This window comes from Nicotiana tomentosiformis, chromosome 9, assembly GCF_000390325.3.
Source record: "Nicotiana tomentosiformis chromosome 9, ASM39032v3, whole genome shotgun sequence".
NCBI lineage: Eukaryota > Viridiplantae > Streptophyta > Magnoliopsida > Solanales > Solanaceae > Nicotiana > Nicotiana tomentosiformis.
Genome location: NC_090820.1, coordinates 41,958,408 through 42,030,496, shown reverse-complemented (window position 1 = coordinate 42,030,496; position 72,089 = coordinate 41,958,408).

Genomic DNA, 72,089 nt, shown 5'->3' with positions numbered 1-72,089 from the left:
AGAGACTATCTAATTGTCCAAACTAATGGTCCGACCATAATCTTACATCGACATGTGTATCTTTCAGTATTTGAAATCTTTCGCCAATACCTTCTACGCTACTTAACAAGACTCCCAAAGTACTTTATTTAACTCCGCACCTTTGGCTTAATATCTTTTTCAACTCATCACAACCCTCAAAGAGTCATCTTAAATTTGTATATGATGGAAGTATAGGTTTACATTTTTGGATTCAAGAACCCTAACTTAGATCTTGATCAATATTCTTGGATCATGAGATGAAATTCTATAGATTAGTTCACAAATATTGGTAGTATAACATTAAATGATTCTAGCATACTATAAATGCACAATAAAGTCTTACCTTGGTGAGTAAGCGAGTATTTATGAGAGATGTGATCATCCTTCTCTACAAAATGATTTTTTAACTTCGGTAAAATACCTTTATTTGTTTTTCTTCCTACAACTGTCTTTTTATAGTGATCTGAAAGTGTCATGTAGGATTTCCTCTAGATTTCCATTTCGTGTATAGGCTTCTTTCCAGATGAACATATGATATTCCAGATGTTTGTAGGTTGCTCTAGATGATCATGGAATGCTCCGGATTCTCCCCTCACGGTGTAGCTGAGGTATCTTTTTGTGTTTTTCCTTACTACGACTTGGCTTCCGAACCTTTATTAATCCAAATAGAGGTTAGGATTGTCCGGGGTCTTACAGTTAGGAGAATCTTAGTTTGATTATTGGTTGGGAGAGAAAATCATAACTCTTGAAAAGCACTTATCTCGCCTTTTTATAGTTTTTTAAGGTTGCAGGAAAGTTCTGCCATAATTGTTTTTGCTCTCCTTAGAAATTATATTTCTGCACTCGGCATAATTTGTTTGCTTTAGCAGAATGGTTAAGTAATTTATTTCCTTCAGGCAATTTCTAATTTAGTAGAAATTTCTGTTTTCCTGAGAAATTGTATTTCTGCCTTAGTTAAATGGTCCAATTTACCTTAATCAAGTGTAAGCCTGATATAAGCCCAAGTTAAGAGTAAAGATTTATGGGGCATTACATTCTTCCACATTGTATGACATTCATCATCGAAAGTTGAACTTTGACCACTCCTAAGGTTGAGAGGAATATTAGGACCTTATGATTGTTTCATTTGCATTATAATACATATCACAAATTTATATGGTATATGTGCTTTTGGGCTTGATGATTGTGTAGCCACATGGATACATTTGTGAGGTCTGTTGAGTCAAAATGAACAATACTTGCCATGAGCCTGAAATGTGATAAATATGATATCAGAGCTGGACGCTTCCTCAGTAAGAACTGGTAGGCTTCTAGGCTGACAAGTTTCTAAAGAATGGATACACATGATACCTTAGGCGAATGTCATATCAGAATGAAAAAAGAAAATTGAAGAGTTTTATAAAGTATATTCAAGTTCACATTGTTGATGGGCTTTTGGACTTAATGACGGTGTAAGTCAAAGGACAAAGCTGTGAGGTCTTTTAAGCCAAATTGGACAATACGTATCATGAACCTAGATTGTGACACCCTATCACCCTTAAAAACTTGCTCTTAAAAATATTTCTAAGTAACCACATTCCGTAAAATGCTTCGAGCCATAATTATGATATACTGAAGGTTATTTTACACTCTAGTGGTTGAGGCATACTTGTTACTACATTATACTGTGCTCGAAAATAAATTTTGCAATGTTAAACAGAATCAGAAACATAAGTTGAAGAACTAAAAGTTCTAAGCCCAATATAAAATTGTGTTTCCTTAATGAATTTAATCCCCTCACAATTGACTAAGGTTTTGGATTAGTTCCTATCAGGATAGAACAAAACACTATTCTGTAATACCGAAATAAAAATTATAGAATTTCGATGAACTCAACAAACGACAGCAAATGACACTAACACTTACGTTGTTGTGCTTTGAAATATGCAATATACAAAAGAGAGAGGAGATAATATTTTTATTCCAAATTTTCAGTATAGAAAAATGGGGCCACATCTCTGAATTTGTAGCCAATCAGTTGGGTCTCAACGGATGCAAAGATTTATGCTCATGAAAAAGGTATCTCTTCGGCATAAATAAGTTTCTGTTAATTTATTTGTTGATCGCGAATACCGTAAATTTCAATCAAATCATTTAACCAAATCTAAATCCAAATCCAAATTGAGTGCCAACTGTGCGAGACTTACTCTCTTCTCAACTTTTTAAAAGTTAGAAGAAATGCTTCTACATATAAATACAAGGATTTTCTTTTTATTTTCCGACAAGGACAAAGCTAAAAGGGAACTTTTTCAAACTTTTTGTTTCCCTCTAATTTCTATTCACACCTTAACTCAAACCCAACAGTACATAGGCACCTATGAGAAGCTACAACTGCATCGTTAGACACCATTTACGCACTTAACCAAGTTTTTTGACTTGATCAAACGAGAAATAATAATGAACATAGAAAATAAAAAAAGACAAGAAAAAGAAGGGCTCCGCAGTTGCCGCCCATAGTCTACGCACGAGGTTTGAATTTAGTGGCGTGCAAAGTCTGGCAAGATATATCTGACTCAAATAAAGATACATTTTTATAAGTAAATTACTTTCAAAATTTAGGGATTTCAGTGATGATAATAGATTATTAATCTTGATTATGACTGCATACAACCTATTCACATTTAAGTTATTTCTTCTAATTTTTATTTGTTAATGTCCAACTTCACATCAGATAATTTAGTTGGATTTTTCATTAAACCTGAACTTGTGGCTTATATTTAATGTTTTATACCTTTGTTTTTACAAGAAAATAATACCATTATTTTCACACATTTAACATTCTTGCTTTCTTGCTTTTAGAATTAAAGTTTTGTATGAAAACTCACGCTTTATTCTTTATGGTTAAATATCATTCCGAAAGCAAAATTAAAACATCCATCATATATATGTTTTGACATTTCGTTTTTCCTCGAAAATAAAGGAAAGAAGTTAGACTTTCCGTCTTCTTTTATTATCTTTCTTTTTTCATGAGAGTACAAGACAATAGATAGTAGCATATTAGCAACAATGATTATTTCTCTTGCTCGACTAATAACTAAACAAGAAAGGCAAAAGTGAAAGGTTTATTGTATAGGGTAAAATATATTCATATTAAATACTTACATAATTGAGCGACACATGAAACCGGAGATAGATAGAAAGCGAGACAGGTAGAAATCAAGTCCGGGAGCAGCTATCTCGGTTGTCCCCGAAGGGAATATTGCTCATAAAGACAAATAAAGGCCTCCCACCCGGGAACGTTCAATGGAGAATATTCTATAACATTAAGTACGTAGTCCGTTACAGAGAATATAACATTCTTAGCCTGCCGTTACACATTCTTCAATGGCTCCAATAATCGTCATTTAAGAGGGGCTTGATCCTAGGACATTGTTCCCTAGGTACAACTATAAATAGTGTATTCAATAGCCATTGTAAGAGGAGGATTTTTCTGACAAACTTATGCCATATACTGTTCAAAGCTCAATAATATTTTATCTTCTTGCTTATTAATATCGTTACTACTGCCTTCGGAAGCTCTGCTCCTGGAACCAAGATCTCTGCTGTCTTCTCTCGATTTCAATGCTATGTTTTACATTCTTATTTAATTTATTTATTATTTTGGGATCAAATCGATTCGCTTGTCTATAAACCACGTATAAATTCAACTGCACCATTTTACGAGTAAACAGTTTGACGCCCACCGTGGATCTTAGATAATTGCGTAATTGAGTTTATCCTTACATCTATTGCTAACCTGTTTGATTCTTTGTTCTTAGCAAAAATCATAAAAAATGGCAGATAACGATGTCACTGGCGCACAAAATATTGAGCCCCAGAGAAATCAGCCTCAACACGAAGACTCGATCAATGATACCCGCAACGAGGGGGATGAGGCCACGCCGGTCCATGGCGGGCAATATTCATGATATGTTCGAGAGACAACTCCTGATGGTGCTGAAGACGAGCACGTCGCTGAAATAATAAGAATACCGAGGGAGCAACAAAAGGCTATTATATGCCACCTCTCACGGCATGATCAAGTCATGACGGAGGTGAGGCAATGGTCGCGTCCCATTTCACACCTCAAAAGAAGTATGAAACAATCATTTGAAATTATAGAAACCCAACTAAGAGTCGGAGTCGAATCCACAAGGAGCTAAGATGGGAGTTAGGGGGTATATATTTCAATGTGCGTGATTGAATTATCGAGACTGCACTTCCAAAAAAAGATTGGTTTTCTATTACTAATATTTACTCTATGGGTTGCAAAATATCAAAAGAAAACTAGAGAAATAGTTTTGGGGGTTTTTTCCATATTGATAAAAGTCTAGGGCTGTGACCATTACCTAGGTGTTTGCCTAATGGGAAAAAGATTTTAATGCTTGTTCTATTGACTGGGTGTAATATAGCTATCAACTCTAAATTACCCACTTAATACCTTTCGGTCAGAGAGTGGTTTTGCCTAATTTGTCTTTCTCAAGACCAAATGGGTATCACACAAAACAATTGATAAAAGCTCAAGTTGTGTTATTGCTATCTCTAGGTTTAACCCTTTAATTGGGTAAATCGATCTCTCAATTGACCTAATTCCTTGTTAGCCAAGTTATCCTAGACTAGGTCTCTCTTTCTCAAGAAGAGACTAAGTCAAATAGGCATGAACTAATATTTGCAACCATTAATTTCTCAAATTAAAGCATTAACTAAGCTAAATGGTTTACACACTAGGGTAGGGTCACAACCCTAGTAAAAATCTAGCTACTCATACTTTGGTTTGAAGAAAATGAAGACGAAGGACTAATTAAACTCATAATGATAGCTTAAAATAATTAAATCTATTGTAAAATACACCAAAGCTAAGTAAACTTCCAAAAATGGCAAAGAAAAATGGCTACAGTAATTGCTGATGTTCAAACTTGACCTGATTTTGTGAAACTCTTCTATTTATACAAGTTTGAAAATCTCAGACAAAAATGCCATTTGGGAGGTTCTATGGCCGCACAATTCCATGTGCGGTCCGCAGATTTCTTCATCTTGGCAGGAAGTAGAGTTCCACGGTTCCACATTTATGAACTGCGGTCACAAGGAAATCTTCTGTGGTTTGCACAATTAGGTCTGCGGTCACAAGCTAATCTTCTGCGATCCGCATAATTAAGTCTGCGGCCGCACAATTCTTGTGCGGTCCGCAAATCATAGAGACTCAGGACTTGGAAATTTGCATACTCTCTGATCTTGAATCCTAGCCCAGCTTTTGCGGCCGCACAATTCACGTGCGGTCCGGAATTTGCACAAATGTCTGCCAAGTTTTCCTTCATTGATTGCAGCCGCAGGTGGAATACTGCGGTCCGCAATTTCTTCTGCGGCCGCAGAATTCCTTATGCGGACTGCATATTGTGTGCTTATGTGCCCTTTGTTGCCTTATTCTTGGACTACTCCTCTTTGAATCAGATTTCATCTCGGGAGCCCAACTTCTAGCATTCCTACAATTTTGTAAAATTTCATTAGTTCCAGGAGCATAATTCAATACTTTTAGACTAAAACAAAAGTTAAAAGGCGCTAATAAGTAGTCAAAATTTCCATTATCAATCCCCCAAACTTAAGTCTTTGCTTGTCCTCAAGCACGTAAATTAGTTCCCACCTTCAAAAGTTAAGGGTCATTTCAGCGAGTTGAAGGTGAGCCATCCACACATTCATTGGGACCAACAATTACCCACACTACTTATGTATTATCAACAAGGCGACAAGTTAAACATTTATGCACATATAGTTCTAAAGTGACATTTGAGCATCAAAAGTTGACTTTACTCATCAAGGACTCTTTCTCTATCATATAGGTCATTGTGGATTCTAAACTCTTCCTCCTCTACTCTCCAGTTGCCTGGGTCACTTAAGAAATTTAGCAGTCAATCCAATTATTTATGAAAGGTTCATCATCTCTCTCAAGAGAATGTCTCAAGTACGACTTCAAGTACCATAGGCTTGCCCCTCATGTAGATCTTCACTAATGTAAGCTCACTCGGCTCAAAATCAAGTAGGACTTTTTTATAAATGTAATTAAGGCTTTTGTATTAGGGTTTGATACAATGTGGGTAAGTGGTTACAACTTCCTTAAGCACTCCATTATTCATTTCTCGGCTCACACTTTGCCAATTCCTTGGGGCACTTTCTTTTTCTTGGGGGCGTAGAGAGACTTAACATCACTCTTTCTTGATCATTACATTCATATTTCTCCATGTTTGGGATCATTACCTTGCTTTGAATCCTTTCAACTCTTCTACTTATTCATTTTGTTGCATTTTTCTTTTTGTTCTCTTCTTTTCTTTGCCTTTTCTTCTCATCATTTCTTTTTCTCTTTTTGTTCCTTGATACCTTTTTCAATTTCCTCGTCTCTCCCCTAAACTTATGTTTTTAGCCATTTGATTCACATGCGTGTTAAGGAAAGCTCGAGTGCCAAGCGAGGGTCACAATAGAACATGTAAAGGCTTGTAACATGGGTTTCAAATGAGAAAGGCTAAAGGCTAAAGGCTCGAAGAGGTTGACTAGGGATGACATCATTGGTAGGTAATAGAAAACTCAAACAGGCCAAGGAAACCTTACAATCACTTCTCAAGCCAAGCAAAACTTAGTATTTCGCCTTGCAACACATTCGGGGCAAGTTCTAGACATTTCGCACATGTACTTGGACTAACAACAAAGCAACTCACCTCTCACACAACTGGATTGTTAAAGAGAACAGAGTTGAGGGCCCATAACGACCACATTCAAGTTTGAAAATGACTATGGTTCAATTAAACCACTCGATGGTTGCCAAAGTCAACATAAGAGTCACAAGTCACTAACTAGAGCTATTTCTTTCAAAAACTTTGTTTTAACCATAAACACGTAGTTAAGTGTGTTGGTACCAAATGAAGCACGATTGACTCTTCGAGCATTACTCAATTACTTCTTTTTATTCATTACTACTTCTATTATTACCTAAACACAAAACAGACTCATCCCTTTAAAAAGGTTGTCACGCCATCCATCGTTGGGACGAGTCACCCAGTTCACATAATAACTACCTTTGGAAAGATCGTGCCCTTAAGAAAACTAAAGGCTTATTATCTACTGAAACATAAAAAGAAGCTACTAAATAAAAAAGAAGCTACTAATTCAAAAAGAAGCTACTAAATTAAACACTAACTAATAAGAAAACAAACATGAAGAAACTGCAAAGCAAAAACTATCGAAAGCATAGTGAATATACATCATGAGGGAGAAAGAGAAGATATATAGATAATGAGAGAAGAAGAAGAAAATAGTATCAAGTTATTACAAGCCAAATGTCTCAGAATCATCAAATAAGATCCACCTCCCTGAATAAAAATAAGCATTGTCCCCAGAAATATCACTACCCTCAGTCTCTTCCAACCGGATCTCATCATCCTCAACTCTGGGAGTGACTGGGTTGGTGAACATCTGACGCACTACCTCAGCAGTGTCGGCAGCAGAGTCTGGCTCCTCAGACTGGCCAGTTGGTGCTATCGGTGCTGCAGGATCTGGGCCTGAAGAATGTGGGTCAATCAACATGTCGAAAGGGATATCTCTAGCTGCAACAAGCTTTGTAATCTGTATCCGGAGCTTGTCCACTGACTTCTTACTAGCCTGGGACTTTCTCATCTTCTTGACTTCTTTGCCCAGCTCTTCAATCACTGACCTATGCTGTACTAGGGTAGCCATGATGGTGTTTTGGTTCTCTAGCAGCTTCTTCAATGTCTCCTCAATTGTAGTGGGAATCTGAGGTACCTGAGTTGAAGACTATGCAATAACAGTATTGGATAGGTTAGACAACGTTACAGTGACTGTCTGCATCCAGTTGTTGAGGCTCGCCAATGTCTGGAAGACTCGCAGCGTAGAAAGTGGAGCAGTAGGCATGATCACTGACTTCAAAGCCGAAGTAGAGACTGTAGCAGTAGCTACAAAAGGGGTTGTGGATGATGGTGGAGGCATAACTATGACACTAGAGAAAGGCTCGGCCGAAGTAGATGGGACATCAGCTCCCTCCGTAACTACCACATCTGGCTCATCAGACTGGCTTGTGGTGGTAGACGTTCGACCCTTTTTCTTCGGGATGCTAGCATCCATAAGTGAGTACCAGGAGAAAGGCTTCTTCGGCGTCACCTTTTTATAAAAAAATACCTCAGCTCCACCCGCGCATCCATGAGATATTCTGTGATGGTGTTGGGATATGGGTAGGAAGAATCATCTTGCCAGGCGATCACAGAGATGTTGGCCGACATCACATTACCCATATTGATGGGGTACCCAGCCATGATATAAGCAACTAGAACCACCCTAGGAATCGGGAGATATGTCTCATTCTGTCTCGGGTCCAGTCTGCTGCAGACAAAGGTTAGTCACCCCTTTTCCTCAAAGCTTAAAGTGCTCCTGTGAATAGGAACCCCTGCTGTGATCATGGCGGTGGTGGCCTAAGAGATGCTAGAATCTCTACTAACCAAGGCCTGGCCTTATATCCCATTGCATACTTCTCTAAATATTTTGTCGGCTCGATATCTTCGAAACCCAAGTACGTGTTGAGATTATCTTGATCAAATATCACTTTAAGGTTACGTACTTTGGTTACCTTTGTCCCCTTCTTAATATGTGCCACATTGGCATAGAATTCCCGGACAAGATGTTCCTTAACATCCACCACACTCTGGGTGAACCACATCCACCCCTTGCGTTCCTTGAACTATATTATCACTGTCGAGTTATATTTCTCCAAATCCTTAAACTGAAATTTCCGCTCAAGAGTAAGCGACCTCACTGTCCACCATTGATGGAAGCTGGTGAAAGCGGCCAAACTGACAAAATAGTCCTCCCAAACCTCTTTCTTCTTTGTCCTTTCGAGGCCGGTAACTGTAGCATCTCCCCCTCTACCATCATCGGGGATGTCCTGAACTGAAGTCTCTGGTACCTTAAGGACATGTATAGTGGAAGGCTTAGAAGCCTCACTAGCACTTTTTGAACCTTTGGAAGTGATGTGTGATGATGACGGCTCGTCCCTCAGTTGAAATCTCCCTGACGGCCTGGACTATACTGCCGGTTGTTCTTGAACAGAGGATGTGTTTCCCTCTGATACGTCCCTAGACGGGGCGTATGAACTTGTCTCAGAGAGATTTGCACCTCTCGCTCTCCCAGCTACTGTCTTTTTTCTTATTTCATGCTGTTGGGCACTAGGTAGGGGTGTACATAGGTCAGATTGGTTCGGATTTTGCAATTACCAAGCCAAACCAATTGTATCGAATTTTTAAATCTATAGACCAAACCAAACCAACAAAGGACGGATTTTTCAATATCTAGTTTTCTCGGGTTTCTCGGGTTTTTCAGATTTGTTTTCGATAAGCTTGTGCTCCAAATATTTCTATAGTCCTAAATACAATTTTACCAATAACAACCGTATTTTTACTTTTTAGCATTAACCTCAACTATGCTAGTCAATAGGTTGTATGGTTCCAATTTCAATTCTAATAGAAACTTTCTAATTAATATTTTTTCCCAAAAATATAAACTGCATATCATATTGCACTCTACATAAGAATTATCACCAACTTTGTAATAGTAGACATTACACCCAAGAGTCCTAAAAAATAAATAAAAAGAGAATATATTAAACTGTAAGAAGTTGGGCATGTTAGTAGACATTACAACGAGATGAGCATGTTTTCAAAATACTTGTAAAGGCATAATGACCTCACTTCCAGTCTTTGGGAGATATGTTACAGTTTTATCCTTTCCGTTAGGATAATTTTTGCAATACCTGAAATATTTGTAAATAATTAAATATTTTAGGCCCAGGAAGGTGAAAGACAATTTTTTATCTTTCACGACCAAAATCTCATCACAATAAAGGTCTCTACTTTATAAAGTATTTTCCACTTTACACCAAAATTCTAATAAAAACTTAAAGCAATTGACCTGTCCAACTTCAATTGAACCTTAGATAAACAATTAGAAAGAGCAGGTTGGAGTATCATGGACAAATCAATTGCTTTAAGTATTGTAAAAAGGTTAATTTCTTCAATTCCCAAATCAACTGGACCTTAGAGAAACAATGTAATACAAAAACTTCTTAATCGATTAAAAACCATGCACCGACTTTCTTTTAATTAATTACCTTGAAGTAGTACAGATTCCAAAAATAGTCATGAAGCAAATTGTAGTTAACTATCTCTCTAATCAATCCTCAAAGGCGAGTCTGCATATTCTGAAAGAAAAGAAACAATTAACATATTTAATATTAAATAATTTTAAAAAATAACTATACTCATTAACAACAAATGTATTATATTTCAGTTACTATTTAACTCATGGACTTTACCTTCGCATTCTGACAGCAAATGATATATGAAAAGACAATTTCATTTATGTTTTGCTTCTCATTGATGATAGTTTTCAGATTTATTTATGTAACAACCACTGGAGGAATCTACATTCTTAGAGTACGTGGAGACTTGAATATCCTTTGGACTATCTACAATGACCTCGAATTTACACCAGCTCACACGTTGTGGAATAGGACAAAATCGTATAATAATGTAAGAAATACATCACTCTTAATTTTACATAGTCCATATTATTTAACCAAATGATTCAAAATATAAGTAAAAAAGTTTCAATATCTTTTTAAGTAACAATCAATTACTCATGTTAATTATCTAAGAGAAACAAAATAAGCAAATAAATTTGACAATAGGGAGGAATACAACAGATTTGCAAAATATCTCGCTAATCGGAAAAAGAAATTTTTAGTTAATTGGGAAAAAGCAAGGCGTATGTATGCAGCTAAAAGAAAACATGTATAATGAGAAAGGGAAGAGCCTTACCGATGAGAGCAAAAGAGAGTTGATAAGGTTTGAGCTAATTGGGGTTTTTTTGGAATGAGACGATAGGGTTTCTTGCTTTTGGAGAAGAGGCAAAATGATTTTAATTGTTTAAGTGTTTTAGAACAGCTTTAGGACTAGTCTAGTTCTGCTTTAGGATTAGGTTTTGGTTTGGCTCAATTATTCTTTTATGGGACAGATAAAAACAAATATTTACATGGGCTATAAAACCAACTTAAAACATTATGCTAAATACATAAATTATAAAAAGAAATTAAGAAATATTTATAACGTACATTCTAATAAATATTTTTATCTATCTAATATATAAAATATGTATACATGTAATGTCGTGTTGGTTTGGTTTCGGTTTGACTTTCTTTAGTTAATACCAAACCAACCCTATTATGGTCGAGTTTTATTTTTCAATACCAAACCAAGTCAAACCAAACTACTTATCGGATTTTTGTTTTCGGGTTGACTCGAATTTTCGGGTTGGTGCGGGTTATCGGTTTGGTTTGTACACCCATAGAACTAGGTACGGGTCTCTTGTCTCGTCCCTTGGAAGGTTCACCCCTTTCTTTCAAAGTATCGCCTTTGCCTCTATATCGAACTGTTTTCTGTACCAAGAAAATGCGATTGTTAGTTGCAATTTAAGTTCATACATACAATGAGATATGTAAGGATACACCAGAAGACACAGTGAGGAACACAGTTGAAACATTCTTGCAGGATAGGAATCCGCGGTCCACATATTTTTCCTTGCGGCCGCAGAATGGGCTTTGCGGACCGCACAATTTTCTCTTGCGGCCGCAAATGTGAAGTGTGGTCCGCACATTTTTCATTGCGGCCAAAACTCATAAAACAAAAATATTCCCACTCTCTGATGACAGAGAATTCATGATGTGCGGCCGCAAAATGTTTTCTGCGGTCCGCACATTTTTCTTGCGGCGGCACATTGAATCACAAATATGGTCAATTCTCTGAAAATAGTGAAATATCTGTTTTGCGGCCGCAATGGATATTCTACAGTCCGCATAATTTTTCTTGAGGCCTAAGACCTATTCATTCCTAGAGTTACCCTAGACTCAACTTCTGCGGACCGTACAATTTCTTGTGCGGCCGCAGATTTCAAACAATTATGAACTTGTCAGTACTTTTATCTAGGGCTTGCAATTTTCACACAAATTTTGACATGGAAACAGTGTACAAGCATAAAAATCTATTGACCCAGTACCCATAGAGCATGTACTAATTGACCACTACAGATTTACCCTCACATGATTGTGCAATTTATTTCTACTGACAAAAGGCCTAAACTAATTAAAAAGCTATAAATTAAACTAAAAATTGAAAAATTCTAACAAGTAATTAAAGCATACCAGATATGAATGAATGCAATAAATGAGAGATCAACAATTGTGTTACACCCCATATTTTCGTACATGAAAGTACGCCATAAGTAAATTGATATAAACTGGGAAATGAGATGTTACATCCCACATTTTTCGTATGTTAAAGTTTCGTTATAAGTTAAGACATAAGTTAGGGAATGAGATTATTTTGGGATTATAAGTATAATGTTATTTCAAACAAGTGATAAGTAAATTCGTGAAGGTGAGAGGGTAAGCGAACCAAAGAAAATGAATTTCGTCAAAATTTAACATTTTGGGATAAAATACGGTCTAAGCTATAATACCCCGTATTTATAGACTAGTGCCATATAAGGTACCACATGACCATGATAGTAAGGTGACAAAGTGTGTTAAAAGTGAGTGGTATTGTAAGTAATTTGAGATAATTCTTAATTATGTGGGTAATAGGTTAATTGTTGCCTTAAAAAAAATCCAAACTGAATCTCTTATAGAAGAATGGCTGATCGTGAGCTCTTTAAAGAGCAAAACAAATCCGTACCAAGAATTGATAACGTTGGTTGATTGATTTTGTAAAGCGTAAATTGCAAATTCTACGAATACCAGTTCAGGTATGTTAAGGATATCACTTCTTTCTTTTTGGCATGATCCAAATTATACAGAAGAAACGAGCAAACGCACAGTTTTCATAAACGACTCTATTCATAAAAATACTAGGGGTCTCTATGTTCTTGATTCCCCATGTGACATATTATTATATCTTCTGTTCATGGGTCTCAGAATGATATGCTGTTGATAAAGTTTATCCGAAAGGAATATTGAGATTATTAACATATTTCCATGCATTTCATTCATTTATACATGTACATTGACCCATGATTAGATGGCCTTATATACGCGTATATTATATGTATATGGGATATGGAAAAAGGTTATGGCGTTATATACACACCACCACCTGATTAGCTGGTATACGTTGATGATTTTCCCACAGTGGCCGAAATGATATGATGGGATGCTCTTAGACGCTTGGTGATGTTATGAACGCATATACCAATGCTTGGTGTGCCATTTATACCCATATGCATGACATTATAAAAATGAAATGATTCACAGAGCTATGCAGACGTACATGTCGAGTCTTTTACTCCATGTTTCTCTTATGTCTATTATTTACTGATTTTCATTCCTTACATACTTGGTACATTATTTGTATTGACGTCCCTTTTTCTTAGGGATGCTGTGTTTCATGCCCGTAGGTCCTGATAGACAGGTTGAGAGTCCTCCAAGTAGGCTATCATCTCAACGGAAGGTGTTGGTGCTCTCCATTTGTTCCGGAGTTGCTTATGTGGCCAGTATGAGTAGGACATGTACTGATTAGTATGACGGGGCCCTGTCCCAACTTTTATGACATTTCTGTACCCTTAGAGGCTTGTAGACATATGTCGTATACGTGAAAGATTGTAGTGCCTTGTCGGCCTATGTTTTGAATTTATAAATGATCATGTTGGTCTATTAGGGCCGTTTGTCACGTGTATATGATGATGTAATAAGAAAGATATGTTACGTTGGTACTCGGTTGAGTAAGGTACCGGGTGCCCATCGCGGCCCATCGGTTTGGGTCGTGACAAAGTAGTATCAGAGTAGTTCTGTCCTAGGGAGTCTACAAGCCGTGTCTAGTAGAGTTTTGTTTATGGGTGTGTTATGCACCGCACTTATAAGCAGGAGGCTACATGGCATTTAGGACTGTCACTCTTTCTTCTTACTCTAGATCGTGTGGTAGAGCTTAGTTGTAGGAATTCAATTTCCTAAACTCTATCTTATTCATAATAGGACGATGCCTATATCTAGAAAGACGGTTTGTAAGAGATTGCATGTGGCTGTGAAAGAGTTGAGTCAGAGGAAGTCGATTTTGCATGATGCTTATAATGGATAAATGTAAGGTCTTCAGGAGATCGTGTGTGTATTAAGACGTGTAAGCCTTTTTATAAGGAGCCTTAAGGCAGGAACATCTATCCACCCCTATGGTGAAAGGCACCGAGAGATTCAGAAGATAGATACAAGTAAAAGAAGCAAGGTGAAGAAGGGTACGAGGCGCCCAGCTAATGAAGATTATTAGTATTTACAATTCAGGCAGAGGAATATAAGCCTTTTGAGTTACCTTTAACAATAACAGAGGTATATATAATTGGCCACGCACATCTCAGTTATACCCTATTGGGGGCTTACAAGTGTAGTTTAAGTAAAGGACAGGATATCAGGATCAGGTTGGGGTTAGAGTAACCCAAAATGGTGAATGGATTGTTTGTGTGAGTTGGCATTTCTGAAGGATATATTACAAATGTGCTAATAAGATCTCCTTGTGAGACACTCAGATGGTGCATTAAAGAATATTATAATTAGATGTGAATACTAGCGTGATAAAAAATTGAGAAGATAGGCGGTAAAAGCCTGGAAGGGATAAATATTATCTTAGTGTAGCTCGCATCCCTAGTAGAGCGAGAACGTTAAGCAACCCGAAGATCCACTAGATGGAGCAAATGGGAGCTAAGAACAATAGAATGTCTTATTTGAGTTTTCAGAATAAAGTGATAGACATAAATGTTAGCGGGAAATAAGAAAAGAATTAGTGAAGCATTATGAGTAAGATATGATACATGGATGATAACGGTATATCAAAAGATGACAGTATTACAGAGTCTATAGTCAAGTGAGGGGAAAGACGAGAGATGACATGCCTTGAGACAACAAAAGAGTATAGGCCATAAAGTCTTATCCTCATTTCGAGAAATAAGTTTGTGACTCCAACGCGACTACCAGAAGGAAAAGTTAGACCCCAGAGTAATAGAAATCAGTATGGACTGATGAACAAGGTAAGCTAAACATTAACTAGATACTGAGTAATAGTCGACATCATGAGAATTTCAGAGATTGCGTCTCGACGATAATAGAATGGAGGACAGAAGAATACCCTTTAAAGGTCATTCAGGAAGACGCTTCCCTAAAGCAAGCAAAAGGTGAGCCAAGTTAAGCTTAAGGGACTGTATGTGCCGGTTACACTAAGTGTCACCCTCGCGAGTGCGAAATTTCGTTATCCTTGGTACAAAAAGATTACCACGAGGCGAGTAGGGATCATCGATGATGTGAAAAGATGCCAAAGATGAAAAGGTAAAACATCTATACCTAGATCACCGTAGCACTAAATCTTAGTGCTCCCCTAAAGGGGGGAATATGGTGTGATGTGGCATTAAGTCAAAATTAAGTGGTTCTAGTAACTATAGAATGCGATAAAAAATGAGAAAGGGATGAAATTGCATTTATTCAAATCCTACAGATATGCTACGATTCCAAAACATTATGCAAACACGACGTCATGGAGAGGAGGTAAGGTTTCCTGCCTGAGAGGTTATTGATAGATAAGGAGCCAGTGCGGGATGTAAGTTAAGATAAAGGAAATGACCCATGAAAGATTACGCAGAATATTTATATGAGAATGAGTCAATGAGTAGTTAGTAGTTGATTCAGGAATAGCCTAGTTATGGCTATACAAGAGGATACATACAAATCAAGAGATTGTGTAAGACACACATAGTGAACCACAACATGAGGAATTCAGTCTCACAGATACGACATCATGACCCTTGAGAAATATTCAGATAAGAGTTGGGGTGGTTAAAGGCTCCGTATGAATGTTATGGAAATACAAGATAGTCTCACTGGGAAGACAATCAAAATATTAGTTCAGGAGCAACCCTACAAGCACAAGGGAATGAAAATAAGTAACTACGGATAATTATAGGCAAGGAAGAACATCAAAAAATCCGTCAAGTATACGATGTAATAATCTTGCAGCTTCACAAGAGTCAGAAAGTTTTCCCTAAGTACTACAATGAAAGACTAGTTGAGGAAATAAGGAAGAAGGCTTCAACCTAAGCATAGTGACCTAAAGAGGAAATGTTCATGTAAAAAACAAAAACAGTCTCACTACAATATTGTATGCACTCCATGAGAAAGTGGCACCTACCATGGCTAAGGAACGGGAAGAAAAATCAAAAGTAATATTCGAGACCATGTGAGTTACACAAAAATTCCGGCATGCGTGGGAACTAAGATTAGCTAAGTATACACGCAACAGAGAGGCAGAAAGACCAGAAAAAGTAATAGCTTACGTTTAAAGGAAGCTCAGAGGGAACAAAAGGGATTATGCACTTAAGACTTCAGAGTTATATCCATGCACCATATATGTTGAAATTCATACAGCCGTAGAAGACTCCGGTACAAGTTAAAAGAAAGAATTGATCCTAGGGCATAGACAAAGGATTGAATTATCAGAAGATTGTATCATGGATATTCCATAGCGCCCATAAAAGGCTAAAGTAATAACTAATACCATGAGCCACAAAGCAGAAGATAGCTTAAGCCTACATAAAGGTTGATCAGAAAGAAGAGGAAACTAAAAAGTTACAACAACGAAGTAAATAAGGAGTCTGATTATCGGACCCAGAAAATTATAGAAATTAAGATTGAGAACATTGGTGGATCACTCTTAATATCAGAGGTACAAGATAGAAAGTACAACAACCATGTTCTATAACGGCCCTATGATAAAGCCAATTGGAAAAGTACCAGCCTCATAAGAAGTCAGTACAAAGCTTCTACCGGATTATGTATGCACCAGAGGTGCAAGTATTATAATAGAGCTTCAAGTTATGGACATGAATTACACCTATGTGAAAGGGAGGTCATGAAAGAGATAGAATATACGATGCAAGATTTTAAGGTAGTAAGGTAAATGTGAACAACATACGAAATACTCAAATGCAGAAGGTTGTGAATAGTCCATACTTGGATAAAAGGCTAGAAATACGGGGATTCAGTATCCAGGAATGATAGCGGCATCGTCAGTGGCATATCTTCCAGCCTATGATTTCTAGGTACCGAAAGATCTAGCCAAGAGAGTAAAGAAGATTTAGAGACGATGTGATGTCTCGCTTGATGTTCCAGAATAACATAAGGAAATCTATGGTGAAAACAAGTTGAAGGAAGGTTGCGAGTAGTATAAATAGATATGTATAGGTCATAAGCTAAAGTATTGTAAAACGATAAGGTTTTATGACAGAAGTAAGGATAAGAAAGGGCAAGTGAGAAAGTGACGAGAAATGGATAAGTCCTCAGGATTAAGCCCATGAAAACAAGAAGAGCTGATGGTTTCTCTAAGTTATACAAAGCTCAGTATAGCCTGAATGAACTCAAAGGAGGCTAAGGCTAATAGCATTTAGCAGAGGTGGCATACTGCCCTGATAGTACAATGAGGGTGTAATAGTGATAGATAAAGGATGTCGATTGGGCCTTCGATTGAGTAATGATTTGAAAAGGATTTCATGAATTGTATGGGATTAAAATACCCACGTAAGTGAATCACATTAGGATGAATGTGATATGAAATATGGTTATGAAAGTATAGTATCGCCCTCAGGTGGATCAGGAAAATCACTTCAAATATTCCACGATGCAGCGTAAGCCCTAGTGGCAATGTTTTACGTAAGACGTTTCAAGATATCAGTGGTAGATTGTAGATCAACATTGAGATAAATCAACAATTGATGGATTGAAGTTATAAAATACGAAATGAGATATGGAAATATTTGTAAGCTTGACAAAGTACCGACCAAAGAACTTCAATACACCTATAGATGCCAGAGGGACATCTTATCAAGTTTTGTATATGTTCCCAAAGTGAAGCCTAAAGATTGGCTAAAAGCTGAAGGGAAGAGTCGCATAGGATGAATTCCGACCACAGACCGTGGTGTGACAAAGAGGCCTAAAGGAAGGAATGCTCTGGCCTTTGGATTTATTCAAAGAGTAGTTGCCTAAATGACAAGGAGAATATTAAAGTATTCGGAACACATAAGTTATAAAAATGATAAGTGCGTCAGTCAACATTCGAGGACGAATGTTCCAAAGGGGGTAATGGTGTTACACCCCATGTTTTCTTACGTGAAAGTACGCCATAAGTAAATTGATATAAGCTCGGAAATGAGATGTTACATCCCGCATTTTATGTACGTTAAAGTTTCATCGTAAGTTAAGAAACATAAGTTCGGGAATGAGATTATTTTAGAATTATAAGTATTATATTATTTTAAACAAGTGATAAGTAAATTCGTGAACGTGATAGGGTAAGCGAACCAAAGAAAATGAATTTCGTCGAAATTTGACATTTTGGGGTAAAATACGGTCTAAGCTATAATACCCCGTATTTATGGACTAGTGTCGTACAAGGTACCACATAACCATAATAGTAAGGTGACAAAGTGTGTTAAAAGTGAGTGGTATTGTAAGTAATTTGAGATAATTCTTAATTATGTGGGTAATTGGTTAATTATTAGATTAGTGGGGAATTATCAAGTTAATTGGTAATTAATTAGAATTGGATAAGGTTGATGGATCTTACCACCAACGTGGAAACCCAGGAAGTGGTTTAAAAACCACTAAGTGACTCATATAATACATGGAAATGTGTCACATTATAAGAGTACACAACAAGGTTTATATTCTCCTTAGCCTTTTGAACGTAAATAGCATATATGTATTCACTTTAGCATTCTTTAAGCCTTCTGAAAGTGATTTACACAAATATATGCACTTTAGCATTCTTTAAGTCTTTCGAACGTGATTTACACAAATATATGCACTTTATTAATACAAGCTAATCTTTGCTTATTCCTTAGTAACCAATGATTAAAGATCAAGAATGGAATTCAATCTCTTAAGGAGTGGGCTAGCCGTGAGTTTCCATCTTCCTACAACTAGTTTGATTCATGTTTCATCAATATGAATTCATATATTGCCTTAAAAAAAATCCAAACTGAATCTCTTATAGAAGAGTGGCTGATAACGTTGGTTGATTGATTTTGTAAAGCGTAAATTGCAAATTCTACGAATACCAGTTCAGGTATGTTAAGGATATCACTTCTTTGTTTTTGGCATGATCCAAATTATACAGAAGAAACGAGCAAACACACAGTTTTCATAAACGACTCTATTCATAGAAATACTATGGGTCTCTATATTCTTGATTCCCCATGTGACATATTATTATATCTTCTATTCATGGGTCTCAGAATGATACTCTGTTGATAAAGTTTATCCGAAAGGAATATTGAGATTATTAACATATTTCCATGCATTTCATTCATTTATATATGTACATTGACCTATGACCAGATGGCATTATATACGCGTATATTATATGTATATGGGATATGGGAAAAGGTTATGGCGTTATATACGCACCACCACCTGATCATTTGGTATACGTTGATGATTTTCCCACAGTGGCTGAAATGATATAATGGGATGCCCTCAGAGGCTTGATGATGTTATGAACGCATATACCAATGCATGGTATGACATTTATACGCATATGCATGACATTATAAAAATAAAATAATTCACATAGCTATGCAGACGTACATGTCAATTCTTTTACTCCATGTTTCTCTCATGTCTAGTATTTACTGATTTTCATTCCTTACATACTCGATATATTATTCGTACTGAGGTCCCTTTTGCCTGGGGACGCTACGTTTCATGCCCGTAAGTCCTGATAAATAGGTTGAGAGTCCTCCAAGTAGGCTATCAGCTCAACGAAAGGTGTTGGTGCTCTCCATTTGCTCCGGAGTTGCTTATGTGGCCAGTATGAGTAGGACATGTACTGATTAGTATGGCGGGGCCCTGTCCCGACTTTTATGGTATTTCTGTACCCTTAGAGGCTTGTAGACATATTTCGTATACGTGAAAGATTGTACGGCCTTGTCGACCTATGTTTTGAATTTATAAATGATCATGTTGGTCTATTAGGCCCGTATGTCACATGTATATAATATTGTAATAAGAAAGATACGTTATGTTGGTACTCGATTGAGTAAGGTACCGGGTGCCCGTCGTGGCCCATCGATTTGGGTCGTGACAAATTGCTAGGCGTGTGGGAAGATGATTTACCAAGAGGTTTCAAATTTGTGCAAAATTTGTGCTTAGAGAGGGAAAAGGGTAATAGTAGCCCTCACACTCTTATTTATATGCTTGAAGTTGAGAAGGGGAAAAGGGGTGAGTGCGGCCTCAGAATTTCGGTTGCGGACCGCACTTTGTTACATGGTAAGATTAAAACTTCATTTTGTCTGCTGTCTACAGAATTTTGTGTGCGACCGTAGATCCATGTTATGGACCGTAGATTTTGTGTTGCGGCCTCAGATTGGCCATTTTACTAACAGGCCAACTACAGAGAGCTGTCATTTTCTACCTTCAATTTGTGCGGCCCACAAGTTAATTGTGTAGTCACAGAGCACATTTTGCTGCAGCAACCATAATTGTGCGGTTCGCACAATACAACTGCAGTCCGCAATTCTTTCAACACTTAACCAGATTTTTTGCCACAATTCCTATAAAGCACACTCATCCCTGCATCACACTTCAAATAAAGTTAGCAAAAAAAAATAACACCTAACTACAAAAGTAACAAAGAATGGAAAAAGAAACATGTGTTGCCTCCCAAGAAGCGCCTGATTTAACGTCGCAACACGACGCAGAATACCATCAGTTGAAATGAATCACCGCAACAACGTGGCCATCTCCAACCTTTTCCAAATAGTGCTTCACCCGGTGACCATTTACTCGGAATACCTCATTATTTTTGTTCTTCAATTCCAATGCACCAAAAGGTGTCGCACACACAATTTCAAAAGGGCCACTCCATTTAGACTTTAGCTTTCCGGAAAACATCCCCAACCTCGAGTTGAACAACAATAGGAGATCGCCTACTTTGAACTCTTTGTTCCAAATGTATTATTCATGAAGATATTTCATCTTTTCTTTGTATAAGGACAAACTTTCATAAACATGATATCGGAACTCATCCAATTCATTCAAATGTGTAACCCTCAAGTTAGCGGCTACATCCTAGTCAAGATTCAACTTCTTTAGAGCCCATATGGCTTTGTACCCAAGGTTCCACTGGAAGATGACAAGCTTTGCCGAACACCAACCGGTATGGCGACATTTTGATAGGTGTTTTGTAAGCCGTACGATAAGCCCATAATGCATCATCAAGCTTCTTGGACCAATCCGTCCGATTAACATTCACTATTTTGGACAAAATACTCTTTATCTCTCGATTGGAGACTTCCACTTGACCGCTTGCTTGTGGATGATAAGAAGTCGTGAATTTATGAGTAACACCATACTTGCTAAGTAATGTGTCGAAAGCCTTATTGCAAAAATGCGACCCCCATCTCTTATGATAGCCCGCGGAGTACCAAACCTTGTGAAAATATTCTTCTTCAAGAACGCCACCACACTTTGCGCCTCATTGTTGGGTAGAGAAACGACCTCAACCCATTTAGAAACATAGTAAACTACGACTAAGATGTAGGTGTTTCTACAAAAACTCACGAACACACCCATGAAGTCAATACCCCACACACCAAAGATATAAATCTCCAAAATGGTAGTGAGTGTCATTTTATTTTTCTTCGAGATTCCACCGGTCCGTCGACATTCATCACATCTTTTCACTACATCACTTGCATACTTGTAAAGAGTGGGTCAATAGAAACCACAACTTATCACTTTGGCCGTCGTTCTTGCTCCACCGTTGTGATCACCATATGGAAAAGAATGACAAGCCCCAAGAATTTCACCTTGTTCTTCTTCCGGTACACATCTCTAATCACCCCATCCGTGAAAATCCGGAAAAGGTATGATTCATCCCAATAATAATCTTGACAATCCCATTTGAGCTTCTTCCTTTGGTTTGAAGAGAACTCATCTGGGATGATTCCACACATAAGGAAATTTGCTAGATCAGAAAACCATGGTACCTCTTTCATTGAAATAGCCAAGAGTTGCTCATCGGGGAAGGAGTCATTGATTTCGAGGCCATCATGCGGCCTCCCCTCCTCCTCCAAACGAGACAAGTGGTCCGCCACTTGGTTTTCACTTCCTTTTCTATCTTGGATGTCAATATAAAACTCTTGCAACAAAAGCATCCATCTCATCAATCAAGGTTTGGAATCTTTCTTGCTCATAAGATAACAAAGTGCCGCATGATCCGTGTGGACAATAACTTTCGCACCCATCAAGTACGGATGAAACTTCTCAATTGAAAATACAATGACAAGTAGCTCTTTCTACATGACGGTATAGTTGATTTGGGAACCATTCATGGTCTTACTAGTATAGTAAACCAGATGAAAAATATTATTAAAGTGTTTCCCCAAAAAAGCCCTAACCGCTACGTCATGATGGGAGTGATTGTCAACTTGAACTTTAACAATTCAAAGGCTCTCATGCAATCATCATTAAAGTTAAAATTAGCATCTTTCTCAAGAAGCTTGAACAATGGGTTTACCACCTTAGAGAAATCTTTGATGAAACGCCGGTAAAACCCCACGTGGCCTAAGAAACTCTGCACACCTTTTACCGAAGTTGGAGGTGGAAGTTTAGAGATCACCTTAATCTTTGCCTTGTCAACGTAAATTCCATTATTTGAGATCTTTTGGCCAAGGACAATGTCTTCCTCGACCATGAAATGACACTTCTCCCGATTGAGCACCAAATTCGTTTCTTCACATCTTGCCAACACTTTATCTAAATTTACAAGACAATCATCAAAGGAGTCCCCAACCACCGAGAAGTCACCCACGAAAACTTCAAGGTAATTCTCCACCATGTCCGTGAAGATAGCCATCATACACCTTTGAAAAGTCGCCGATGCATTACACAAACCAAATGGTATCCGCTTGAAGGCGAAAGTACCATAGGGACATGTAAATGTTGTTTTCTATTGATCTTATGGAGCAATAAGGATTTATTGTATCCTTAATACCCACCAATAAAGCAATAGAAAGCATAACTGGCCAACCTATCAAGCATTTGGTCAAGGAAGGAAAGTGGAAAATGATCCTGCCTTGTGACTTTGTTGAGCTTGCGATAGTCTATACACACTCTCCAACCGGTCACCGTTCTTGTAGGAATCAACTCATTCTTGTCATTAGTGACCACCGTCATGACCTCTTTCTTTGTGAAACATTGAACTAGAGAAGTCCATTAACTATCGGAAATGAGGTAGACAACCCCGACATCCAACCACTTCATAATCTCTATTTTTGACAACTTCTTGCATAGTCACATTTAGTCTCCTTTGATGTTCAATAGATGGTTTGGAACCTTCCACTAAGTTGATCTTATGCATGCAAAATGCGGTGCTTATCCCCCCGAATGTCCGCCAATGTCCACTTAATAGCCTTCTTCCTCTTTTGTAGCACCGCCAATGTAGAATCTACCTGCATGTTAGTCAAACAAGAGGAAAGAATAACCGGTAAAGTAGAACAAGGTCCAAGAAATTCATATCGAAGATGTGGAGGCAATGGATGCAACTCCAAGGTAGGAGGCTCTTCCATGGAAGTCTTTGTAGGCAGAGTTTTCCTATTTTCAAGATCCAAGGATAGTTTTCGGGGTGCATAATTGTACGACCCCATTCCTTGCAAAGAGTTCACACATTCCATGAAGCCATCCATCTTGTCATCATCAAAGTTGAGCAAGATGGCCTCCAACATATCACCAACATTGATTGTGGAACTTGTATAACCAACAAAAACATCGGTCACTAAGTCCACAAAATAACACACCTCATTGCTATTTAGTTTCCGCATGGATTTACACACATGGAAAACCACTTTTTCATCACCCACTCGGAAGGTGAGTTCTCCAGATTCAACATTACAAAGAGCCTACCCTGTAGTAAGGAAAGGTCTTCCAAGAATAATCGTCACCTCATAATCAACTTCACAATCTGGAATGACAAAATCCGTCGGAAGAATAAATTTATCAACAAGAACCAAGACATTTTCAATCACTCCCAAAGGTCTCTTCATGGTACGATCAGCCATTTGCAATATCATAGAGGTGAGTCTTGGTTGCCAAATTCCCAAGGTCTCGAAAACCGAATATGGTATGAAATTGATAATTGCCCCAAGATCACAAAGAGCTTTAGCGAACTCAGCACTTCCAATTGTACAAGGAATTGTGAATGCACCAGGATCTTCCAACTTAGGAGCCATTGAATGCACAATTGCACTCACTTTATGAGTGACTTTGATAGTTTCAAAATTCATTGACTGTTTCTTTGTCACATGATCTTTCATAAACTTTGCATAACCGGGTATTTGTTCCAAAGATTCAACTAATTTGATTGAGAGATTCTTCATTATTTGAATGAATTTTTGAATTGATTCTCGCCATTTTGTTTGGCAAGTATTTGAGTACATGGAGGTGGAGGCTTAGGCAATGGTGCCTTAGCCTTTTGCACTATCAATTCTGGTATATCAATAATGTGATCCCTAGACGGGTTCACATCCTCTCGAGTCTCTTCCAAATTATCATCAATATCAATCCGAACTTCATTATTTGCTTGTACCACATTGTTCGGGACCTCCTCTTCTTGTACCACTTGCTCATCATCCACAATTTTCTTTTGACTTGAGGTGGGTGTATTCCCACCTCTTCCACTTCTTGTATTAACAACCATGGCATGCCCCGTGTTGTTCCTACCCTTTGGGTTCACCACTGTGTCACTTGGTAGTGCCCCTTTAGGACGAGAATTGAGAGCTTGAGAGATTTGACCCATTTGAACTTCTAAGTTGCGGATCGATGTGTTGTGTGAGGCAAGTTGGGCATTCAAATTAGCATTATTTTCCATCATTTTCTTGAACATGTTCTCAATATGCCCCATCTCATTGGTTAAAGAACTAAGACCATGGGAAGGATAAGGAGGCGAGTTGTTTGGTTGTTGATACAATGAGGGCCTTTGAAAACCCAACCCCCGATTGCCTTGGTTATTGTTTTATCTGCCTTGATTGTTAACTCCACCCCCCCCCCAATTTACTTGATTGTTATTATGCCAATTCCCTTGATTGTTTCCACCACTCCAATTACTTGGTTGTTAGAATTCCAATTGCCTTGATTGTTTTGAGGTCGCCAATTTCCTTGTTGTTGATTTGGGCCTTGGAAATTATTTCGTTGTCCTTGAAAGTTGTTCACATATTGGACCTCCTCCTCTTGTTCATTGTAAGAATTGTGTTGATCAAACCCACTATCTTCTTGCACACTATTCTCCACTCGATGTTGCACTTGCGGACCGTTTGTTCTTTTTTGTTCATTATCATGTTCACTCCCTCCATGACATTGACTTGCTTAGGATGTTGTACTTGTTGAAGTTTATCCTTTTTAGTTGATTCATGGTGGTATTCAATTCAGCAATGGCTTGCCCATGGTCATGCAATTATTTGTGAAGGTGGATCACGTTGGGATCACCTTGTGGAACATTAGCTCGGGATTTCCATGCCGATGATGTTTCCGCCATTTCATCCAAAATCTCACACGCCTCCGCATAAGGAGTAGTCATGAAGTTCCCACCGGAAAGTTGATTCACTACACATTGGTTGGTTGTGTTGATCCCACGGTAGAAAGTTTGTTGAATCATGTTCTCCATCATATCATTGTTGGGACATTCCTTAACCGTTGTTCGATAGCGTTCCCATATCTCATGTAGTAGTTCATTTGGCTCTTGATTAAATGCCAAAAGCTCATCCCGAAGTGTAGCCATGTGCCCCGGAGAGAAGAACTTAGAAATAAACTTTTTCGTCAACTCATCCCAAGTGTGAATGGAATGGTTCGGCAAACGTTCCAACCAATCTAAAGCTTTCCCCCGTAGAGAGAAGGGAAAAAGACTTAGCTTCAAGTGTCCACAAACCCCTTCAAAATTTTGTGAGCATTTTTACTTGGAGCACCGGTGAAGAAACCTCGTTGCTCTAGCAAAGTGAGCATCACGTTGATGATTTGAAAGTTGCCCGCCCTAATACGGGGAGGGACTATTGCACTTGCATATCCTTCATTGGGTAACACCCGGTGTAGAGCCACTCGTGGTGGAGGTGGGGGTGGAATGGGAACATTTTCATGAGGCACTTAACCTCTTCTATTGTCTTGAGGTTCAAGAGGAACCTCATCCACGTGTTCATCCTCAATGTCCACATCCCCAAAGCAATATTTTCAAGCTAATTGTTTTCCATGGTTGTACCTACAATTTCTCAAACAAGTTAGTAACACGGAAGGAAAAGAAGATACTCCAAAAACACACCTAAATATATAGCTAACACCATATTTAACTCCCCGGCAACAACTCCAAAAATTGGTCGCGTCCAATTGCACTCCTCAAAAGAAGTATGAAACAGTCGTTTGCAATTATAGAAACCCAACTAAGAGCCGGGGTCAAATTCACAGGGATCTAAGATGAGAGTTAGAGGGTATATATTTCAATGTGCGTGATTGAATTATCGAGATTGCACTTCTACAAAAAGATTGATTCTCTAGTTCTAATTTTTACTCTAGGGATTGCAAAATATTGAAAGAAAACTAGAGATAAATGTTTTCGAGGTTTTTCCAAATTGATAAAAAGCCTAGGGCTATGACCATTACTTAGGTGTTTGCCTAATGGAAAAAAAGACTTTAATGCTTGTTCTGTTAACTGGGGTGTATTATAGCTATCAACTCTAAATTACCCACTCAATACCTCTCGGTCACAGAGTGGTTTTGCCCAATTTAGCTTTTTTAAGACCAAATGGGTATCACACAAAATAGTTGATAAAACTTCAAGTCGGGTTATTACTATCTCTAGGTTGAACTCCTTAATTGGGTAAATCAGTCTCTCAATTGACCCAATTCCTTGTTAGCATTGACCCAATTCCTTTTAGCTAAGTTATCCTTGACTAGGTCTCTCTTTATCAAAAAGAGACTAAGTTAAATAGGCATGAACTAATGTTTGCAACCATTAATTACTTAAATTAAAGCATGAACTAAGCTAAATAATAAACACCCAATCATAAACAAACACTAAATTAAATACCCATATGGTTTACACACTAGGGTTGGGTCACAACCCTAGTAAACATCAACTACTTATACTTTGGTTTGAAGAAAATGGAGAAGAAGAACTAATTAAACTCATAATGATAACTTAAAATAATTAAATCTATTATAAAATACACCAAAGCTATGTAAACGTCCAAAAATGACAAAGAAAAATGGCTACAATAATTGTTGATGTTCAAACTTGACCTAATTTCGTGAAACTCTTTTATTTATAATAGTCTGAAAATCTCGCACAAAAGTTCCCCTCGGGAGGTTCTACGGCCGCCCAATTCCATGTGCGGTCCGCAAATTTCTTCATCTTGGCAGGAAGTGGAATTCTGCCGCCGCACATTTCTGAACTGTGGCCGCGAGGCAATCTTTTGTGGTCCGCACAATTAGGTCTGCGGTCGCAAGACAATCTTCTACGGTCCGCATAGTTAGGTCTGCGACTGCAAGGCACTTCTTCTGCGGTCGAACAATTCTGTGCGGTGTGCAATTCACAGAGACTAAGGACATGAAAATTTGCGTACTCTTCGATCTTGAATCCTAACCCAGCTTTTGCGGTAACACAATTCATGTGCGGTCCACAATTTGCACAAATGTCTGTTGAGTTTTCCTTCATTGTTTGCGGCCGCAGGTGGAATTCTGCGGTCTATAATTTCTTCTATGGACCGCACATTGTGTGCTTCTGTGCCCTTTATTTCCTTATTCTTGCACTACTCCTTTTTGAGTCGGATTTCATCTCGGGAGCCCAAATTCCAGCATTATTACAATTTGCACAATTTTATTAGTTCCCGGAGTATAATTCAATGCTTTTAGACTAAAATAAAAGTTAAAATGCGCTAATAAGTAGTCTAAATCACCACTTATCAGGCAGGCATTGTCGGGCGCCTCCAACAACACAAATGGACGAGGTCCAGTTCCTTCTGGTGCTCCCGCAGACCAAACAATGCATAGGCCCCGAGGGACAAAGTTCGCTTCGATAAGGATGGGGGGAACGGTAGCGGATCTGGTAATAATAATAAGAATGATCCCTTTAAATATGAACTCATGCGGTTTATGAGGAAAATAAATGCCCGAATGGATCAAATTCTGGGTGCACTGCAAGTATTGAAAGGACCGGACTCAAAGAAATACATATAATTGCCATTCAAACCGAGCGCGACACTAGAGTTTTTCCCGAAACGACTCAAGATGCCAGGCGTGTCGAAATATAATGGGACTTCGGATTCTCAAGAGCACATCACTACCTATATAACGGCGGTGAAAGGGAACGACTAAGCTCCACACGAGATTGAGTCAGTCTTACTAAATAAATTCGAGGAAACCCCCATGAAAGCGGCCCTGATATGGTATTTACTTTTACCCGAGTACTTAGTAGATTCCTTTGAGATGCTCGTGAATTATTTTATCAAGGCCCATGCCGGGGCCAGGAAGGTACTGGCCCGAAATACCGACATATTTAGGATTGCGCAAGGAGAGTACGAATTACTGCGGGAGTTCATAACCAAATTCCAGAAAGAAAGAATGTTGTTACAGGTCATACTAGACGAATGGGCGGCTGAAGCATTTACTAAAGGGTTGAATCTGAGAAGTTTTGACGCTTCCAAGAAAAATGCCTGCTCGAGTTCTAGGAAATAACATGGGCGGATGTTCACAACCGGTATGAGTCGAATATAAGAATTGAGGATGACCAGCTCGGTTTCCCAGCATCAACCAAGGGTCGGGACCGGGAGAAGAATAAGGAGAAATTAAAGGATGCTTTCGACACAAATAGACGGTCTGCTAGAGGTCGATGTTTGCCTTATGAAAGGGCCGAAGGACGCCTCCGAGTTTTCCTCTCGGCGGATTGATAAACGGCCAAAAATGCATATTTTTTGGTGTACTTTAATCTCATAACTTGTGTGGTTACGGTAGGTTACATGCATTTTTGTAGTGAATTATGCTCATTACGTGAATTCTTATGTGTAGGAGCAAGTTGGACAAAATGTGAGCAAAAGAAGTTGATTCATGACCAAAAGACAAAAGAAGGAATTTGCTCGTTCACTCTCACGTGCACACGAGAGAGTGAACGAGCTATTGAGGAAATGCCTGGAAATAATATAGCGAAGTATAGCAAAAAGGAATGGAAGTGCACGAGAGTCCTAGAAGAAAAAGAAAAAGAGACGAACTTTGGTAGTTCACTCTCGCGTGCGCATGAGAGAGTGAACGAGCTAACCTAAAAAGGCTGTTTTGAAGTAGGCTTGTATTATTTCACCCCATGCTAACCTTATCACATACAAATAGTCTTTAAAATCACTTTTTTGAAGAGGGGGACGTGATTTGTGAAGGAGGAACGTGACTTTTGAAGGGGAAAAGACATTGGGAATATTCTTGGAGGAGAAAATCATCGAGTTCTTCATTCCTTAATCCTTTCTTTGTAATTTGTTATGCATAATACCTGGAAAATTTGCTACGATCATGAGTGGCTAAGCACTCAAGTTTTTAGGGTTGTGGTTGACATGATTATTAACGTTTATTAATTACATCTCTGTTAATTCAAATTATCATCTTGTGGTTGTTTCTTTAATTCTAGTATTAACTTGTGAATTATTGTAGCTACCAACTCACCCTTATATCTATGCTATGTTTGGGAAAGCCATGTTTAGATTATAGTAGAATTAAAGAGAATTTATTTCTGAACCCGTGGCTCGGGGAACGATTTCGCGGTTATGATAGGAATATACCTAACAATCTTGCTTAATTGAACACCGTATTATATTCATTCATGATAGACTCAATACCTTAGGAATATAGGATTGATATATTGTGGACATGCGAGTAGTATTGTGGGAACATGCTATTCATATAAATGATTCGGTTAATTAGAAACCATAGATAATATGGATTAACGAGTGTGATTAGTGAAGTTAATAGGATTGATAAACCAACCACAACCCTGAAATCTTTATCTCCTCTGAATTAAGATCTCATCATACACATTTGCATTCTTGTTAAATTAGTTGTTACTTGTTTAATTTCTGCAATAGTAGATTAATAGAAAAACATCACTATTGATTACCTTGGACAATTAACTGATTTTAGTTTGCTTAGTTAAAAATTGATCTAAGTCTTTGTGGGTTCGACATCCGACTTTTGAGTCACTTTATTACATGACGACCATGTATATTTGCGTGTGTGTTTGGTCGCAATAAGATTTTGGCGCCGTTGCCGGGGACTTAGTTATTGATTGTTTATTTAAGTTAAGCTTTTATTCGTTATTTGTTCAAGTTTTAATTTTTAGTTTTCTTTATTTGTGATAACGCAGGCTCTTCTCTTGAATGCGGAGGAGTAGAAGCACAAACAATCTCCTTCCTCTTGATCCTGAAATCGAAGGAACACTTTACAGAGTGAGGAGGGAAGTTGAAGCTAGAACTAGAAATGAAAGAGAATTGAACATCGTAGCTCAACCACAACTATTAGAGATGGCATGTAATGAAGAGAGTTCGGTGATAGAAGCTGCAAGGCCCAATCTTTCTAATATTACTTAGGCTATTGTGAAGTTGGATATTACGAGTCACTTTGAACTCAAACAGTACATAGTACAACTGATTCAATCCACAGGGCTGTATGTGGGTCTATCTCATGAAGATCCACAGAGGCACATTCAGAACTTCCTGGAATTTATGGACACTTACAATTATCTGAATATTTCCAAGGACTATATCAGGTTGACACTATTTCCCTTTTCATTGCTGGGGCAAGCTAAGGAATGGTTGCAAAAGGAGCCCGCAAACTCAATCAACACTTGGGATGATCAAGCAAGGAAATTCATAATCAAGTTTTTTCCCACTAAGAAGACAAAGTCGTTGAGGAGCCAGATTCTTCGGTTTCAACAATGAGATGGAGAGACTCTTCTTCATGCTTGGGAAAGATACAAGAAGCTACTCAAAGACTGCCCACATCATTGACAGACTAGTGTGGTGTTAGGTCGCACTTTCGTTGATGGGTTGGACGAGGCATCAAAGATGAATCTTGACTCAGCACGTGGGGGTAGCTGCATGGAAAAGCCGTATAATGAGATCCAAATTATTATAAATAATTTCACTGCTAGTGATAATAATTGGCAAGGAGATGGGGAACCACAAAGAGCACTTAAACAAAAGGCAACAAGTGTGATTGAGCTTGATGATTTCTCAGCCATAAGGGCAAATATAGTGAGATTAGCAAATCAAATGAATAAAATGACAATGCACCAAGCACAACAGATGTAGCATGTGAAACATATGTCTACTTGTTGCGAGTTATGTGGTGAAGGTCACACAAGTGACATATGCCCCGTGAATCCTGAATCCATCTACTATGTGGGGCAACAAGCTAGAGGGCCGAAGAATCAAAATGTTCAAGATGGTAACACATACAATCCGAACTGGAGGAATCATACTAACTTCTCTTAGGGTGGAAATCAGAATAACAGGCCTCAAGCTAATTACAATCAGCCACCTAAACCCCCACAGCAAGTAGAAGAGAGTTTGACTAACATGATGAAAAAGCTCTTGCTAGACATTAAGAAAGTTATGGCTGAGAATCAACAATTGCGCACAGAGTTCAGAAATATAGAGAGGCAGTTTGGGAAAATGGCTAACAATTAGAATATTAGACCTTCTGGATCTCTCCCAAGTGATATAGAGAAAAATCTTCAAGTCAATGCAGTGACGTTAATAAGTGGGAGAGATTTGGTAGAAGTGCCTAATAAGAAAAAGGAGCAGTTTGGGCTCGAAGAAGAATGAGTGCCAAAACCTGTAGAGGTAGATGAGAGAAACAAAATAGAGTCTAAGAACATATTAGAGAGGGTGCCACCCCTTTTCCTCAAAGATTGATAAAGAAGAATGATGACCACATGTTTCACAAATTCCTAGATATGCTGAAACAGATACACTTGAACATCCCTTTGGTGGACATGCTCCGTGAGGTCCAAAATATGCAAAATATATTAAGGATATAGTTGAAAACAAAAGGAGGTTAACTGAGTTCGAGACCATCGCAATTACCGAGAAGTGAACTTACAGGATACTACATAAGCTTCCACAAAAGCTTAAGGATCCGAGTAGTTTTACCATCCCTGTTAGGATTCATGAAATTGATGTGGGTAGAACCTTGTGTGATTTGGGTGCAAGTATCAATCTTATGTCATTGTGAGTGTTCAAACAATTGGGCTTAGGAGCTCCGAGACCCACCACGGTGATGCTACAGTTAGCTGATAGATCTTATGTTTATCCTAAGGGGGTAGTTGAGGACATCTTGCTACAAATTAGGAAGTTTATTTTACCTGCAAATTTTATCATCCTGGACTACGAGGCTGATGAGTTAGTTCCTATCATCTTGGGATGACCTCTTTTGGCCACTGGAGATGCAATTATCAAAGTCCGAGAAGGTAAGATGATCCTTAGGGTGGAAAATGAAGAAGTAGTCTTCAATGTATATCGATCTATTTAGTAGCCTCGTCATTACTAGGACTTGGCCATGATTTCTTTGGTGGAGATAAATGAACCAGCCGTAGAGCCAAGTGCGTTTAAAGAAGATGCACTAGAAAAGGCATTAATATTGTTCAATCATTTGGAACTTGTAGAAGAGGTTGATGAGATGTTGCAAATTCTGGATGCATCTTGCGAATACATTAGAGAAGGATCATAGTTTGAGCCTCTGGATAGGACAATCGGCCCGGCCCCTAAACCCTCAGTTGAGGAGGCCCCAAAAGTGGAACTTAAACTCTTACCATTTCATCTTCATTATGCATATTTGGGATGTTCTAACACTTTACCTATGATTGTTTCTTCTCATTTGTCTAAATTGCAGGAAGAAAAGCTCTTAAGGGTGCTGAGGGAGAACAAGCATGACATTGGTTGGACAATGTCTGACATAAATGGTATTAGCACTGCATTCTTCATGCACATAATACTCATGGAGGAGGGACACAATCCTAGCGTGGAGTATCAATGCCGCTTGAATCCAATCGTTAAAGAGGTTGTAAGAAAATAAGTGATTACGTGGCTCGATGCTGGTATAGTATTTCCTATCTCCGACAGTAAGTAGGTAAGCCATGTTCAATGTGTACCTAAAAAGGGGGTATGACTATTGTAGTGAATGAACAAAATAAATTAATCCCAATAAGGACGGTGACTGGTTGGCGAATATGCATAGATTATAGGAAGTTGAATAATGCTACACGTAAAGATCACTTCCCTCTCCCCTTCATTGATCAAATGCTTGACAGGTTAGCCGGATAGGAATACTATTGTTTCCTTGATGGCTATTCGGGGTATAATCAGATTGCTATTGCCCCGGAAGATTAAGAAAAGACCACTTTTACATGCCCTTATGGCACTTATGCATTTAATAGAATGTCATTCGGGTTATGTAATGCACCTGCGACATTTCAAAGGTGTATGATGGCTATTTTCACCGATATGGTGGATCATTTTGTGGAGGTCTTTATGGATGATTTTGTGTGTTTGGCCTTTCTTTTGATGAATGCTTGACCAATCTTGCTAAAGTGCGTGCTCGGCGCGAGGAGTCTAATCTGGTACTGAATTGGGAAAAGTGCCATTTTATGGTATGTGAAGGTATAGTGTTGGGGCACAAGGTGTCCAAAGATGGACTGGAAGTTGACAAGGCTAAGGTGGAAGCAATTGAAAAGTTGCCATCACCGATTTTAGTGAAAGGAGTTAGGATTTCTCTTGGACATGCAGGTTCTTATCGCCGATTTATAAAGGATTTCTCTAAAATTTCCTTTCCTTTGTGTAGGTTGTTAGAGAAGTATAGCCATTCAAGTTTGGCGATGCTTGTCTTAAAACATTCGAGGAGCTGAAAACAAAGTTAGTGAGTGCACCAATCATAGTGGCTCCTAACTTGAAAGAGCTATTTGAGCTGATGTGTGACACTAGTGATGGTGAAATTGGGGTCATATTGGGCTAGAAGAGGAGCAAAATATTTCACTCTATTTACTACGCAAGCAAGACTCTCACTCCTGCTCAAATAAATTATACTGTGACAAAAAAAGGAGTTGCTTGTTGTAGTGTGGGCGCTCGATAAATTTCGGGCCTATTTGGTTGGCACCAAAGTCATCGTCTACACAGACCATACATCCATCAGGTATTTGTTTGAAAAGAAAGATGCTAAACCAAGGCTAATCCGTCGGGTTTTACTCTTGCAGAAATTTGACTTGGAGATTCTAGACCGTAAAGGAACAGAGAATCAAGTGGTTGATCACTTTTCCAGGTTAGAAACTCGGAATCATGTAGCTGAGGGAGATGTCATCAAGGAAACATTCCTGGATGAGCAATTGTTGGCCATTACTGCTGGGGAGGTGCCATGGTATGCTGTTTTTGTAAACTATTTGGCAAGTGGAGAAATGCCACCTGATTTTGAACCTCATGCTAAAAAGAAGTTCTTGTGAGATGTGAGATCATATATGTGGGATAAGCCGTTTCTATTTAAATCTTGTATTGATCAGTTAATGAGAAGATGTTTGCCCGAATCTGAAATAAATGCTATCTTAGATGACTGACATGCATTGCCTTATGGTGGTCATCATGCGGGTGACAAAACGGCATCCAACATGTTACAATCGGGTTTCTATTGGCCTAGGGTGTTTAAAGATGCCCATGAGTTCATGAGGAGGTGCGATATGTTCCAGAGAACGGGAACAATTACGAAAAGGCATGAGATGCCATTGCATGGTATTATGGAGGTTGTAATCTTTGATGTGTGGGGAATTAATTTTATAGGTCCATTTCCCTCGTCCAGTGGGTGTAAGTACATTTTGGTGGCCGTTGATTATGTGTCGAAGTGGGTAGAGGCCATTGTTCTTCCTACCAATGATGCCAAGTTGGTGGTCAAATTTGTTAAAAAACATATCTTTACAAGGTTCGACACCCTGTGAGTGATGATAAGTGATATGGGCACCCATTTCTGTAATAAGCTATTGGACAATGTCTTAGAGAAATAAAGGGTCAAACATAAGGTTGCAACCACTTACCAATTCTTAGACTAGTGGACAAGTTAACGTGTTATATAGAGAGATAAAGCTGATCCTGGAGAAGACAGTTAGTGTAAGTAGGAAAGATTGGGCTACAAAACTTGATGATGCTCTATGGGCATACCAGACCGCCTACAAAACTCCAATCAGAACCTCCCCGTACAAGTTGGTTTATGTTAAGGCATGCCATTTACTGGTGGAACTTGAGCACAAGGCCTATTGGGCGATAAAGAAACTGAACTTTGATGCAGAATTAACAGGTACAAAATAGTTGATGCAATTGAACGAGCTTGATGAGTTTTGCTTGCACGCGTATGAGAATGCCAAGTAATATAATGAAAATACCAAGCGCTGGCATGATAAGCATATCCATCATCGCGAGTTCGAACCGGGCCAATTGGTTCACTTGTTCAATTCGAGGTTGAGACTCTTTCTGGGGAAGCTCAAATCAAGATGGTCGGGCCCGTTTGAGTTAGTGGGAGTCACTCCACATGGTGCAATTGAGCTGCGTGTCTTAGGTTACGAGAGAACGTTCTTAGTGAACGAACAAAGAGTAAATCACTATTATGGAGGTGACTTTGTTCGTCAGAAGTCGAGGGTGTTACTTGCCAATGATTAGATGAGATTATGTGTCTTGCCGCGACATTAAATCAGACGCTTGTTGGGAGACAACCCAACTTTACTGCTTTCTTTTATTTTTCTTAAATTATTTTTGTAGTGTCTATTTTTATTTTGTAGGATTATAAGCATAGGAAGCAAAGCCATTGGAAGAGTACAAAAGCGAGCTAGATGGTGAGAACTAAGTGTGGGGTGCCCAAACAAAGGACCATGCATGGGGGAAGTCTAAGTACCCCATAAGCCGCTATTGCTTCGGCCTTTGGCCTTTCAGGGAGTCTCTTGTCCACACTCATTTGTATTTTGGTTTATTTGTGCATTGGGGAAACTGCACTCTTTTAAGTGTGGGGAGATAGGATTTCTCTAGATAATTAGTAGTAGTGTGTTAGAAAAATATTAACTTCTTAGAAAAATCGAAAAAAACAAAAAAGTAGAAAAATTGGACTACTCCTGATGATGGATCTCATTCGACAAGTTTCTTGAGGGATTTAAGTCGAAAGAAAAAAGACAAAAAGATTTCCTTTTGTTAGGCTGTGTAATAATTCCCCCTTGGTTTTTCTTTGTGCCGCGGTTCTTTTCCAAGAGTTTTGTTTGAACCGGGTGTAGTTAGTTGTATTTATTTTAGGAGTAGGAGCTATTGTGCTGTGATTGGAATTGAAGAATTATCTCTTGACTTTGTTATGCCTTGAGAATAATGAGTACTTTGGTTGTGACGCTTAGCCTCAATTTTGGACTCTTGTATAAGAACCTTAAATTGTATGATCTTAACTTTGCTTAACTGCTTTGACTAGAGTGTCTTTATGAGTCCAATTCTGAGTGAGTTATGTGCCATGTGTGTGTGAGGTTTGTGTGTCATTCTGTGCATTACATTTGATGTCTAGAACTTGCCCCGTGTGTTTGCAAAGCGAAATAGTAGTTTTGTTCAGTCTTGGAAGTGATATAGGCATTTCTTTGTTGAGACATATATATATATATATATATATATTTTACCCGCCTAATTGTTATGTATCGTAGTTAACCCTTTGAGCCTGTAATCCTATTTCTTTGGCAACCACATTACGAGCCTTACTCATTTGTTTGAATTAACCATTTATTTTGAACCTTTTCACCTCTCATGAGCACTTGAATTGTAATGAACTTTGTAAAAGTTAAAGTGTGAGGTGGTTGGTTTGGCATTTTAGTGGAACTAATGAAATAAGGAGAAATGTGCACTATTTTGAAAAAACAAGAGCCACTTGAATTGAAAAAAAAAGTTGTTGTATTGTGTGAAAAATATTCCTTGATAGTGATGACTCTTGATGTAGTTGTGCTTAAAGAAGTTTGGAGTTAATATGCATTGATGTGAAGGTGGGGTTATGATTTGACATAAATGTGGGGTTTTAAATTTTAAAGTGTATGTATTAAAGTGCTTCGGAAGGTGTAGTCACTCGTATATCTAAATATATCATACCCATCCCGCAGCCTACATTACCCCCAAATAAAGTCCTAATTGATCATTGACTGAATGAGCACGATTAGTAGAGTAGTACACTATGGGCAAGCCTATGGTTCATCTTTTGTGGCATATGAATGTTGTTTCTGAGAGTGAGTGAATTCTTTCTATATTGAGTTCCTAATTGTTCTTGAATTTTATGTGTGTGGAACTACTCTCTTTTGTTGTGTGAGGGCACTTGATTCATGAAGGAAAGGTAGTGTCATTGACCTCTATGTTAGAGTAAGTGAGCGGGTTGTGAAAAATGCGTGGTGCTTGTGAGTTAAATCTTGAGGTGAGGATGTTACACTATTGTGATTAGTCTATTTTAAATATTCGTGGTATGATGAATTATGAGAGTGGTTTAAAAAGGCCATGTTGTTGTAAAATGTAGAAAGTTGCTCGAGGAAGAGAAATAGTTTAAGTGTGGGGCGTTGATAAACGGCCCAAAATGCATAGTTTTTGGTGTACTTTCATCTCATAACTTGTGTGGTTACGGTAGGTTACATGAGTTTTTGTAATGAATTATGCTCATTAAGTGCATTCTTATGTGTAGGAGCAAGTTGGACGAAATATGAGCAAAAGAAATTGATTCGTGACCAAAAGACAAAAGAAGAACTTTGCTCGTTCACTCTCGCGCGCACACGAGAGAGTGAACGAGCTATTGAGGAAATGCCTGGAAAAAATATAGCGAAGTATAGCAAAAAGGAATGGAAGTGCACGAGAGACCAAGAAGAAAAAGAAAAAGAGACGAACTTTGCTAGTTCACTCTCGTGTGCGCACGAGAGAGTGAACGAGCTAACCTAAAAAGGTTGTTTTGAAGTAGGCTTGTATTATTTCACCCCATGATAACCCTATCCCATATAAATAGTCTTTAAACTCACTTTTGTGAAGAGGGGACGTGACTTGTGAAAGAGGAACGTGACTTTTGAAGGGGAGAAGACGTTGGGAACATTCTTGGAGGAGAAAATAATCGAGTTCTTTCTTTGTAATTTGTTATGCATAATACTTGAAAAATTGTTGCTACGAACATGAGTGGCTAAGCACTCAAGTTTCTAGGGTTGTGGTTGATATGATTATTAACGTTTATTAATTACATCTCTATTAATTCGGATTATCATCTTATTGTTGTTTCTTTAATTCTAGTTTTAACTTGTGAATTGTTGTAGCTACCAACTCACCCTACTATCTATGCTATGCTTGGGAAAGCCATGTTTAGATTAGAGTAGAATTAAAGAGAGCTTTTTTCTGAACCCGTGGCTCGGGGAACAATTTTGCGGTTATTATAGGAATATACCTCACAGTCTTGCTTAATCGAACACCGTATTATATTCTTTCATGATAGACTCAATACCATAGGAATATAGGATTTATATATTGTGGACAAACGAGTAGTATTGTGGGAACATGCTATTCATATAAACGATCCGATTAATTAGCAACCATAGATAATATGGATTATCGAGTGTGATTAGTGAACTTAATAGGATTGATAAACCAACCTCAATCCCGGAATCTTCATCTCCTCTGAATTAAGATCTCATCATACACATTTGCATTCTTGTTAAATTAGTTGTTACTTGTTTAATTTTTGCAATAGTAGATTAATAGAAAAACATCACTATTGATTACCTTGGACAATTAACTAATTTTAGTTTGCTTAGTTAAAAATTGATCTAAGTCTTTGTGGGTTTGACATCCGACTTTCGAGTCACATTATTACTTGACGACCATGTATACTTGCGTGTGTGTTTGGTTGCAACACAGATAGATTCGCTACCGATAGGAGAGCTGATCGCGACTGGAATACCAGATCATTGCAGTAGAAATCGGGCTCCCAAGACTCCTCCTACCCCAGGCAATCCGAATACAACTTCAACCTCAGTATAGTAGAACTAGTGTCATCTATGAGGGACATTAAGGAAGCACGGTTCCCAATGCCAATGAGATCCGATTCCAGCCAGAGGATCCTAATTTATAGTGCGAGTACCATGGGACCATCGGCCACTTGACTAGGGACTGCCGACATTTGCACGTGGAGGTGGCAACATTGCTAAAAAGCGACCATCTCGTAGAATTCTTAAGTGATCTGGCTAAGAACAACTACGACCGCAACCGAGATAACACGAAACCCTCGAAAGAGGAAGAAGATCCCCCTCGTCTGACGATCAACATGATTTTCTGGGTGAATAAGATTAATGGTGTAACTTTCTCGGCAGCGAAAAAGATGAAGGTATCAGTGACCCATAGCAAGAGACTCTGGGAAGTCGCTGATAAAGACATTACCTTCACGGAGGAGGATACAGATAGACTCTTACTACCACAAAATGATGCCCTGTTAATCTCTCTTAATGTTTTAGATTTTAAAATTAAACGTGTTTTGGTGGACCCAGGAAGTTCAGCCAATATTTTCCAATGGAGAGTGCTGGATCTTTCAAGCTGACTGGGAGTATCATTCCGACCACAAAGCTCCTCGCCATGTTCAATTTGGCAAGCGTGACAACCCTAGGAGAAATTATGTTTCCTACGAATGCCAAAGGGGTAATTAATACCGATCTTTTTGAAGTAGTAGATGGCGATATGGAATGCAATATTATCCTTGGGAGACCATGGTTACACGAAATGAAGGCTGTGCCATCAACTTATCATCAACTACTAAAATTCTCAACTCATGAGGGAATTAAACAAATAAGAGGAGATCAAAAAGAGGCAAGGGAGATGAACATGATCTCAATTTCCAGTAGCAAAGGTAAGGAGCATGCAACATAGCAATTACTGGAACCGACGCCTGCTCCTGAGCCGAATGAAGTCAACTAGGGTGAGGAGTCGTCAGAATCCTATCATGTACTAAGGTATTTCCAGGTACCAGAATAAACGGACGCAACAAAGTCCACAGTGGAAGAACTTAAGCAAGCCGCGTCATTAGAAAAGTTCTTGGAGGGGAATTTCCACTTGGGGACAGGACTAAACCCCGAACTCATGTCAGGATTCATAGAATTTCTTAAATTTAACATTGACTGTTTTGCATGGTTGCATGCGAATATGATAGGTATATCACCAGAAGTGTCCATGCATAAATTAATTCTGGATCCTAAAATCCCTCTGGTGAGGCAGAAAAAATGCCCTATTGATGAGGTGAGAAACAAATTCATCAAAGAAGAGGTGACTCGTTTGCTTGACATCGGTTCAATCTGGGAGGTAAAGTATCCTAATTGGCTAGCTAACGTAGTAGTAGTTCCTAAAAAGAATAATAAATTTCATATGTATGTAGACTATAAGGATCTAAATAAGACATGCCCCAAAGAATCTTTCCCATTTCCAAACATTGATCAAATGATTGATGTGACAATCGGGCATGAGTTAATGAGTTTCCTTGATGCTTACTCCGGGTATAACCAAATCAAGATGAACACGGAGGATCAGGAAAAAACTTCATTCATAATGAACTTCGGACATATTGCTATAATGTGATGCCTTTCAGGCTAAAGAACGCTGAAACTACTTATCAGAGGCTTGTAAACAAAATGTTTGAGAAACAAATAAGGATGGAAGTATACATAGATGATATTCTGGTTAAGTCTTTGAATGTTGGCTATCATATTAAAAACCTGCAAGAAACCTTTGACATCCTAACAAAGCACAACATGAAGCTTAACCCCGAAAAGTGTGCATTCAGAGTTAGGTCCGGTAAGTTATTGGGGTTCCTGGTGTTGCAAAGGGGGGGTAGAAGTCAATCCTAATAAATTAAAGCCATCGAAGACATCCCTGACCATCTATCGAACGTAAAAGAGGTTCAAAATGTAATAGAAAGACTGTCCGCTTTAAGAAGATTCATTTGCCAGTCTTCAAAAAAATGTCATCACTTATTTTCACTCATCAAAAAGAAAAATAACTTCGAATGGACTCCAGAATGCTAGTAGGCTCTGAAGGAATTGAAAAGGTATTTGTCAAGCCCTCAATTATTATCAAAATTGGAGGAAGGCAAACAATTGCTGATTTACTTAGCGGTCACAGAGGTAGCGTTAAGTGCCGTTTTAGTCCGCGAGGACGAATGTACTCCATCTTCTATCTATTATGTTAGTAAAATTTTAACGGGAGCGAAAACTCTCTACCACATCTGAAAAAATTTGGCCTTAGGTCTCGTGGTCTCCGTTCGGATGCTTAGGACTTATTTCCAATGTCATCTAATAGCCATGGTGACAATCTTCCCCCTGCAGAATATCCTTTATAAATCTGAACTTTCAGGTCGACTGGCCAAGTGAAAAGTCAAAATTGGTGAATTTGACATAGCGTATAAACCTAGAACCGTGATTAAGTCACAGGTTTTGGCCGACTTTATGGCCGATTTCAGTTCGGGACTGCTACCTTTGGCTACCAAAGAAGTAGTGATTGTGTCGGAATCGACGCCAGTAGTTTGGACCTTGTTCAGGGATGGAGCTTCCAATGTGAAAGGGTCCGGTGGCCCGTAGAGCTACCTATGACTAACAATGAAGCCAAGTATGAAGCTTTGATTGCAGAACTTGAGCTGGCCCGTGGACTGGACTCCGAGGTCATAGAAATCAAGTGTGATTCCCAATTGGTAGTAAATTTACGGGATCTCGAAGCCAAAGAGGAACGCATGCAACATTATGTAGTAAAAGTCCAGGTTCAGCTCGCACGGTTCAGGGAATGGTCAATTACCCACATCCTAAGGGAATAAAATGTGGAAGCAGATGCCCTAGCCAATATAGGATCGTCCACAAAAATGAAGGGATCAGACTCCGGTATGGTCGTGAAACTTATGCATTCGGTATTGAACGCAGACAACTATTATGAAGAAACATGACCAATTTGGTCCTGGACTGGAGAAATGAGGTCATTGACTATCTCGGTCATGGAAAGCTAACTAAAGATCCCAAGGTATCTCGAGTACTACACACTAAAGCAGCTCGATACAACTTCAAGGGAGGTCAATTGAATAGAAGATATTTCCAAGGCCCATTGGCCCGATGTTTGGGAGCATCGAAAGCTAACTACGTCATGAGAGAAGTGCACAAAGGGATCCACGAAAATCACTCGGGCACAGATTCCTTGGTATTAAAGTTAATTAGGGCATGATACAACTGGCCCCAGATGGAACAATATGCTAAGGCTTATGTTCAGTAATGCGATAAATGTCAACACCACGCACGGTTGGTACATCAACCGACAGTGTAACTGCACTTGATTTTGTCGCCCTGGCCATTCATGAAATGGGGGATGGATATAGTCGGTCCGCTGCCGCCAGCTCCCATTAAGGTAAGATTTCTCTTGATTTTAACTAACTACTTTTCTAATTGGGTTGAAGCAGGTCCTTACCAGAAAATCGCTGAGCACAGAGTAGTCGATTTCCTGTGGGAAAATATAATTTGCAGGTTCGGAATACCAAAAGAGATAGCCTGCGATAGCAGGCCATAATTTATAGGTGAAAAGGTCACAAAGATCCTTAAAGACCTGAAAATCAAAAGAATCACATAATTATCTTATCACACCGAGCGTAAAGGTCAAGTAGAATAAAAAAACAAGGTTATTATCCAAAATATCAAAAAGAGATTGGAAGCAGCCAAAGGCAAATGGCCCGAAGAGCTACCGGGAGTACTATGGGCTAGCGAACAAAAGCCAAATCAAGCACGGGGAAACTCCTTTCTCTCTCATATACAGAGAAGAAGCTTTGGCCCTGGTAGAAGTAGGAGAACCTACCCTGAGATACTTCCGGGTGGATGAAGAAATGAAGAATGAAGCATTATTGGCCAGATTGGAGCTGCTCGACGAACGCAGGGACTTGGCACATATAAGGATGGCGGCCCAAAAATAGAGAATGGAAAGATATTACAATTGAAGAGCCAACCTCCATTATTTCAAAGTAACAGACTCAAAACACCCAGGAGCTCAACGAACGAAAACTAGGTCCAACGTGGGAAGGCCCATACCAGGTTTCAGTTGTCACCGTGAAAGGATCATATGGATTGGAAAATCAAGACGGAGTAAAGTTGCCGAGAAACTGGAATGTGGCACACCTCAAAAGATACTATTGCTGATGAGCACCGCTTATACTGAAAGTATGTGCTGCACTCTTTTTCCCTTCGTTCAGTTTTTGTCCTAATTGGGTTTTTCTGGAAAGGTTTTTAACGAGGCAGCAACGGATAACATACTACGAAGAAAGCTTCATCAGCAGAAATAAGACCATTAAATGACAAGGTGTCACGCCCCGACCTCGGGGAGCGCGACCATCGCTCAACAGAGTTACCCCGGTCGAGCAAGCCTGCATAGTGTCATCTACCCAACTCACCCACAATTAAAGAAATGAATGTATTTCACTAATTAGTGAGTAAGAAGTCATGTGAACAACACCATTTCATTTCCATTAGTTACGTCCTTAACAAATGTTCAAAACAGTACATTGTACAATCATAGTTAAAGTGGGACAGATGATACAATTACAACATTTTTATTTTTAAATTTCCCAAAACAGACACAACCCACACTATGTCTACGGAGCCTCTAACAGGAAAAAAAGAGTGCTATGACAGTGCCGGCAACAAAACCCCATCTATACCTCAAAATGCTATGTACAAAGGATAGAAGATACATGACCCCGAAATGAAGTGGGGCTCACCAAATCAGCCGAGGAGAGGGTGTGCTATTATCACTGATCAATACCACCTGCTATGGAACCACCTGCATCCATTAAAAATGCAGCGCCCCCGGCAAAATGGATGTTAGTACATATGGAATAGTACTAGTATGTAAAGCTAAACACCCTCTCAATAGAACGAGCAACAGAAAACAGAGAATGAAACATGATATCAATAAGAGACTCAAACGGTATTAAAGTGTCACATTAGGGGAAACGTAAATTTCAAGTAGGTTTCGGTAATTTAAGTTGGGAGATCTTTAGAACTGATATACCACCATGTTTTAGTACGGAGTCCGATCTCAGCCCAACCGGCTAAGCCATCTACCACCATATGTGCGGCATGCCGTCATCTCAGTTCGATCGGCTAAGTCATCTCACCATAATGCTGCGTGGGTCGACATTACATCACATCTAGATAGCAATAATCTCATCCCATTTAAGGGGAAAATATCTCAACATACCAATCCCATCCCATATAAGGGGAAACAGTTTCATAATATTACCACGAGGATTTACCCCTCAATCACTCCTACACCAGTATGTGTCGTTTCGGGGTTAGGTTGTTTCAACCTACCCTTCCTCGGTGGATAATCGATACTCCCAAAGAATTTGTTGTTAAAAGTATTTACCACTCAATTCATATTCTTTTACATGTCATTCATTTTATTGACATCATTGGCCATAACGCAATATCATTCTTGGCGCATTGGCCATACTTTATAATTCAAGATCACTATTTCATTTTCAATCATTATCATGGACAATAAACAACAAGGCCTTTTAAATTAAGACTTTAAACACATACTTGAGCAAATTAGGGTCTTAGGCACATATGATCTCTTATACAATTTGATGTGTTCACTTTTATTTGGACTTGACTTGGAGTCACAACATTTTAATACATATCCATACTTCAAATACTCTCCCGAAGAATAGCACAATATATTAAGAATATTCCGGAACACATTTGAACATATTCATATATATACATCATCTGACATTAAACTTATTCAGAAACATCAATTCATAAAGGACAACTCGGGACTTACAAGGTCATCATGGAAATTCAATTCTAAGAGAGAAGTTTAGCCAATATACCTTGCTTCGAGCCCCTTTAATGTTACTAATTTAACACAAATTAGGGAGGATTTCATAATTCTAGCTCACTTGAGCATTTTATCAAACACTAGGTGCGTATTAAGGTTCCACGGTCCTCCTATGGTGGATTCTATCATCCAACTACCCAAAGCTTACCCAAAAGAGCTCAACAATCTTCCCACTACCTTGGATGGTGCACTCATGCAAAATAAACAACTCCCACACCCCATAATTTACTAGGCTCATTACCTATTTTCAGTTAAAATCACAAAATTGAGGGCTATTGAGTAAGAACTTACCTCTAGGATGAAGACCTACTGAATTCTTTTTACAATTACTTCAACTTTGAGCAAGAATTGATGGGTGATTGGCTTAGAAACTCCCCTTCTCACTCTTTGGCACTCTCTCACTCTAGAATATATGTTTTTGCTTCAGAAGTGGTCCATTACTCTAATATATTGATATAGGGTCGAGTAAAAAAATTAGAGAAAAAAGGATCCCCGTCAAAGATCTGCGGTCGCATATGCGACTGCATAATACTTTTGCGGTCCGCAAAATGGGCCGTGAAATGGTCTTTCAGAACTGGGCAACTCTGCCCCACTCTGCGACTATTATGCGGTCCACAGACCTGTTCTGCAGTTGCATATTGCACCGCATAACCTCCCACTAGAAAATTTTCATGTTGGTTTCACGGTCGATGTGCGGCCCATGAAATGGTTTTGCGATCGCATAGTGAACGCACAATATCACCCAAACTTTAACCAGTTTTCTGCTTCTTTTTGCAGTGCCAGAGTGATTCTACGACCGCATAGTGGACTGCAAAAATGTCTTTTTCTGCCAAATATTTTCCTTTACTCCCCAGCGCACTGTCCAACTCAAAAATTCCGTATTGCGACTTCCACATTCGCCAACACATAGTCTACTTCGACACAGCGAAATGCCGAATTTTAGGTAAAATATTTACGTGGCCTCACACAAGGCATGCAAGCAATGAGCCACCACGGGATAGTTAGATAGTCTTTTGCTTGATAGCAAAGTTTTTACCGAGAAACAAAGCTTGCTATTGGGCCAAAGATTACCCGACCGTTCACTAGTGCAAGTCACTGGGGGTGGTTAGGTAATCTTTGGATCTATAGAAAAGTTCCTAATAGGAAGCGAAGCTTGCTATCAAAGCAAATATTATCCTAAAATTCACTAGTGGAATCTTCAAAGGAGCAAGACTTCCAATATTCAAATTCACATTCTTTGCATTCGAACACCGGGGGGGGATGATATGAGAAAACAACAACACAACTGCCACATGAACCGGGACTACAAAACCTGGGAATAAAGTTGTATCACTGGGACCGGGGACTGCGCGGCCAACCCTATAGAAATAAGTTGTACAAATTAGCCACAAGTAATGGCAATTTCATTTTAGCACAACGAATGCTTATGTACTTTTGAAAATGGAAGGAATAAAGTAAAGTCCTTTTATTTTTATCATGTTTCTTTTTCGAACGATGAATTAATTTTATTATTTAAATGTTAAACAAGTAATTCAAATGCTAGTACCGAAATGAACAAGAGATGTCCTCTTCAAGAGCACCGTAAACATAAGAGGGCCCTCTCTTATGAAAGCCTCACAGTAAAGGGCCGATTCCAGAAGAACTTATGCCCGAAATCCAAATTCTATCGGGGAAAAATGCACCCGATGCCTTGCATAATTCTACCACAAGAGAAAAACTTGCGCAATACTTAAACGAAAAAGTACTTGAATATAATAATGTGCAAAGCAGCACAATTACAAAAGTATGAAGTAAAAATTAAAAAGGAGAAAAAGCAAAAAGCTAAGCTGCTGCATCCCCATAATCCGGGGGAAGAGAAGAATTTGCGCCCCTAGGAGAAGTAGGTGGATTTACCGCCGACTCAAGGTCTTTACCATCATCATCATCCCCTTCAAGTTCTTCTTCAGTTCCAGATAACTCAAAACCAGAACCAGAGGAATTAGTCGCATCATCTTGGACCGGAAGGCCCTTTCGGGTAGTTGACTTCAGCTCATGGGTCTTGGCGATCTCGGCATCAAAGTCAATGACACCCGCTTTGGCCTCTTCCAAGGTTTGTATACTCATTCTATACATGGAGCATGTTTTTTCAACAACGAGGGAAGTCGCTCGGTGCTGAAGCTCTTCCTTAATCTAGTAAACCTCGGTCGAAAAGGTTATTCCTCTCAATCCTAATGGCCTGAAGGCCGACGTCGAGGTCACGGATAGTGGAGTTGTAAACGTTTTTATGCTCCATTACCTTCCTATACTTCTCCTCCATCCGGACATGCTTCTCCTCAGCAGCAGCAATTTCTTCAGCTTTGAAGTTCAAGGCTGCCTCCAAATTGTTCAGTCTTTTAGTAGAGGTAGCCTCGCGATCAATAGTAGCAATAACAACATTTTGGACCTCAACACACTTTGCCTTGGCTTCTTCAAATTGTACCCTTAACAGGGTGGCCTCTTGGCTGAGGGTCATTAACTCTTGTTCGCTTTGTTGCAACCGAGCCTCTAACTGAACGACCTCAACAACTTGTGCTTCCAGTTCCGGGAGGCGAGCAACAATTTGATCCCGCTCGGCCAACAATTGATCCGGCTCGGAGGTGAGTTTCTATGTGTCAAGGATCAACCTCTAAAGGTCCTAAAAAGCAAGGAAGTAAGCCTACAAAACAAAAGTACAAATTAAAAGTCCTACCATAACAAAGATAGAAGGAACAACAAAGGGAACAAAGATCATACCGTTGCTGCATTGTGCATGGCATTGTTTACCATACACTCTCCCGAGAGAGACTGTATTTTATTTCTATCCTTATTTGAAGCCAGAGGCTTCAGATAATTGGCAAGTTCTACCGGCCGGGACAACATATGGAATTTGGTAGAAATCGAGAGGAAGACACTCCTCATCTGAGGATCTTCGGAGGGGGGCAAATAGTTATGTCCCAAATTCCTATGAACTGGGACTGAGGGATAGGAACATCCTCCTCTCGGACATCCACGGTCGGTGGAGAAGATGTAGCAGTTATTGGTGGTGAAGGCAAGGTTGGCGAAAAAGGAGATGAAGTTGATGGCATTGTAAGTTGGGAAGCAGCTGCGGCAAAATCAGTGCTAGTTATTGGTTGCTCAACTACCGAAGACAGAAGAGGCCTGGTACTCAGCCTCACACTACTGGAAGCAGCGGCTGGGGATCGGACACGAGATTGAAATCCTCCACCATATCAAACTGCCCTAGAGCACTTGGGCATCATCATCGATTGGTATTATTAGCTCAGTACATTGAGCATTATATTGAGCTGATGAAATTCATCATCTTCTATATAGATAAGCCCCTTTATCAATGGCTTCCCCATCATTATCGATCACTACAGTGGCTGCAACAGGCTCGGACATGGTGATCTTCTCCTTTTTATTTTTACCCTCTATCGTAGAGAAACATCACCTTTTTGTTGCTTGTTCTCCGGCCGGGGACTCTGAGAGGAATCAGCTGCACCGGAAGCAGGCCCGACGATAATTGTTCGAGTGAAGGCCTCTTGGAGCAACCTCACCGCATTTGTTGGGTTAGCCAAAACGCCCTCATCGGGAACGGTAACAGAGCCCTGTGGAAGACCTGAATTCAACAAAGGGAAAAGCTAGCCAGTTCTCTTATATGTGAGATAAAAACAAGATAAGTTCGAGAATCAACTAGCCATGATTTTTGGCTTTCCACCTGTATTTAAGGGCCAATTCTTTCCACCGGCGGTGTCAGGCATAGTAACATCTTCTGAAACTACTAGTCCAAGCCTTCAACCCTTGGTGGTGTCCACCGAGTTACTAAAACATTGAAAAAAAGGATTAGTTAAAGCATGGGATAACCTTTAACCAGAAGGAAAGACAGACCCATGATTTAGGAAAGGATGGAGTCGTGGCCAGGATGATGTCCCTGGTGGAAACTACAATGAACCGCTTCATCCATCCACGGTCGTTGTCATCATCCATGCTTGTGAGAAAAGCATGGTGACCACGTTTGCTGAAGTTTATCATTCCCCCACGAAAACTCTAGGGGGAATAAAGGTTCATCAGCCGAGCCAGGGAGAGCTCTTCCCCCGTCTCCTAGCATAGACACCGAAGACAGGCGACCATCCACCACACAGAAGGGTTTACCTATGCCAATCAGACCTGGTAACGGAAGCAAAACTCCAAGATAACGGAGTCAAGTCCCCCGCTCAATGAGAATTGGCCCAAAGTGATGGGGTACATGTAAACATACGTAAAACCCTTATTGGAGAAGGTTATCCGCTCTGCTAGGTCAGAAGTGATGATGTTCAAATCTTGGCAATCACAGTCCTCCTTGAGAGTAGGGATTCTAGAAGGACGGATGGAAGAAGGATATACACCAACAACCAATGTGATGGAGTTAGCAGAAGGAAACTTCTCTTCGAAATCCTTAGTCGTAGTAAGTTTTCTGGGGATAATGGTGCTCACCGTAGAAGAAGCAGCATCATCGATACTTTATTTGTTCTTTGAAGAACTAGAGCTTTTGGAAGAAAAATCCATAATTAACAAAGGAAAATAAGGGTTTTCTCTAAAGAAGAAGCTTGAAGCAAGAGTGAGTTGAGTAAAGAAAGTTTGAGAGAGTTTGAAAAATTATGAAGTGTAAAAGAAGAAGATTGATATGTATAAGTAAAGGAATAGGCGGCTAAAATCATGGCCATGATTACCTCGAGAACCAGCGAAAGTATTGCTGAATCATGGGATGACGCGTGTTACGAGTATTAAATGCGGAGAGGCATGCTTCTAATCAACCGTCAGAAACTTTTCAGAGGGGGTTAGAGAATTTCCCGCGAACAAAGGTATCTTCACCAACTTCCCGGTGACACAAAGATGTGCCACCGGAAAGTAGGGGGACAATCTGTATATGGCAAAATATGTTCATCTTAAATACTTGCATAATTGAGTGACACGTGGTACCGGAGACAGATGGAAAATGAGACAAATGAAAATCAAGTCCAGGGGCAGCAATCTCGGTTGTCCCCGAAGGGAATATTGCTCTTAAAGACAACTAAAGGCCTGCCACCCGGGAACATTCAATGGAGAATATTCTATAACATTAAGTACGTAGTCCGTTACAGAGAATATGGCATTCTTAACCTGCCATTACACATTATTCAATGGCCTCCATAATTGTCATTTAAGAGGGGCTTCAATGGCCTCCTAGGGGCAACTATAAATAGTGAGTTCAATAGCCCTTGTAAGAGGAGGATTTGTCTGACAAACTAATGCCATATATTGTTCAAAGCCCAATAACAGTTTATCTCCATGCTTATTAATATTGTTATTACTGCCTTCGGAAGCTCTGCTCCCGGTACCAAGATCTCTGCTGTCTTATCTCGATTTCAACGCTAAGTCTTACATTCTTAATTAATTTATTTATCATTACAGGATCAAATCGATTCGCTTGTCTATAAACCACGTATAAATTCAACTGTACCATTTTACAGGTAAATATTTATATCTTCTTTATACCGAAATTTCTAACAAATAATGATTTTTAATAATTAAAAGGAATATATTTTTGGTTGATTTTTCTCTAATCCTTCCAAATAGAGGGACGACAATTGTAACGATTCAACCGATCGTTTTCAGAGTAATAGCTCTGATTCCTCATTTATTGTTTCTCCCATATCTATTTTCTGCTATTGTGACTTGCTGGGAGGTTTTGTTTTGTTTTTTTGAAGTATTTTGGAACACTTAGTCCCTAAATGGAGGTTTAAGCCTTAGGATTTGAACCGTAGATAGAACTATGTGAAGACGACTCCGAAATGGAGTTTTGTCAATTTTGTTAGCTCCGTTGGGTGATTTTGGGCTTATGAGCGTGTACGGATTGTGTTTTGGAGGTCTATAGCTCATTTAGGCTTGAAATGACGAAAGTTAAATTTTTGGAGATTTTGACCGGTAGTGGAATTTTTGATATCGGGGTCGGATTCCGATTCCGGAAGTTGGAGTAGGTCCGTAAGGTTGAATATGAATTTTGTACAAAATTTGTAGTCAATCAGAAGTAGATTGGTTAGTTTCGGCATCGGTTGTCGAATTTGGAAGTTTCAAGTTCTTTAAGTTTGAATCGGAGGATGATTTGTGATTTTAGTGTTGTTTGATGTGGTTTGAGGGCTCGACTAAGTTTGTATGGTATTTTAGGATTGGTTGGTTTATTTGGTTGAGGTCCCGAGGGCCTCGGGCGTGTTTCGGATGCTCAACGGGTCATTTTTTGGACTTAGGGAGTTAGCAGATTTTATGGTATTATTGCAGACATTTTTCTTCATCGTATTCGTGAGGGAGATCTAGCGATCATGTAGGTCATCTGAAAGGTCAGCTAAAATTGCTCTTCGCGTTCGCGAAGCTGAAGACGCGATCGCGTAAGGTTATCAGGTAGTGCACCACGAACGCGTGGGCTAGGTCGCGTTCACGAAGAAGAAGTGAGGCAGCAGTGGAGTTTGAGTGTTACTCTTCGCGGTCGTGTAAGGACTATTGTGATTGCGTAGGTGTGAGCAGCTAGTGCATCGCGTTTGCGTGAGGTGTTACGCGTTCACAAAGAGTATATTTCTGAGGGAGAAAAGTTATTCTTCGCGATCACGAGCCCTTTTTTTGCGATCGTGATTAAGGAACCACTGGGCAGAATGTAAAGTTAAAAAACGAGGGTTTAGGTTCATATCACAAAACTTTGATTGAGAGCTCGGTAGAAGACAAATATTCGAGAGATTTTCAGAGGGTGTCATTGGGTAATGATTCCTAACTCCTTTATGGTTATAACCCACTAATCTACCATTAATTTTATCATTTAATTTCGAATTTGGTGTGAATAATTGGGAAAATTTGAGAAAGGTTCTTAGACCAAATTTTGGGGTTTTGATCGAGATTTTTGGTATCGGATTTGAGTGAATTTGGTATGGTTAGACTCATGAGTGAATGGGTGTTCGTATTTTGTGACTTTTACCCGATTCTGAGATGTGGGCCCGGGGAGGCTTTATGGGCACTTTTCTAATTTCTTGCCTTAGCTTTGATTTCTTTAGATAGATTAGTTTCTTGTAGCTATATTTATGTTATGTAATTGGTTTTGGCTACATTTGAGCCATTCAGAGTCGGATATTCATGGAAAGAGCATTGTGATGGATTGATTTGAGCTTGGTTAGAGGTAAGTGGCTTGCCTAACTTTGTGTGGGAGAACTCCCCTTAGGATTTGGTACTATTTTTGATATATGAGCGCCGTATACGTGAGGTGACGAGTGCGTACACGGGCTATTGTTTCAAAACTCCATTTTCATTTAGTAAAATACATGTCTTCCTTAATTGAGCTACACTAGCATATGTAATTATTATGTTTAGTTTAGAACTACATGTCTACGTGTCTTAATTGTTTATGTGAACTCTATGCAACATGCTTAGTGAATTTCCTACTTCTTCCTTGACTTGTACTTAGTCTAAATGGTAAGAACTCGTGATGTAGTTGTATTTCTATTGTTTGCGCTGCATATTGACTTTGGGACTACGGAACGTTATTACGGTAGATCCTCCCTATCTTGCATATTTACTTTAGGACTACGGAACGGTTTTTCGGTAGATCCCTTTGTCTTGCATATTTACTTTGGGACTATGGAACGGTATTCCGGTAGATCCCCCTTGTCTCCTTTGGGACTACGGAATGGTATTCTAGTAGATCCTTTCTCTTGCATATTTACTTTGGGACTATGGAACGGTATTCTAGTAGATCCCTTCTCTTGCATATTTACTTTGGGAGGTCAAAACGTTATTTCGGTAGATCCCCCCTACACATTTACGTTTGGGACTACGGGACGGTATCTTGGGAGATCCCCTGTTGTTATCAATGTGTTCTGAGCTGTTGTCTTTCATTGATTCTATTCCTGCTAGATTTTTGTCTTTAGTTTTATTGCAATATTTCATTTTGTCTTATTTTATTCTTTCTTATTTCATTATATTTATACCAGTAGGGCCCTGACCTAATCTCGTCACTACTCGACCGAGGTTAAGCTTGGCACTTATTGGGTACCGTTGTGGTGTACTCACGCCCTTTCCTGCACATGTTTTTCGTGTACAGATCTAGGTTCATCTTACCAGCCTCATCACTAGTTGCAATCGCTACTGCTTATTGAAGAATTCAAGGTACATCTGCCCTTGCCCGCAGATCCTCAGAGTCCTCCTCTATTCACCTATGTTCATTTTTCTGTCCTTCTGCAGAAATGATGTATAGAACAGTTAAGACTTCTCAGTAGCTTATGACTTGTGGGTTTCCGGGTTTTGGGAAAATGTTTTTCGTATTTTTCAAAGCTGATAATTGTATACACCGAGTGACATTCAGTTGCCTATTAGATTTTTGTTACTGTTAGTAGTTAATGTTTATGCTTTTGTTTCATTTCCGCAAAGTGTTAGGCTTACCTAGTCGTAGAGACTAGGTATCGTCACGACGGTTCACAGAGGGAGAAATTGGGTCATGACAAGTTGGTATCAGAGCTCTAGGTTCATAGGAGTCGTGAGTCACAAGACCGTTTATTAGAGTCTCGCGGATCGGTACGAAGATGTCTATACTTATCTTCGGGAGGCTATGGAACTGTTAGGAAAATTCCTCTTTATTTGATTCCTTGTCGTGCTAGATTATTGACTTTGAAATTCTAAACTTCTATCTTCTATTCTCTCACAGATGGTGAGGACACGTGCTACTGGAGATGACCTGGCACCTGCACCCTCTGCTAGAGCCACCGGAGGCCTGGGCCAGGGTAGAGACCGTAGACACCCATGTGGTGCAGCCAGAGCACTCGAGAGAGCTGCTACAGAGGAGCCACCAGTAGCTCCAGTCAGAGCACAAGCACCTGATACACCTACTATTACTACTCCAGCACTTCATGAGACCTTAGCACAATTCATGAGCATGTTTGGTACATTAGTTCAGGCGGGGTTGATTCTACTTGTACCAGCTACTTCACAGACCGGGGGAGGAACCCAGAATCCCGCCGCCCATACTCCAGAGAAATGAGTTCATGTTAGTGAGGTTCCAGGTGTCATGGCAACACAGCTTGTGGTCCCATTTCATCAGGTGGTATAGATCGCTTGCCAGGTAGAGGATAGATAGGTCCAGGCGAGAGAGGACAAATAAGGTGAGGAGAGAGAGTACAGGGAGGCGAGGAGACCTCGTAGACGGGAGAGATCCATTGGTCCTTATTTTGGAGGTAGGGTACGATATGGTAGAGGTTTTATGGGTTAGCCAGTTCAGTTTGCATTTTCGGCTTCGCATAGTATTTCAGGTGTTCATAGGTCTCAAGGGTACCCATACCGCACAGTTACCACAGCCACATCAGTAACGAGGTTGTTTTGAGTGTGGAGACACTCGCCATGTGGTGAGGATTTTCCCCAGACTTAGGAGGGGTGCATCTCCACAGACTTCTCAGACACAGCATGCTCCACTAGGTCCTCAAGCTATGATTACAACACCAGCTACTGCCCCACCTGCTTAGCCAGCTCGAGGTGGAGGTCGTGGAGGTCGAGGTCACCCTAGAGGGGAGGCCATGCCAGGTATTATCCCCGTACAAAGGTAGTTGCTTCTGACTCTGTCATTATAGGTATTGTTCCAGTCTGTCATAGAGATGCGTCCGTATTATTTGACCCAGGCTCTACGTATTCATATGTGTCCTCTTATTTTGCCCCACATTTGGGCGTGCCTCGGGATTCTTTGAGTTACCCTGTTTATGTGTCTACTCCTGTGCGAGATTCTCTTGTTGTGGACAGCATGTATTGGTCGTGTTTGATTGCTCTTAGTGGTTTTGAGACCCGAGCCGATTATTATTACTCAACATGGTAGACTTTGATGTTATCTTGGGCATTGACTGGTTGTCTCCTCATTATGCTATTCTTGATTGTCATGCTAAGACCGTGACGCTGACTATGCCAGGCTTACCAGGATTAGAGTGAAGACGTACCTTAGAGTATATTCCCAACCGAGTTATTTGATTTCTTAAAGCTCAACGAGTGGTTGAGAAGGGGTGTGACGCGTATCTAGCTTATATGAGATATGTCAGTATTAATACCCCTACAGTTAAGTCAGTTCCTATAGTGAGGGGCTTTACAAATGTTTTCCAGCTCATCTTCTAGGCATGCCGCCCGATAGAGATATTGATTTTGGCATTGATTTGTTACCGGGTACTCAGACCATCTCTATTCCTCCATACTGTATGGCTCTTCCTGAGTTGAAGGAGCAGTTACAGGAATTGCTTAATAAGGGTTTCATTAGGCCCAGTGTGTCACCATGGGATGCTCCTGTCTTATTGTGAAGAAGAAGGATGGTTCTATGCGGATGTGTACTGATTACCTCCGGTTGAACAAAGTCACAGTGAAGAACAGCTATCCATTTCCTCATATTGATGACTTATTTGATCAATTACATAGTGCCAGAGTGTTTTCCAAGATTGACTTACATTCAGGATATCATCAGTTGAAGATTCGGGAGACAGATATTCCGAAGACTGCTTTCAGGACCAGATATTATCACTATGAGTTTCTTGTTATGTCTTTCGGGCTGACCAATGCCCCAACAACTTTTATGCACTTGATGCACAGTGTGTTCTAGACTTATCTTGATTCATTCATCATTGTGTTTATTGACGACATTCTGGTATACTACCTGACTCGGGAAGATCATGAGTAGTACCTGAGGACTGCACTTCAGACCTAGAAAGAAAAGAAGTTATATGCAAAATTTTCAAAGTGTGGGTTTTGGCTAGACTCAGTGGCATTCTTGGGTCATATAGTATCGAGTGAGGGGATCCAGGTGGATCCGAAGAAGATTGAAGCAGTGCAGAGTTGGCCCAGACCATGCTCAGCTACAGAGATCTGGAGTTTTCTTGGTTTGGTGGGGTATTATCGTCGCTTTGTAGAGGGATTCTCATCTATTGCAGCACCTATGACCAGGCTGACCCAGAAAGGAGTGCTTCGTTCAGGTGTATAGGGGAATGTGAGGAGAGCTTTTAGAAGCTCAAGACAGCTTTGACTATGTCCCTAGTATTGGTATTGCCTACAGGTTTGGGGTCTTATACTGTATATTGTGATGCATCGCGGATTAGTCTCGGTGCGGTGTTGATGCAGGACGGTAGCGTGATTGCCTACACATCCAGATAGCTGAAGGTGCATGAAAAAGAAATATCCTATCCACGATCTTGAGCTAGCAGCTATTGTTTATGCCTTGAAGATTTGGAGGCATTATTTGTACGGTGTTCCTTATGAGATTTACACCGATCACCGAAGTTTGTAGCATTTCTTCAAACAGAAGGATCTTAATTTGTGCCAGAGGAGGTGGTTAGAGCTGCTTAAGGATTATGGCATTACCATTTTGTACCATCCCGGAAAGGCCAATGTGGTGGCCGATGCTTTGAGTCTTCAGGCAGAGAGTTTGGGGAATTTAGCATATCTACTAGCAGCAGAAAGACATATGGCATTAGATGTTCAGGCCTTAGCCATCCAGTTTGTGAGATTGGATATTTTTTAGCCGAGTCGAGTATTGGCTTGTGTGGTCTCTCGGTCTTCTCTTTATGATCATATCAGGGAGCGTCAGTATGATGACCCCCATCTGCTTATCCTTAAGGACACGGTCCAACACGGTGATGCTAAGGAGGTCACTATTGGGGAGGATGGTGCATTGAGGATGCAGGGCAGGTTATGTGTGCTCAATATGAACGGTTTGTGTGAGTTGATTCTCCAGTAGGCTCACAGCTCGCGGTACTCCATTCATCCGAGTGCCGCGAAGATGTATCAAGACTAAGGAATCATTATTGGCGGAGGAGGATGAAGAAGGACATAGTAGAGTATGTGGCTAGATGTCTAAATTACTAGCAGGTGAAGTATGAGCATCAACGACCGGGTGGGTTCCTTCAGAAGATAGAGATTCTGGAGCGGAAATGGGAACCAATCACTATGGACTTCATTGTTGGACTCCCACGGACTCAGCGGATGTTTGTTGCAGTTTGGGTGATTGTGGACAGGATGACCAAGTCAGCTCATTTCATTCTTGTGATGACTACTTATTCTTCCGAGCAGCTGGCTCGAATTTACATTCGTGAGATTGTAGACTTCATGGCGTACCGGTATATATCATCTCTGACCAGGGTACGTAGTTTACATCACAGTTCTGGATAGCCGTATAGCAGGAGTTGGGTACTCGGGTGGAGTTGAGCACAGCTTTTCTCCCTCAGATTGACGGGCAATCCGAGCGCACTATTCTGATTCTTGAGGATATGCTCCGTGCATTTGTGATGGAGTTTGGAGGTTATTGGGATCAGTTCTTGCCACTTGTGAAGTTTGCCTACAACAATAGTTATTAGTCCAGCATTCAGATGGCACCGTATGAGGCTTTGTATGGTAGGCGGTGTCGGTCCCCAGTTGGTTGGTTTGAGCCGGGCGAGGCCAAATTATTGGCTACGGACTTGGTTCAGGATGCCTTGGAGAAGGTTGAGGTGATTCAGGATAGACTTTGTATATCCCAGTCCAGGCAGAAGAGTTATGTTGACCGGAAGGTTCACGATATTGCATTCATGGTTGGAGAGCGGGTCTTGCTTCGGGTTTCGCCTGTGAAGGGTGTTATGAGGTTCGGAAATAGGTGCAAGCTGAGCCCAAGGTTTATTGGCCCCTTTGAGGTGTTGTGGCGAGTTGGGGAGGTTGCTTATAAGCTTTCTTTACCTCCCAGCTTAGCGGGAGTTAATCCGGTATTTCATGTTTTGATGCTCCAGAGGTATCACGGCAATCCGTCTCATGTGTTGGATTTCAGCTTAGTCCAGTTGGACAAGGATCTATCCTATGTTGAGGAGCCAGTAGCTATTTTGGACAGGTAGGTTCGGAAGCTGAGGTCAAAGAACATTGCATCAGTAAAGCTTCAGTGGCGGGAACATCCTATCGAGGAGGCGACTTAGGAGACCGAGCAGGATATGCGCAGCTCTTATCCTCATCTTTTTACCACTTCAAGTATGTCTCTATGCTCGTTCGAGGACGAACAATTGTTTTAAGATGGGGAGGATGTAATGACCCGGCCGGTCGTTTTGAGAGTAATAGCCCCAATCCCCTATTTACTGTTCCTCCCATATCTATTTTCTACTATTGTGACTTGTCGGGAGGTTTCATTTTGGTTTTTGAAATATTTTTGGACACTTAGTTCCTAAATGGAGGTTTAAGCCTTAGGATTTGGACGGTAGTCGGAACTATGTGAAGATGACTCCGAAATGGAGTTCCGTCAATTCTATTAGCTCTATTGGGTGATTTTGGGCTTAAGAGCGTATTCGGATTGTGTTTTGGAGGTCTGTAGCTCATTTAGGCTTGAAATGGCGAAAGTCGAATTTTCGGAGATTTTGACCGGCAGTGGACTTTTTGATATCGGGGTCTGATTCCGATTCCGGAAGTTAGAGTAGGTCTATAAGGTTGAATATGAATTGTGTACAAAATTTAGGGTCAATCGGAAGTAGTTTGTTGGTTTCGGCATTGGTTGTCGAATTTGGAAGTTTCAAGTTCTTTAAGTTTGAATCAGAGGATGATTTGTGATTTTAGCATTGTTTGATGTGGTTTGATGGTTCGACTAAGTTCGTATAGTATTTTAGGATTGGTTGGTATATTTGGTTGAGGTCCCGAGGGCCTCGGGCGTGTTTCAGATGCTCAACGGGTCATTTTTGGATTTAGGGAGTTGGCAGATTTTCTGGTGTTATTGCAGACATTTTTCTTCATCGTGTTCGCGAGGGAGATCTCGCGATCGCATAGGTCATCTGAGAGGTCAGCTAAAATTGCTCTTCGTATTCGCGAAGCTGAAGACGCAATCGTGTAAGGTTATCAGGCAGTGCACCGTGAACGCGTGGGCTAGGCCGCATTCGCGAAGAAGAAGTGAGGCAGTAGTAGAGTTTGAGTGTTACTCTTCGCGATTGTGTGAGGACTATTATGATCGCGTAGGTGTGAGCAGCTAGTGTACCGTGTTCGCGTGAGGTGTTACGCATTCGTGTAGAGTAAATTTCTGAGGGAGCGAAGTTGTTCTTCGCGATCGCGATTAAGGAACCACTGGGCAGAATTTAAAGTTCAAAAATGAGGGTTTAGGTTCATATCACAAAAAATTGATTGAGAGCTCAGTAGAAGACGAAATTTTGAGAGATTTTCAGAGGGAGTCATTGGGTAATGATTCTTAACTCCTTTATGGTTATAACCCACTAATCTATCATTAATTTTATCATTTAATTTCGAATTTGGGGTGAAAATTTAGGAAAATTTGAGAAAAGTACTTTGACCAAATTTTGGGATTTTGATCGAGATTTTTGATATTGGATTTGAGTAAATTTGATATGATTAGACTCGTAAGTGAATGAGTGTTCGTATTTTATGACTTTTACGCGATTCCGAGACGTGGGCTCAGAGGAGGCTTTTTGGGTGTTTTTCTAATTTCTTGCCTTAGCTTTCATTTCGTTAGATAAATTAGTTTCTTATAGCTATATTTATGTTATGTAATTAGTTTTGGTTTGATTTGAGCCATTTAGAGTCGGATATTCGTGGAAAGAGCATTGTGACAGATTGATTTGAGCTTGGTTCGAGGTAAGTGACTTGCCTAACCTTGTGTGAGGAATCTCCCCTTAGGATTTGGTACTGTTTTTTATATATGAGAGTAGTGTACGTGAGGTGACGAGTGCGTACACATGCTATTGTTGCGAAACTCTATTTTCATTTAGTAAAATACATGTCTTCCTTAACTAAGCTACACTAGCAAATGTAATTATCATGTTTAGTTTAGAACAACACGTGTACGTGTCTTAATTGTTTATGTGAACTCTATGCAACATGCTTAGTGAATTTCCTGCTTCTTCCTTGACTTGTACTTACGCTAAATCGTAAGAATTCATGATATAGTTGTATTTCTATTGTTTGCGCTGCATATTTACTTTGGGACTACGGAACGGTATTCCGGTAGATCCCCCCTATCTTGCATATTTACTTTGGGACTACGGAACGGTATTTCGGTAGATCCCTCTGTCTTGCATATTTACTTTGGGACTACGGAACGGTGTTCCGGGAGATCTCCCTGCACATTTATGTTTGGGACTACGGGACGGTATCGTGGGAGATCCCCTGTTGTTATTACTGTGTTCTGAGCTGTTGTCTTTCATTGATTCTATTCCTGTTAGATTTTCGTATTTATTTTTATTGCGATACTTCATTCTATCTTATTTCATTATATGTATACCAGTAGGGCACTAACCTGATCTCGTCACTACTCGACCGAGGTTAGGCTTGGTACTTACTAGGTACTGTTGTGGTGTACTCACGCCCTTTCCTGCACATATTTTTCGTGTGCAGATCCAGGTTCATCTTACCAGCCTCATCACCAGTTGCAGTCGATGTTGCTTATTGGAGACTTCAAGGTACATTTGCCCGCGCCCGTAGATCCTCGGAGTCCCCCTCTATTCACCTATGTTCATTTTTCTTTCCTTCTGTAGAAATGATGTATAGAACAGTTAAGACTTCTCAGTAGCTTGTGACTTGCGGGTTCTCGGATTTTGGGAAAATATTTTTCGTACTTTTCAGAGGTAATAATTGTATATGCCGAGTGGCATTCAGTTGCCTATTAGACTTTTGTTACTGTTATTAGTTAATGTTCATGCTTTTGTTTCATTTTCGCAAAGTGTTAGACTTGGTGCCGTGACGACGGTTCACGGAGGGAGAAATTAGGTCGTGACAACAATATAGCTAGTACTACCAAAGAAATAAAAGAATGACTAGCTATGTGGAAAATAGTTTGATGATCAAGAGATCACCATTTAAATTACAATGTAAAGGATTTGAATTCAGAGCATCCTAACCGTTGCTATTTCCGCAACCTCCGCTGTTAACTCTACAAAATAAAAATAAAAATAAAAAGAAGCAAATGATTTTTTTTTTATAAATAAAATCCTTAATTCTTGAACTAGGTATATACAACAATGAATTTAACCTATCAAATTATGTTTACTTGTTATAGCAAGAAATTTATTTTATTTAATTTCAAAATCATAAATCTCAATTTTTGTGAAGGTTACCTGTCAATATATAGTTTTTCATTCGGATAACCTGATAGTATAATTTTCTTTATATTATCTGTGTGTATGAGCTAAACTTGCTAGCATTATAACTTCCGATGATACCGCACTATGATCCTTAAAGGATTCCACATAGGAATATTGAGTTACTTTCCAAAGATAATCATGACGAATAATACTTATTAGGATAAGAAGAGATGCATAAACATTGGAAGACAAAGCACCTTTGATTACTAGCTACTCCGTACTAGTTTAATGCTATATTATTGTTCTCTGAAGTATTGGCCCAAGGTTCATATATATAAATCTGAATTGTTCCCTAATATGATTGATGGTGCCCATTACGTGTTTCTAGCTGTAGATTTGTAATTGTTGGTTGTTTGTATCAGTTATCAAACGTTTGCTTTGTAATATATCATCATTCACAAAAATACTTTAGATGATTGATTAAAAAGTAAATGTTACAAACAACCAGCAAAATACTTTCAATTTTATTATTTTACCGTCTACCGATACCCCTGAAAAAAAACTCACTCAAAACTATTAACCAACAACAATTGTGGTAGAGTGGTAAATACTTCTTTATCTTTCATAAAAGGTTCCTCAGGTCGACTCTTAGATATGAAATCGTATTTGTTAAGGAGTGTTTAAGTTCTTTACCCCTTAGTGTGGAATATTTTAGCGTTACTTTAGATTTAGTCGAACCACAATACAAATATCAAACACCAAATAGAAAATAAAAAAATAAAAAAATTACTTTCTTCATTCTGAAGAATTCCAACGCATCTTCGGTACATATTAGCGTCAGTTTCTTAGTTCAAGCCGTCACGTCAAAATTAGTTCAAGCCGTGAAATCAATCACTAATGCTTGAATCAAGATATATTGAGTTAATCATACCCCTTACAAGTATAACTTTTTCTCACACTTTACGTGAATACGAGATGCTTTGAGTACCAAATTGACTTTAATTATTAACTCTACATGTGAATTGGCTAAAAAGTGACTACTTGTTATAGATCATACTTTCCATTGTTGAAATATTTTTTTTAGAATTTAATTCTCCAAATAAAATTAGTGTCTTTTTGTTTGAAAAATAATTCTTCCTCTTTCCTATCGCATGACAAGTGATGACGTGGAAATTGATTTCGTTCTATTTGTTAGAATTTAGATACTAATTGTTTACTGTGTTGGGTTGGTGGTGAGGAGGGGTGGGGGAGAAGGGGGGGGACACTATTATTGATGGTGTCCACTTTATAGAAGTTTCCATGAAACACATACTCTAGGTCTTCTAACACTTTTTTCTTTTCCATTTTGTCAACGGTCTTTTTACATTTTGACAAAATAGAAAAAAGAAATTCGAAAGAGGAACAAAAAAAGACAGACATCTTATTGCACCAGTCAGTCCTCAAACTTGATACCGACCTCCTGTTCTCTTTTCTTAAAATCCAAATTTGTTGAGGCTAAGTATCTTTGTTCACACTTCATAATTTCTTAAGCAATGTATTTGTTTTGCACGTTTACATAATTGACTTTACGTCAGTACATTGCTTTGCATTATTTTACATAGTTGACTTTACGTTACTATTTAATCAAGTATCTCTTGTAATAAGATTCTTGGATGAAAATTTATATATCTGCTATATATGTTGAGAAATAAAATTAAGGATCAGAAATCAGTTGTTTTGATAGTGGTATGACTGAATTCTTGCACAATTTTCAAAGCTAAAACAGAAATTCAAGTTCCATAATACTTGAATTTCCACAAGGAATGAGAAGAGAAAGAGACTTCTCTAAATCTGTTATTCCCGTCAATATTGCTGTATTTGTAAATATTAATTCTGCAAAATATAAGTTAACGTAATGAAACAATAATAATAAATTCGAGCCCACTAAATTCACAGTATTTCCTTAAGGAATTTAATCCCCTCCTAGTACCCAAGGTAATGGATTATTTCCTCCCAGGATAGAACGAATAACACACTGGTGTAGCGGTACTTCAAACCCCAGTGTTTCAGCGAACACAAAGTTCGGTAGTAAATCACACTTACAGTTGCTTTGTTTGAAGTTAAAAACAATGCAGAACGAAGGAGTATATACTCAAAAAATCGTATGGAAATGCTGAGAGGAAGGAGTGCAATGTATAGCCAATTTGTTGAGCGAATTATATGTTGTGTGTTGAGTGTCTTTCTTCAACATCTGCTGCTCATATATATAGCAGAAAAATATTGAAGAAGACCAAACGTCCACCCTCCATGGTGGAGCAAGCATTACATGTTTGTGGAGCAAGCACTTCATGTTTGTGGAGCAAGCACTTCATGGTGGGAAGACTATTATCCGGCTGCCAAATTATCAATACACGGATTGGAAAATATCCGTTACAAATACGGATAATCTTACTTTAATATTTACTATTAACAAATAAATTTGGTCCAAAAAATTAATCAATCAATCGATCATTTGACCAAATCCAAATCCGAAGCCGAAGCCGAGCCGAGCGAGAGACGACGACGACGGCGCGAGGCTTGCTTTCTTCTTAACTCTTTAAGAGCTACAAGAAGAGCAATTATATATATACCCACCAAAAATATCTTACACTTCCAATATGGGACAATGTCTCATTGTTAAGAGGGGGAAACTTAAAATTTTACTCAAAATTTCATTTTCCCTCCATTTCCCATTCACCCTCATTTTAAGAATATTACATCTTAAAAAATAAAACCTCAACAATCCCCCACATGAATGGGGAATGGCTATATCACGGAAGTATGCATGAAAAAACTGTGTGATTTACAAGCAAGGATTAATTGCATCTGGATAAGTAGGTTTCCCTTTGAACTTTCCGTAGTAAACTTATGTCGGATATACTCGGTCAATCGGTAGATTTGATATCTTTGAACCGTCGATCTTTGGTGTATACCTAGACAACCATAAGTCACACAATCAACCCTTAACCGTCTTTGGTTCTCATTGTTGTGTTCGTTTCAGCCATGAACACCGCCTGGTTTCATAAGTGCGTAGAGAACTGGCCTTACAAAGTTCTCCTTGAAGCGGCTCACACTTCACACTTAAATAGGTGATTCCTAAACGTGTCATCCTGTAGATACACTATTTGATATACCCCGTATCAAATTTAGAAATCATTAAAAAGCCTTAATGCTTTATCCTTGGTACTGAACATTGTCTCATCACGAGAATGGACTAAAATTTTATTTGACAATGTTGAACCGTCATTAATGACTTTGTTTGATCTCCTTGAACCTAGATCTTGGGATCTCCAGTCTTCTAGGTAGAGTTACCGCCATAATGACTTGTTCTCGGCCATAGCCCCATTCCCCTTGATGATTTCTCAACTACCTCTCTAGTTAGGCCTTTTGTAAGTGGATCCGACACATTATCACTTGACTTTACATAGTCAATCGTGATAATTCCTCTAGAGAGTAATAGTCTAACTGTTTTATGTCTTCGTCGTATATGACGAGATTTACCGTTATACATGACGCTCCCAGCCCTTCCAGTTGCCGCTTGACTATCACAATGTATGCATATTGGTGCCAACGGTTTGGGCCAAAATGGAATGTCTTCTAAGAAATTCCGGAGCCATTCAGCTTCTTCACCGGCTTTATCTAAGGCTATGAATTCAGCCTCCATTGTAGAGCGGGCAATACATATTTGTTTGGACGACTTCCAAGATACCGCTCCTCCACCAATAGTGAATACATATCCACTCGTGGACTTAGAATCAGTTGAACCGGTGATCCAATTTGCATCACAGTATCCCTCAATCACCGCAGGGAAATTACTGTAGTGCAATTCAAAGTTCTGGGTATGTTCTAAATATCCCAAAACTCGTTTCATTGCCATCCAATGAGATTGGCCTGGATTGCTCGTATATCGACTCAGTTTACTTATAGCACAAGCTATATCTGGTCGTGTACAATTCATGATATACATTAAGCATCCCAACACACGAGCATAATCCAATTGTGATATGCTTTGGCCTTTATTCTTTGCTAATGCAAGATTCACGTCAATTGGAGTCTTTGCAACTTTAAAGCCCAAGTGCTTGAATTTTTCAAGTACTGTCTTAATATAATGAGATTGTGACAATGCCAGACCTTGAGGAGTCTTATGGATCTTAATTCCCAGAATTAAATCAGCAACTCCCAAGTCTTTCATATCAAACTTGCTATTGAGCATACGCTTAGTAGCATTTATGTTGGCAATGTCATTACTCATTATCAACATATCATCCACATATAGGCAAACAATGACTATGTGATTTGGAACATTTTTAATGTACACGCATTTATCACATTCATTTATCTTAAAACCATTTGACAACATTGTTTGGTCAAATTTTGCATGCCATTGTTTGGGTGCTTGTTTTAGTCTGTAAAGAGACTTAACAAGTCTACATACCTTCTTTTCTTTACCTGGAACCACAAACCCTTCAGGTTATTCCATGTAAATTTCTTCCTCCAACTCTCCATTTAAGAAGGCCGTCTTAACATTCATTTGATGAATTTCAAGACCATATACTGCAGCTAATGCTACTAACATCCGTATGGACGTAATTCTTGTAACTGGAGAGTATGTATCAAAGTAGTCTAGACCTTCTCGTTGTCTATACCCTTTGACTACGAGCCTTGCCTTGAATTTATCAATAGTGCCATCATCTTTGATTTTTCTCTTAAAAATCCATTTAGAACCCAAAGGTTTATTTCCAGGAGGAAGATCAACCAATTCCCATGTATGGTTATTCAATATGGATTCTATTTCACTATTGACTGCCTCTTTCCAAAACAATGATTCCGAAGAAGTCATAGCTTCTTTAAATGTTTGAGGCTCATTCTCCAATAAGAAAGTCACAAAATCTGGTCCGAATGAAGTAGACGTTCTTTGAAGTTTACTACGTCTTGGAGTCTCCTGATTACATGTACTTTCTTTTGTTTCTTCCTGAGGTCGTTTAGATCCTTCACCAAACGACTCACATTCCTTTTTATACGGATATATATTTTCAAAGAACTCAGCATTATCTGATTCTATAACCGTATTATTATAAATGTCGGAATTTTCTGATTTATGAACCAGAAATCGATATGCTTTACTATTTGTCGCATATCCTATGAAAACACAATCAACGGTTTTTGGTCCTATCTTTACCCTTTTGGGTTTAGGAACTTACACTTTTGCCAAACAACCCCACACTTTAAAATAATTCAAGTTGGGCTTCCTTCCTTTCCATTGTTCATATGGAATGGATTGTGTTTTGCTATGGGGTACTCGATTTAATATTCGAGTAGCCGTAAGAATGGCTTCCCCCCACAAGTTCTGTGGCAAACCAGAACTTATCAACAACGCATTCATTATCTCCTTTAATGTGCGATTCTTTCTTTCCGCAATCCCATTAGATTAGGGCGTGTAAGGGGCTGTTGTTTGATGAATAATTCCATATTCTAAACATATTTCTTCAAAAGGAGATTCATATTTACCACCCCTATCACTTCTTATCATTTTTACTTTCTTGTTAAGTTGCGTTTTAATTTCATTTTTGTATTGCCTGAATGCGTTTATTGCTTCATTTTTACTATTCAGTAAGTAAACATAGCAATATCGAGTACCATCGTCAATAAAAGTTATGAAATACTTCTTTCCACCGCGAGATGGTATTGACTTCATGTCACAAATATCTGTGTGAATTAAGTCTAAAGGATTTGAATTCCTGTCAACTGACTTATAAGGATGTTTAACATACTTAGATTCCACACATATTTGACATTTTGATTTTTCGCATTCAAACTTGGGCAGTACTTCCAAGTTAATCATTTTCCGTAAGGTTTTATAATTGACATGACCCAAACGTACATGCCATAAATTATTTGACTCAAGTAAGTAAGAAGAAGCTGAAATATTATTATTATTTTCAACAACCATTACATTTAGATTGAAAAGGCCCTCGGTGAGGTAACCTTTTCCCACAAATATTCCATTCTTACTAATTACAACCTTGTTGGATACAAAAACGCACTTAAAATCGTGCTTAACAAGAAGTCCAGTAGAGACTAAATTCTTTCTCATTTCGGGAACATGAAGGACATTGTTCAAAGTCATGACCTTGCCAGAAGTCATTTTTAGAAATACCTTCCCATATCCTTCAACTTTTGCTGTTGAAGCATTTCCCATATAAACTGTCTCTCCGGGTTCAGCAAGAGCATAGGTAGCAAAAGCCTCTCTAACTGCACAAACATGGCGAGTGGCTCCTGAATCAAACCACCACAGTTTAGGATTTCCCACCAAGTTACATTCAGAGAGCATGGCACACAAGTTATCAACATCATCATGGTTTACTACCATGTTTGCTTGACCTCTTTTCTTGTCTTTTTTCGGAGCACGACACTCCGTAGACTTGTGTCCAGTTTTCCCACAGTTGTAGCAGTTTCCACTGAACTGCTTCTTGCTTGGGTTGTATTTCGGACCAGAAGCCTTCTTCCTCTTTTTGTTAGCTTCAACAATATTTTCTCCCATTATTGTTGAATTTCCACGGCCTCTCCTTTCAGCAGCTTTATTGTCCTCTTCGATTCTCAACCGAACAATGAGATCTTCAAGGGACATTTCCTTTCGTTTGTGTTTCAAATAATTTTTGAAGTCCTTCCACAACGGAGGCAACTTCTCAATCATTGCTGCTACTTGGAATGCTTCGTTGATTACAAGACCTTCAGCAAGTAGATCATGAATAATCACTTGCAATTCCTGGACTTGAGTAATAACAGACTTGCTATCTATCATTTTGTAGTCCAGAAATTTTGCGGCAACGAATTTCTTCATCCCGACATCTTCAGTCTTATATTTCTTTTCAAGCGCATTCCACAATTCTTTGGATGTCTCCATGCTACTGTATACATTATACAGATTATCATCCAGTCCGCTAAGAATATAATTCTTGCATAAAAAATCAGAATGCTTCCACGCTTCAATCACGAGAAAGCGTTCATTATCTGGAGTTTTATCCGGCAGATCAGGAACATCTTCCTTGATGAACTTCTGTAGACATAACGTAGTTAAGTAGAAGAACATCTTCTGCTGCCAGCGTTTGAAATCAATCCCGGAAAATTTTCCGGGTTTTTCTACCGGTGCCAACGCCGGTGTTCGGCTTGTCGTTGCGTTGGCAGTCACCATCAGAACAACTTGGTTTTCGTTTTCAGTCATCATCTTTTTTGTAAAAGAATGACACAAACAAACGTTTAATACACGTTTTCAAACTGGAGTAAAAATCACGTAGATTTTAATATCCAACAAAACGCCACGAAGGCTTAACTCTCCAAAATGGGAGTACACAAACCACAAAGGTTTTAGTTTGCAGAATAATTAGAATAACACAAATACAGAAATAAATATTAAATTCCTTAAGATTGTTATTCCCGTCAATATTGCTGTATTTGTAAATATTAATTCTGCAAAATATAAGTTAACGTAATGAAATAATAATAATAAATTCGAGCCCACTGAATTCACAGTGTTTCCTTAAGGAATTTAATCCCCTCCTAGTACCCGAGGTAATGGATTATTTCCTCCCAGGATAGAACGAATAACACACTGGTGTAGCGGTACTTCAAACCCCAGTGTTTCAGCGAACACAAAGTTCGGTAGTAAATCACACTTACAGTTGCTTTGTTTGAAGTTAAAAACAATGCAGAACGAAGGAGTATATACTCAGAAAATCGTATGGAAATGCTGAGAGGAAGGAGTGCAATGTATAGCCAATTTGTTGAGCGAATTATATGTTGTGTGTTGAGTGTCTTTCTTCAACATCTGCTGCTCATATATATAGCAGAAAAATGTTGAAGAAGACCAAACGTCCACCCTCCATGGTGGAGCAAGCATTACATGTTTGTGGAGCAAGCACTTCATGGTGGGAAGACCATTATCCGGCTGCCAAATTATCAATACACGGATTGAAAAATATCCGTTACAAATACGGATAATCTTACGTTAATATTTACTATTAACAAATAAATTTGGTCCAAAAAATTAATCAATCAATCGATCATTTGACCAAATCCAAATCCAAATCCAAATCCAAATCCGAAGCCGTAGCCGAAGCCGAGCCGAGCGAGAGACGACGACGACAGCGCGAGGCTTGCTTTCTTCTTAACTCTTTAAGAGCTAAAAGAAGAGCAATTATATATATACCCACCAAAAATGTCTTACACTTTCAATATGGGGGAAACTTAAAATTTTACTCAAAATTTTATTTTCCCTCCATTTCTCATTCACCCTCATTTTAAGAATATTACATCTTAAAAAATAAAACCTCGACAAAATCTAATTAAGTGATTAATTTTGGAGGTATGAACATGAATTTATGATATCTTAGATGTGTTAAAAACATACTTAACTTTTCTGAAAAGACACTTTACAACACTCATTTTATTATAAAATTCAAGTACCTATCGTTGACTATATAATTTGACTTTTCCTTCAATAAAATATTTTTTTCCTTTTGTATTTCTATCAAAGATGGGAAACTTGTTTCTTTTCTCTTCTCAATTATTAACTACCATTAACAAATTAAGAGTAACTGAGTAAAAACCTTTAAAACCATCGTCGCAAATTCGGACATTTTCCCTTGAAAATACGATTTCTGAACAAGAGAATTGAATTTTTATGGTTCATAGCATGACAACATATTAAAACTAAATTAACTATGTCTAAATCGAGATTCACACACATAAATACATGTATGTGTAGTCCTAAATTTAGCTGTGATTATTTGACAGTACATAATTAAGTGAATAAATACAAGTATAATACAAGAAATGTAGATAGCAAATGTATAAAAAATTTCCTATTACCTCTTTTTTTTTTTTTTTTTTTTGGGTTATGCATTTTATGGATTTTAATTTTTAGAAAAGTCCACAAATGAATTTCAACATCACAAGTATTTCTGTGGAAGCAAGTAGTCGCAAAACTATTCCCCCAAACACTTTTTGCCGATATTTTCTTCTCGTGTGAATATGTAAATATGCCCCCAAAAAGTTATAATTAAACAACACTTTTGAACCTCTTCTTAGCATATTCCTTCTTATCCAAATCCTTTTTCTAGCTGCAGCTCCTAATATCCTACTGCTATTTTGGACTTCAAGGATTTTATCTATATTTCTGCCGTGGTCAATTTTGGCGTTCCACACAAATATAGACCAACAACTAGTGATATATGACTTTGTTTCTTATTTCTAATATCTTTTCCGTTTCTCATTGGAAATTTACTGGTCATATTAATGAAGTCACTGTAACATTAGCAACGCATATCTTCAAGCAAATCCATGATTAAAAAAAAAATATCTTGATATAGAATCCTTGTCTTCTGAAATTAAAGCTTGTAAATGAAAACGAATTAGTACGTAGATTGCATGTGAATGGTGCAAGTAGTTTTGGTATATATGCTAGTTCTAGTTTTGAAAATGAAAAATCGTTAATAAGGAGCAAACACTTTTCATTAAAAACCTTTGTGTAATGATCATTTTACTCTCTTTAGTAATTTTCAAACACATGCGGGTTAGTGGACTTCAAATACCGAATAATTAAACCAATTTCAAACACCTGGTACAACATGAGCTAGTAGTCAATTTTTGCAGAATTTGAAGTTAACTGCCCAGATAAGTAGGCAGATATCGAAGTTGACTAAGATATTCAATTAAAACTGAAATTTGACTTTGTTTTATAAAATCCTTTTACCCATAGAAATTTCAGAAACAAAAAAGAATCTTTGCTATCCTTTCCAACTTGAATTCTCTTTTTTCCATATTCAAGCTAAGGGCATACCAGCTGCACTTAAAAAATATTAAGGGAGATCCTGATGAAATTCTTTTTTTGTTTTGCCTTTGGCTTTTCGTTTATAGGCTGGCTGCCCCCTCAAAATACACGTGAGGAGTAAAATGTAGAAAATAAAAAAGATATCCTTATCAAGATGTTGTCACCAAAAATCCAGCTGTTCAAGAAAGTAAAACATGGCTAGAATTTCTTTCTTTCTTTTTATTGTGTTTATTGTTTTTGGTTTATCTCATATCTTTATTTTAAGGATCTTGACTAAGGGTGTCCCCAACCACCTATTAGATTAACAACTATACTCTATTTAAAAAATTTGGAGAATCTTTTTCTTTGTTTGTTTATATAACAGTATTTTTCTTAATTATAAAATTTTATTGAATGATTGATTTCCATTTGACCTAATTCTAAGCCCTTATTTGCATGTACATGTGGATCGCTAAACAAATTATGGTCGACATGATGCCTCCGTATGTACATGAATGTAAAAAAGAAAATTGCAATTTGGTTATTGGAAAATCCAAGTTTTAGTATTTCTGAGCACATTTTATATTTAATTAATAGAATCATGTGATTTTAGTCCCTTCGCTAATAGATTTTAACAAATTTAAAATGTTTTCCATATAAATAAGTAGAAATATCATTCTCACTTTCCTTTAACACACACATGTTTACCCTTAAAACGGATAACAATTAAATTTATACGCAATTTGAAGGATATGCGGATTGATTCAACACAAGTAACCAAGAATATTAGATAAACAAATTAAATATAAAATGAATAACCTAACCTGTTGTGACGTTAGGTTCAGGCTCATAATTAAGCTGAACAATAGTTTTGTCCTCGACCGGACCCTCGATTCGAAATCAAATGTATATGAAAAACTATGATTAAAATAAGAACCTTTCAATAGCTAGAAAGCAGAGAAAATAGTTTGTATTGCCTTGATATGCGTGTTACCATGTGTCTATTAAATAAAAAATTTTCTCTTTATATAATTGGAGAATTTCATCCCTAGTACAATTCTAAAAAGGTAAAAATCCTCCTTTCACGTCAATCGCTGATACACTACCGACATCGG